Here is a 72089-nt window from a genome sequence, read left to right on the forward strand (position 1 = left end):
CATATATCACCAACCTTTCTTTCACATTCTCAAATTTCTACTTCAAACATCCAACAATTACGCACACTTCATCACATTCGCACACAAGTTAACCAAACAACACATACGACTTTACAAACACTCCCCCATGTGACCGGTTCAAAACTGTAGGGCAAGTTCGCGACTTTAGGACGTCTCCCAAGCCTTTGCATTAGCTCCTACAACTTTTACCCCGGGTTCATTTTAATTGACTCCTTATATTCATTAGGTTCTTTGGTTACAGATTTCAGGATCGTCTCTCTAATACCATTTGTAACACCCCCATACTCCAAGTGCCTTACCAGGACCACTCAGGTATGAATATATTACCATCTCGGTTACCCGAGGCAATGCTAATCAAATAAACATTGAAGAAACAACGTTTAAATATAAATACTTAGTGAAGGGTTACAATTCTCAAAACCAAACCAAAAGTGTAATACATGTTCTCAAACTGACTGTTCTAACTGAAATGTAAATAAACTAATAAGCTACAGCGGAAGACTCCTATCATCATGTCGTGGCAATCCCACTATCCCAAGATTCATCTCATACCGCTCAATATCTGCTCACCATCCCCGAATGGATCACCGCAGTTTACAAAACAACAACCGGGTCGATCTAATCACACAACTCAATATATATATCAACAATAAGGTAAACAGACGATTTAATCACACACACACACAACCAATTCCAATCATCTCAATCACTCGATCGTCCACCGACCACCGCCAGATGGGGGACCGCAGCCGTACCCACCAAATCCCCGCTCCACATAGTGAGCGATAACCCCGTCCATTAATGTGCACATCCCTTCTGTGGCGGGTTCCATGTATATGCGAAACTAGGGCGTGAAGCCACTCCCGCAAGTGACCCCACTCAGCCGAGGACATGCCTCGAGAGCCATAGACAACAATCACAATCACAATCACAATACAATTACTATATCAAACAATCAATCTCAACACATCATCAATCATCCCATTATGGGACTAATACTGAGTAGGAAATCCTACCTGGAAAGCACACTGTCGGACGGTCTCTCTTACTTTGTATCAAAAAGCTTCCTCTATGAACCCTCCTCCTATCATACAACACATAAATGCTACCAAATCACGTACTACTCAAAAACCCCCAAATCCCTATATTAGGGTTTAACCAAATTAAAGGAAAGATAACAAAAAGGGTACATAGATCTTACCCTCGACGCAAGGAACTCAACGGTATAACCAACGATGAGAACCGACCTCCCAAACTACAGGAATTGCTAACAATGCGATTAAGATGGTGAACTTGCTTGCTTTCTCTCTTAAACAGTAAATTAGGTTTTGCAAAAGTGATTTAGAAACAATGACGGAAGGTTATATATCTTAATCGCATAATTAACAAAACCCGAAAAAACTCCCCGTAAAACCGGCTACTCGATCGAGTACCCAAGGTACTCGATCGAGTACCCCCTTACTCGATCGAGTATCCTAGATACTCGATCGAGTACCCAACAGGTCAGAAACTTTTCTAAAACGCAACTTACCCTTACTCGACAGAGTAAGGCCTACTCGATAGAGTACCCAAAGACTCATAAATACGGAGTATTACAATGATGTTCCAGTTCGTGGTAAGAGGAGGGTTGTAGTTCCACCGGAAGTTTTCCGATCGCCCTATTTGCAAAGAAATCTTAATATTATTAGGGATTTGAATCAAGCTGAGAAACAAGTATTAGTTTTAATGATCAATGATTCTATCAAACCTCTTTTCACTTGTATGGGGGGCATTTGAAGGGTATTTATAGGGAAATGAGTGGTTGTGTGAGTTTTGAGCGACGTGGCCACCTGGGCTGCTCAAAGAGGCGCGAGCCACGTCGCGGGTCTTCGAGGTGTGTTGTCGCTTTCACACAAACGCAATCATGATTTGTTCTACCCTAGGTTTTGCAGTCACATGTTTGGTACTTGACCATTCATAAATCTGGGAAAACTTAAGGTAGAAGGTTTGAAATGTTTGTTTTTTGTCGTTGGCTCGGTTTGACTCGTTGTTGGAGTCGGGATTTGAATTTTTGAGTCGGTTTTTGGTACGGTGTCGGTTTTGACTCTAGTTAGTGTCATTGCCACCCCATCGTCGTGCATTAAACATTCCAGGTATTTTTGAAATGTTTTGAAATGTTTTATTTTCGAAATCGTTTTAAGTTTTCCGACGTAAAGTTGTACACAAACTGTCGATCAAACGCCGCGATTCCAAAACATGTTGTAGTCCGATAATCATCGGGTGTTTGTTGGAGTCTCAGCAGATACTGGGTATCTACACATACATAAATTAAACGTGATAACAGAAATGCAATAAAAACGTAAATGCAGACACAGATATGGAAAAATGGAGAGAAGATTAAAAGAGAAAGAGTGGAGATGCGGAAAGCTTACAAAATTACGCGAAGTAGGGACCTCCCCAAACCAGCCAGCAACATGGGAGGTCGCAAACAGCTGCCAAAACATCGTCACAGAAAGCTAATCCAAGCAATGGGCATCCTAAATAGCTCGAAAATCTAACAGAACAAGCTTAGCCGAAATAGTCTATGGTATGAAAACCAATTATTACAACTAAAATGAAATGAAATAAAATGTAAATAAAAATTAAGACTCCGGGTTGCCTCCCGGATAGCGCTAGTTTCAGACAGGTCCCAGCTCGACCTTCTTTTCTTCGAGCCTCTCTAATTAGCCTGGTCAAAACAGCTCAAAGCGCGCAGCAACCGATCAAACAGTTGCGCATGTGCTACACAAAACTGTAAGTAGCACCAAGGTAGAATAATAGCATAGGAAAATAAAATGTATAAACGTTTAAGCCTAACAAATTTCCTATGACAGCTCCTAAATTTGTCCACAAAATAAAGGAGCTCGGGAGCAATTAACAATAATCTAGGGAAGCGTTTCAGATTAACAAAATTGAGATGACAAGAACGGTGAAAAAATGTTAAATTATTTGACCGACTGGGAGGGGGTATAACATTAAAAGAAAAAACACGAGTCATACGAGGTAGCGTACTATTAATATTAACAACAATAAAATTATCGCTAACTACCTCAGGTGGGTTGCTCTCACAGTCGTAATCATTGACAAAAGAATATATTACCTCATCCGTGCTACGAGCAATTACCGACTCAGCTGTCTTCTCGTCACCCTCCTCAGTGGATTCCGTCCCGTAAATCGCAGCCTCTAGCGCATCCAGCTCGGCTTTGAAAAGGGGAGATTCACCGTAACCATTATCATCATCAAAATCGTCATCTAGAACGAACTCAAGTGACGTTGCATAGCTCTCTCTGGCCAAATCAGTCGATCGAGTGGATTTATTACTCGATCGAAGGCTTTCTTCCTGATTTTCACTCGATCGAGCACATTGAACTGCTCGATCGAACGTTTTCTCTGGAAATCCACTCGATCGAGCACTAATACTAGCTCGATCGAGTGATCTTTGTAGTGCATCGCAGAAATCTTCATAACTCGCTTCATTTTCGGATAGATCTTCGTAATCCGAGTCATCCAAATCATTAATAGCGCTAGGTAACTCGGGTCCTTCATGGGAAAGACCACTCTCGGTGTAGGTAAAGTATACCTTCTCTTGTTGCCTACTATTCGACTCAGCAGCTAGCTGAGCTATTTGAGACTCCGGCTCAATGAGTTGAGCTTCTTTACGTCTATCATCTTCGTGCACTCGGAATGCAAGTGCCTTCATCAAAGACTTCAGCTCAGCAATCTCTTCTTTCCGTTTATCAGGAGGAGGAGCTTGTTGTTGTAACGGCCAGAAAAACGGAGGCTTTTGATAGCCTCGTTGATAGGGTAGATGTGGCGGCGCAATTACAACTGTTTGACTAGCTCGTCTACGGTGCTTGAACGCGTAGACCTTGTCGTTCTCTGCCATGCAAATAGCTGCATTGTACCCAGCAGCACCACATCTCCCACAGTAAATCACATGTTGTGCCATATAATGGAACATAGGTGACGGGTCAAAGGTACTCAAGCCTTCCCTTTGACGATCTTTTACCTAGAACTGTCTAGGTAGGACCTGTAGGACCTATCAAAACAACACTAAAGAAAAGGATGAGAACGGCCTCAAGGAGAAATCCCTTGAGGCTAAAGACAGAAAAAAAATAACAAGCAAATAAATAACTGCCTCCCCGGCAACGGCGCCAAAATTTGATACCGTCGTTTCAGTACCAAAAATAAAATACCTAGTTACACTAACAGAAGCTAGCAGTAAGTAGGGTCGATCTCCACAGGGAGGCGGTCACTATCTACTTGTCTACTCGGTCTGTCTAAGGTCACAGTGGGGGTTTTTATTGTTTCGACTAAACTAATGAGATTAAGGCAAGAGAAATAGAGATAAGAGAAATTAAGCAGAGGGAAAGGAAACTAGGATGTCGGTTCATCAATGAACGTCAGTCAATCGCAGTTAAGGTCACAGATTAGTCGATGTGTCGGTCTAAGGGGCAATTAATATCTCCTTCCGGTCTCAATTCGCCATAAAACACTAATAGCTTAGCTTCCGCCCTCACTAAAGTATTCTATTGTTCACTGCGGGTCTCACCCCTTCCAACCTTCCGGTCCAGGTCAAGGCTTACCAAGGTTAAAATGGCTAATTGCATCGATTCAATCAGCAAGATACAATTAAAGCAGTGATTAACAACATAGATAAAAACAACAACGACCATCTGCAAACTATCTAGCAATTGACAACAGTCCATCGAATCACCTAATCCTAGCAGGAGAAATTAGCTAGACATAAATAAAGAAAGAGTAAAAGTAAGAGAAAGAGGAATAAACATTAAGTAAAAGAGAGAAAAAGGAAAAAGGGAAGAAAGAGTTACAGAGAAAAGCATCCGGGATGAAACGAATGAAAGGAATGTCTAATAGTGAAAGAGCAAAGAAAAGTATCAGGGAAAAGGTATTGTAAAAGTGATGTCTAAGGTATACTATCGTCTTCCTATTTATAGGAAAGACGATTTTATTTGACCTAGAAACAAAATAAACCTAAAAAGTCCGAGCCCAATAAGAAACCACTCGATCGAGTGGTTTGAAACCACTCGATTGAGCAAAATTAAGCTCAAACCACTCGATCGAGTGAAATAAATACTCGATCAAGTAAACCCTAAAATGCAACTACTCGATCGAGTAGAAAAAGGAGTCGATCGAACATAATTGTACTCGATCGAGTACTTTCCAGCACACAATTCTTGCTTCGCACACTGAACTTCAAACGGCTACCATTTCTTCGTTACTTGGGCAAACAAGACGATTCCGGTGGCGTTGGAAAGCTAAGAGGACAAGCTTTCATCTTCAATTAGAATCACCTGAAACTAAGTTGTAGAACTCAACATATGGCTCTTCAAAGTAGGCACTAGCAATTTGAAGTTCTTCCTTTGCTCGCCTAGCTAACTTACTTCTTTGCACATCTTAAGACAGCTACATTCCCGCTCCAAATTCACTCTTCCTCCAAATGCATGCTAAACAGACGGTAAAAGGCTCGATTTCACTATTTTCTGGTCCATTCCTGCAAATAGAACAAAACAAACCAAAGTAGCATATTCGGGGCATTTCGTAGCATATAACTACGATAATAGCATAGAAATACGTGCATAAAAAGGCCAAAAGGACTATATAAGATGCATGTATCAAGGCATCTTCGGATACGTCCTTGCACGTTTGCGATAAAGGCTCGCCAACTGTGGTGCGTACGTGAGGAGGGCTCGCCAGCCGCGATGCGTAATAAGGCTCGCCAGCCATGGTACGTATATGAGGAGGGCTCGCCAGCCGCGATGCATTGTAAGGCTCGCCAGCCATGGTGCGTACCTGAGGAGGGCTCGCCAGCCGCGATGCGTTGTAAGGCTCGCCAGCCATGGTGCGTAGCTGAGGAGGGCTCACTACCCGCGATGCGTTGTAAGGCTCGCCAGCCATGGGGCGGTCGGTTAATGGACCGTGAGAATAGCCGTGTCGAATGGGCTTGTTTTGAAAGTAGCGGACTCATGCTGCCGCCGTGAAAATAGTGAATTTTGAATTTCACTATCAATGTTGTTGAAATAAGCGGGTTTCGCGAGGAAGCCCCCTGTTGACATTTGAAGGAATAGTGAATTTTGAACTTCCACTGGTTTTAAAATCGTCATTATGACGGCCTAGAAAGGCGTGTTGAAATGGTTATAAAAACCGGGTTTGAAAATCGTCATTACGACGGCCTAGAAAAGCGTGCAACCGTCGGCGAAAGACCGAGGTTTGAAATGGCCATTATAAGGGCGCAAAAAGTTGATTTTGAAAGTTTGAAAATGACGCGGAAGGACTTATGATCAAGTAGCACATAAGCACTCACAGTTTCATTATATTATATGCATAATGCTGACACGGGTTTTGGCTTAGAAGGGTGGGTTACACACCAAGCAATCAAACCCCTATTTGCGAGAGGGATATCAATCCGAACAAAATGTGTAAGGAGGGTGCTCTAGCCTCGTGCTCGAAAGTGATGAAAGCTCTTTGACGAAACAGAAATATGTAACATCAACGGTATACTTGACTCAATCGGGATTCGAAACGCGGGGATGAGAAAACTCACGCCGACGAGACGAGCGAATTGGTCGATGAAGGTTAGGTTGTGGGCCAGGACAAGGAACCCGACCGTGACCGTAATATCAATTAATGCATTCCAACCAAGACCTCGTTCGAGTCTCACCATCTAGGGATCACAAAGACGTAAGTGTCCTAGTTGTCCCTAGCGGAATCGCCAATCTGTGGACATGGCCCACCTGCAGGTCCGGTTCGATCTGTGGACATACAACGGTCTTTTGAAAGCCACGCTCGGCGGCGTAAAGATGCTTTCGACCGGATCGTTTTAGATCGGTCGGTTTCGTCTCGGTAAGGGTCTCGAAACGATTAGAGATGTTCAGAGTCGCCACCAAGCATTTGTGGGATGCTTGGAACCCGTTCGAAATCCACTTTATACCTCGGTCAAATTGAAGCACAAAGCAGCGTTTGACATAGGTACTAAAGATAAGGAAATCGTCCCTCATTAGCATCCTATCTCTAGAATGACTCTCGTGCGCCCTGGATAAGGTCGTCCACTATCCAAAGTTTTTAAGTAAGAGGTGAAGGTACGTATTGGGAAGCCCTTTAATCAGACACCCAATCCCGCCCGCGGTAGCGGCCTCTACTGATCGATCTTGGTTGGTTGAATGGAAAAGTTGATAAAACGGTTGAAATGCATGAATGCGCATCCAATAATTTAAACCTAACATGTGAGAGCTTTCTAAGTCGGTTGATTTAATCCAAGTATCAAGTATAAGATGTCGAGTTGGGTTTATGGTTGATTTGCATGCAAGACGGAAATTAAATATCCATTTACCGTATTAGGTTTATGGTGCATAACGTGATCCTTTTGTCTTAGTAAAGCATTTTGCAAATATGATTTTGAATAAACAAATAGTCATCTGATCCGTCCTATATCCGGGCTAACCGGAGTCGGGATCGTCCTAGACTAATGTTGGAAGGGGAACAGACCCTGCACCAGGCAGCCATATGAGGCGCGAGCCTGTTGGCGATGCAAAGGGGTCTCCCCTGGTTTTGAAAATAAGAAAGAAGTGGCATTTTTAGGCGCGGGTCAACCAACGGTTGTATGCCGTGTCCTGACCTTTTGAAAAACGTTTATAAAATGTATTGAAAAATGGGTATTTGACCCGATTTGGTTTGAAAGGGTCGTTTAGACCGCATTTGTTGATTTGAGGAACGAGACTCGAATAATCATCATTATTTTGATGATATTCGGTGTCGGGTTCGACTTTGACAAACTTGACATGAATAGTTTTGAAAATAATTATGAATTAATTGTTTTAAGTTCAATTGAATATCATTAGTCGATACTCATCATCATACCCGGGTTAAATTCCGGCATGGTATGTAGAACCAAGGATGACTTTGTGTTGGTGACTAATATGCTTATTTTGAAAATGTAAAGAAATGATGAAAGGCTTTCAAATTCCTCCCAAAAATGAATTAAAAGGCTTTAAAATACCTTTTAAATGTTATTAACCAAATATTATCACCGAAACACGGATTTAACCGTCATGGTATGAGGAACCAAGGGTGAAAAATGTTTTATGGTTAAAACAAATGAAATAAAATAAAAAGGTTCGAAAATATTTGAAATAGAAAAAACCGATTGTAAATATGAAAATGAATTAAAGGGAAATGACGAGAACAAACACGGTTGAGTTCTGACCTGGACACCCCATTGAGGCGCGGGCAAACCGGCTAACCAAGGGGCTTTTGTCTCAGGCCAAAAATCAGTTTTGGCTCATTTATTCCATGTTTTGGTTCATGTTATGCATGTTTTAGCATGTTATAGTCATGAAACAAATAAAAACATGATAAAAGAAGGATTTTTACACCCCCATACTTACATGCTTGGTTATGGCGAGTGACCGACGTAAGTGTAACAACTCGTTTGGTCGGAAAAAAACTCGGTTTAAAACCGTTTTGGTAAGTAAAAAGAGTGTTTTAAGATTAGTGACGGTGTAGTGGTCGAAGTGGTCGGTCAAGTGATTTAATGCATGATGACGGTACCAAACAATGTGTAAGGCTTGTATTTACGATCGGTAGGTCGTAAATACGCGTCGGATTGTGACTTAAGAAGTCGAGTCGAGAATTTTAAGGGAGAAAAGAGGGGGCGGACACTCGCGTAAGTTCTCAAATGGGGGCATTTGAGGGGTATTTATAGGAAAATGAGTGGTTGTGTGAGTTTTGAGCGACGTGGCCACCTGGGCTGCTCAAAGAGGCGCGAGCCACGTCGCGGGTCTTCGAGTTGTCTTGTCGCTTTCACACAAGAGCAATCATGATTTGTTCTATCCTAGGATTTATAGTCATATGTTTGGTACTTGACCATTCATAAATCCGGGAAATCTTAGCATAGAAGGTTTTGAATGTTTGTTTTTTGTGGTTGACTCGGTTTGACTTGTTGTTGGAGTCGGGATTTGAATTTTTGAGTCTGTTTTTGGTCCGGTGTCGGTTTTGACTCTAGTTAGTGTCATTGCGACCCCGTCATCGTGCATTAAACACTTCAGGTACTTTTGAAATGTTTTGAAATGTTTTATTTTCGAAATCGTTTTAAGTTTTCCGACGTAAAGTTGTACACAAACTGTCGATCAAACGCCGCGATTCCAAAACATGTTGTAGTCCGATAATCATCGGGTGTTTGTTGGAGTCTCAGCAGATACTGGGTATCTACAGGATCCTTCGTATGATCAATTGTAAAAGGAAAAATACCTCTTACTAGTTCCATAGATCATTGACAAATAACTTGTATCCATTGAAGTAATGTGTGACGAACCATCAACGAATTACTCTTGTCTATATTCTGATTAAAACTAAATCCGAAAATCTCCGAAATAGAAGACAGAAAAAATGAAAAACGATTCTTCCAAAAAGAGAGACTTTTATTGATTAGATGACAAATATGCATACTATTAATTGAAAGATGAAACAGTTTTGGGGCTTACCATCGATTAATTATCGATGGGAGCCCCGAATTTGATGGATGGAGGCTAGGATTTTTTCAGAGTGGAGGAGGAGAGTAATCGTTGTATTGAGAGTTTCAAGTTTTAGTTAGGTTGAAATTGATTGTTAAATTGCTCTTGATTGTTGTTTAATTATCGTATTACTTTTAATTAGTTAATTACTTATCAGAATTAATTAATTAGTCTTGCATAAATTAGGATTTTCACCGACCGGGTTAAGACTAGTATAGGCCACGATAATTGAATTAGACCGACTTAATAATAGCGATTGCATGTTAAGTTAGATCTAAAAAAGACATACTAGAATCGACCGATCATATGAGTTTCAACAATATAAATTTCTCAATCAATGAATTAAACCTTACCTTTGGATGACTACCTAGTGAACCCGATCCCTAGACTCTTTTAATATTATTGTTATTCATCTTTACTTACATCGCAATTTAGTTGTTAGCAATCAAACAAACAAAACCCCCAAAAATTGGTTACTTTAAGACAGACTTAAACATAAACAAACTAGAATAATCACCTCGCCTCCCTATGGATTCGACCCTTCTTACCGCTAGCTATTAGTTAGTAGTAATTTAGGTTTACTTTGATTAAGGTTATACGACTTTAGCCTTATCAGGACCTATAATTATGTTTAGACCGTTAATTTTGTATTTAATCGGTTTATTTACACTTGTTTTTTTTTATTAAACTCGCTTATTTTTATTTATCGAACGTTTTAATCTCGTAAATGCAGATGTCGGACAGCGAAGATTATATTATGACTTCCTTGGGCCGTACGAGAGACCGAAGAGTGACGGACTCTAAGCGGTGTATCCCTTTTACCGTTAGCGCCACATCGTGGTCGGGGAGGTAGGGGTAGGGGTAGGGAAATCCAAATCCGTTCTTCTCCCGATCCTACTCATGTGCCCGTTATGACCGAGCTTGATTTACCGAGTCAGTTTTTTAGGGAGCCAGTGTGAGGAGGAGGAGGAGGAGCATTTTGACTATGTGGTTCAGCATGAGGATGATGATGATGATGATGATGATGATGATGATGATGATGATGATGATGATGATGATGATGATGATGATGATGATGATGATGATGATGAAGAGGAGAAGGAGGAGGAGGAGGAGGAGGATGACTATCGTTTTCTTGACGAGGAGGTCGCCGTACTACCACCTAAGAAGGTGGTACGGGATGGTAGAGGTCGATATGTGCCGTTTGGTGATGGTTCATCTAGTAGCACAGGGAGAAAGAAAACAAAGACTCCGGATCTATCTTGGCGTCTTACAGCTTCGGTTGAAGGTCGTCCAAGTGTCCTTAGCGTCCTATATAGCTTTGGTGGCCACATAGATTATAGTAGTTGGACCGGTCCGGGAAGCGTGAGATCATGGATCACGTGTTACAAGAAGTCGGGTGCTCTAGAGAAGATAAGTAAGATGAAGGTCCGTGATGGTGTTTCTGAGAGAGTTAGTAAGAGTGGCCTTGATCATTTGAGGCGTTCTTTGGCCACCGGTTTGGATGAGAATCTCATTAGTGCTTTTGTATTGAGGTGGCAGCCCGACACCAAAACTTTTCATATGTCGTTTGGTGAGATTACTATATTGTTGCATGACGTTGAGAAGATCCTTGGGATATGGGTGGATGGCATGAGGGTTATGGAGGGGGGGTCCTACGAGAGAGGAGATCGGTATGAAGGGGAAGGTGTCTGCCTTTTGTGGTATGCCTGTGAAAGATGTGAAACCACCATTTTACAAGGGTGGTGGAGTGGCGGTTAAGAAATTGATAGAGCTTGCGAAGATGGGTCCCTAGGTTTAGGGGAGATGTTAGGTTGTTGGAGCAGCACCGGTAGAGGTTGGACGGGCTTAGGGTGGAGCACGTCACTTGGCTCCCTTATGGTGTTGGTCCACACAGGGCTTGCAGTATTTCGCTCTACTCGGGCCTGATTATATTTCTGGATATAGTAGAGCCGTACCAGCCTGATATGTGTCTCCGTCATTACGGGTATGTTCAGGTTATCCCGGCACCTATACGGTTCCCAACTATTGACTATCATCCAACTAAGCTAGCCTTGTGTTGTAGGCTGTCTTATGGAGATTCTCCTGATTTGGAGTGGGGTTTGAGTGATGCCGAGATAGTTTTTAGAGATCGGTTTGACCGGGCTTTGATGCCTTTACAGACTGATTCGCGCTACATGATTTGGTATAGGAAGATTTCTCACCCACACTTCTACCCCCATACACGACGTACTCAGTTTCGCTCACTCCCTTTCAGCGAGGAGCCAAAGGTTTCCGGAGCTATTAGTCGTCATTTCTCACAGATCTATAGACAGCCTTCCGCGAAAAGGAAGTGGCAATATGTGCGGAGATTGGTGGATGAGATGGAGCCGTACTTCAGAGCTGAGGATGGTGATGATGATGATGATAGTACCCCGTAGTGTCTTTTTTATTTCCTTGTTCTTATTGTTATGTATGGATATTTTTATTTGTGTTGTGTATGGATATTTTTATTCTCTTTAGTTGTGTATGGATATTTTGTTTATGTGAACAATGTCATGCATTGAAATGAATGAGTCGGCACTACATAAATTTAAATTAAAAGTTAATTAAAATTGACTTATTGAAATTACACAAATTTAATTTAAAACTTAATTAAAACATACTTGATTAAATTATATAAAATAGGCATGACGGAATTACATAAATTACATAAAACTTAATTAAAATACAACTTTAATTAAAACATAGTTCAACGAAATTTAAAAACACAACTTTATTTAAAACAGAGTTTAAATCTAACTCAATTAGCTTTCGATGATGAAGATGACAATTCCAGATCTTGTAGATAATATCCAGCCTCAATTTCTTCAGGTTGGCTAGAAACATATTGATCATAGAAATCAATGATGTCGAGTTTTGAATTTCATAGGTTAAACACTCTACCGGAACATAATTCTGATAATGTCGCGCAATCGAGCACGGTCAGTATGCGCTCAAAATAGACAAGGACATCACTTTTTAACCTGCGAAACTCCCACATCTTTTCGGTTAATGTTTCATCAGAAACAACCTCATCAGTAAATGCATGAGTTAGTATATCCTCCGGGAGTCCGGCTAAGATGATACAAAGCCTGCCAAGTGGAGGATTTTCAACCAAGTCCCAGACAGTGGCACTTGGAACGACTAATTTAAGGCGAGACACTAATACTGGTAAATCTACAACGATTGAGTCGATGTTTCGTTGATAAACTCTGATTTTTTGAGCATTTGTGATGACCATTTTAGTATTGTAGTGAATAGATTTGATTGAGAAATCGAGTATTTTTAATAGTGAATAAGATGGGATGTTATGATTGAAATGGACATAGCAAGGGCTATTTATAAGAAGTCAGATTAAAACAATAACATTTTTTTAAAATTTGTAACGGTATTTTTGTATTATAACGGTATTTTTGAATTAAAACGGTTACATGAAAATTATAATGGTCACATTTTAAATTATAACGGTCACATTTTAAATTATAACTGTCACATTTTTAAATTATAACGGTCACATTTTTTAAAATTTGTAACGGTATTTTTGAATTATAACGGTATTTTTGAATTATAATGGTCACATTTTAAATTATAACGGTTACATTTTAAATTATAATGGTCACATTTTTAAATTATAACGGTCACATTTTTAATTATAACGGTCACTTTTTTAAATTATTACCTAATCAAACTCCAAATACATTATCAAAGTTTAACCTCCTCGCAGTTTCTGGGTCAGTTTTTGTGTAACGCCGTCTTCGGCGACGAACTTTAGGTGTCGTTCCCATTAACGAATGCCATTTCTCGAAGTTTGTCTTGTACAAATCAGCATAGGGTGCAACACTGCAACCGAAGGGTCTCTTGTCCCTTCCCAAAAAGGATCGATCGGTGGCATTGGTGCTTCTCTCGATGGTACACAACAATGCAATCTCATCCAATAGAGATGGTAATTTACGATCCATAAAACACCGTATGGCCTCGACACTTGAGCTGTATGCCTTAGGGTAAGTATGTATTACATTGACAAGTACGCTGGTCTCAAACTTCATTCTGGGCGATGACACAAATAGACCAGTTAAACAACGATGCAAAGACAAACAAATATTCCCCGTACATCCAATGATGAGTCCCACAACCTCCACTGCTGGTAAACTCGATCTGTCTCAATGTGTGCTGGTATCTGGTCAAACCCGTAGGTATCACACAACTATCATCAAAAAATTCCATGTAGAGCTCGTATACCTTAATCTCCCTTCCCCACCAGTCTCTCATAACTAAATGGTCACTTTCCCGACCCCGCGCAGCATGCGAAATTATCCGATAACCACAATGACCATCATTACCACATCTACCCAACCATCAAAGAAACCCCATAGTTCTTCCGGGACCAGCGAATTTTTTACTCCAAGTTGACAAAAGTCCCTTAGTGTAGCCGATCTCCAACGGTGCACCAACCGGTCCTTGATCAAAATCACTCACCGTATATTGAACAAATGTCGTCGCAGGAGTAGAAGCTTTCCCATACTTCCTCTTTGCATGCTCAAATCCCGACTTGTTCCGAGTAGTAGAACCCCTCGGTCTCCCTTTGGGGTTTTCTCTAACAAGAGGTGGTAGAATTTTCTCGTCTTCCGGATGAAGACCATCTCGCATTTTCTCAATGATTACCCGTCTCTTAGCCGAGTCACTAGCTCTAGCTTGCGCTATAAGCTCCTCCAACTCATCAGTATCGGTCTTGGGCATTGCTTGGGCATTGTCGTAGTCCAAGGTCCTGCAAAAAGCGTGAACCTCTTCAAGATGGATCCTCTTACCCGTTCTTTGCAATTGGATCAATATACAAGCACAAGGTAACCCATGAGTAACCCATATCACACATCCACAATGGTCTTCCAACCTGTTCCCGAGCTTAATTCCTCTCTTAATCTCGGCTTCCATGATCTCAATGGCATTGATAGACACATTTCCTTGAAACAAAGAAAATACACGATCTCCAATTCGCGGCCTACTCCTCGATACTTCTAGCTCATATCTAATCTTGGAGTGTTGAGCTTCAAGCATGGAATGAATACGAGACCACATAGTATCAAGGTTTAGGTTATTACTCTTCAACCAAGACTTTAAAAGGGAATAGGAGGACTCTACCCGGGAAGTGGCCGTGTTTCCAAGATGGAAGTATTGGTTTGTATAGCATAAAATGAACTTATTCCTGTATTACCTCATGTCTTGATCACATAAGTCGCCAACTCTTCCCACTTTACACTAAAAGATTCCCAAGCACTCCTAAACTCATCAACGGTGGATGCATTGATCACGCGGTACCAACCGCTTTCTGGACTCAGCATTATGATATCTCTGAACCTGTGGACACAGAAACGAGGTGTCTACAGTACCTCATCAAATTCTCCTTTGAGAGTGCTTGTTTCTCCATAGCACGGTTCAAGTGCCAACGACACAAAAGGTGAGGAATGCTCGGATAAACGGACTCAAGAGGAGTGATCAAACCCAACTCCTGGTCAGTGACAAAGGCAGAAATAGATGAACCTGTACAACTGAGTAGCTCCTCTAATCTCTTCAACATCCACCCATAATCGTCTTCCGACTCTGACGGAAGGAGCACCGTGGCAATTAAGAAGGAAGAACCACATGGTGTTACACCAACAACCACAACAAGAGCAATTTTGTAAACATTGGTCTTGTACGTAGAGTCAATAAGAACCACATGTGGATAAGCACGGAAGAGTTTAACGGCTTCCGGATGAGACATAAAAACATGACTGAGCTCCTATGTCTCGGGATCTGATTTATACCATTACACATACATAGCAGCAACGGCTAGAGCCAACATTTGTTGAGCGTTATTCCGTGTTCCTCTCTAATTTCACGCCGAACCTTGTTTGCCTCACTATAAATTTGGGTGCTTGTAGGTTGGGGTTTATCGGGGATTCTTTGATGAACCATTTTAAATCTCTCACGGGGGAATCGATTCCCGGACTTGTTGCCTCACGAACTCTTTCTCTCCGGCATCCAAACCCGCAAAACGCCTATCACCGTCTTTGTACTTTGCTACTTGGTGGTTGTGATATCCATCGCTCTCCAAGGTCAAAATGTTCCAAACAATCAACTCCTTCCCATTTATATCATTAGCCCGGTTCTCCACGGCTCAAACCCGGAACAAACATCCACGCTTAGATGTCCCTTTCTTCTTAGGCTTGTCGGGAATATCGGGCTCGTCAGGATCGATCTTCTTTCTGGTTCACCCGTACCTTGAACAACGAAAGTATGAGCCCTACAACTCGGGTTATTTACGATTTTTGGACCCATTTGATGCTTTTACTAAGGCACACCCGTTATCAAACGCTATTTTTTGAGCCCAGTCAAACGCCTCATCCCGATTCGCAAAACATGTTACCGTCTCAAATAGGTGGTTGTAATTAACACTGTTTTGACCAAAAACTTCAAGTGAATCCTCTTAACACGCAAAATTAATAATGATTAGATGTTAAAATATGTAAAACGACCTAAATATAAGGAAAAAAATACTAAATAAAAAACGAAAAACCAATTTAATAGTCTGATCCATGAACGGACAATGACTTTTCACGTCCAGCACCATGCCAGACGTGAACAGTACACGTCCATGCCCATAACATAGGTAGAGTTTCATTGTCTTGTGCCCATTCTGGACGTTTAAATTCATCGTCCATAATAGAATAGACGTGCAAATTCATTATCCTTGCCCATACTGGACGTGTAGATTCATTGTCCATATCCATGCCAGACGATGAATGTAGTCGTCCATGTCCATGCAGGACAATGAAATTCACGTCCCTATCCATGCAGGACTGTGAAATTCAAAGTCTAACTATTGACGACAAACAAATATACGATGGCTAATTCGATTCATGGTCCATGTTCGATTCATGCTAATTCTAGTCATAAGGTAATTCAATACTAATTCTATGAAAACTATTTCGATTCAAGCTAAATACCATTCATATCAAGTTAACATAAGGTAATTCGATTATCAATCCAAATCATACTAATTCAATTCAAACGAAAAATAAAATAAGTATTTAATTACTTACCGATGAATCGTTGTTAGCGTTTGATGTGGATTGTTCGTTGTTCGACATTGGATCGGATGAACAAAGTGTTGATTTTTTTTTAAGGTTTGTTGTTTGTTTGGGAGGGTTTGGGAGAGAATAGAATAGAGAGAGGGAGAGGAAGGGTAGAGAGTGTCTTTTTTTCAAAAAAAAAAAAAACGTCGACAATTTGTTATAAAACGTCGACGACGTTTTACAGCCCCCTTCTTTAACTCAAGATCGTTATCTTTCTTAAGGATTCGCCCCCTCCTTAAAACTATATTCCGAAGGAAACTCCCCATAAAAATATTTCATGAGAAGCAGCAGTTCCCATTTCTTATTCTTCGCCTGAAGAGCCATACCAAACTAGAGATTCTGGGCTGAGAGTGTCTATTTGGTTCAAGAGGAGGTTATTTTCCAAGTCGATAAAAAGAAGCGATTAACTTGTGATTTTTTTCTTATTAGCAAGGTTTCTATGGTCCAGTTTAATTTTGCCGCAGTCAGGGAACAGTCAAGCACGAGTTGCAGCCGTAGTGTGCATCGTGTGGACCATTGCGAGGGCAGAGATCGAATGGTTCGAGCTAAGCTCAACCACAAGAGAAGATCTTTTGTTTCCTTTGATACCTTCACGTCTCTTTGCAGGAACACCAAGACACTTGCAGTGACTACGCGGATTAAACGAAAGGAGAATCATCATATCCAGTTTGATGACCATTTTCATCAACCCAGCAAGAAAATTCGACTTTCGGTTTCAGTTTCATCTACATGTACTTTTACCACGGTTAGTTGGTTGTCTAGTAGTTTAGGGGTCTCTACCGTCCCCTGGTTTGTTTTGTAACTTTGTAAACTCGTTTTATTTCTATGACAGTTTATAGTTGTCAAAAAAAAATATCAAGAAATAACTAATTATTTGTTATTATTCTTAGTTGATGACTAGTCATATCAAATTGCTCATCAAAAATCTTCCCAATCTAAAAAGGCAATTCATGGACTATACAACTACGATGTAGAATCTGAGCTTTATGATAAAGTATCTGAGCTTAAGGGTAAGATTATTGGTAGTCTTGAGACAAGACTTTGGTAAGTCTTGAGACAAGACTCACTCAAGACTACCAATAATCTACCATAGTCTTTACAAATTCTTAAGTTGAGTCTTAGGAATCAAAGACTCAACTTAAGACTTTGGGTGAGTCTTGACCCCACTTAAAGAAAAATTATCCAATGGGTGAACAACATGTGTCCTTTCTTTTTGTTAAAAAAATAAAGTAGAGTGAAAAAGTAGAGTCTGAGATAAGTCTGACGAATAATGTATAAAGTCTGAGGTGAGTCTAAGATAAGTCTGAACAATAAAGAAATAATAAAAGTTAGCGGAAAGCTGATGTGGCAGTCTTATGACTTGGGAGGGTCTGACTGATAATCTCACCCTTATGTTAAAGAATATGAACTTTATTAAAAAGTATTAAGTTCATCCATAAACACATTAAAAACATGAACTTTAAATTGGCTCAGAAAGAATACATATAAACTCGGATTCTTATACCTTAATTGTACCATGATTATAGTACAACTGAATGTATAATCCTATATTCCTATTTATGCTAAAAAAAAAAGGTAAACAAGTGAATGAGAAGTTCAAAATAAAATAGGTAAACAAATTACCGGTACGAAAAGAATTTCATTATATCGGTAGCGAATACAAACTATGATTAAATATTTGAGAGTGCTATACATTTCAGTAGCGTTGATGAAAGCTGGCATTTGAAATTTGAAATTTGAAACATAGGACGTTTGAGATAATATACAAATTACAGTAACAATATTATGACCATAAAACTCTACTCATAAGTCACACTCCTGCATAAGTCGACCGGCAGGAAAATAAACCTGAGATTATTAGTACCGAGAAGCTCATAAAAAAAATTCGCCTTTAGGGCACTTCTGGCCTACTAGTTTCAGTTTCGAAGCAATCATGCTGACCCTGCGGGGCATGTTAGACACCCATCTGTGTAACCTTTTTTCTTCTATTAAGGAGCTCCCAGAAATTAGGTGAGGGGTCTGCCTGCCCATTCCCGTTCTCTTCGCTTCTGCTTTGCTATCATCTTATTAAACTTCTGTTTCCCATTCTTCAGAAGAGGATCTACCACAGCATAGTCGTTTACGTCTTCAGTACGCGACATGGTACTCTGCCGAAAACATAAGCGAACATGAGAAGACAATTTATAACAGGCCAAGGTTGAAGTTTTAGCAAGAAATATCCAGAACAAACAAAACTATGAGCTATGTGATTAAAAGGTTCTGCCTATGACAGGCTAATGCGTATGATATACTCGTACATAACCTTCCCTTAATATTAATAAACACAGAAGCTATCTTGGGAAACTCAAAATGAAAATTGCATCACATTCTTCCATTATTTTTAAACGCAGAAAAGTAGTGAGACTTGCTCCACGGAAATGGAAACTAAACTACCCTATTACCCAATAACCCTTTTATCTAATTATTAAAAGACGAGAAAATTGCGTTTAGGATTGCATTACTACTTCAGAACAAAAAGTGCAGAGTTAGTGAGCGTTTCCCTTTATTCCATCATATATGAGAGCCGAAAATAGCATGGCTTTGACTCCATGGAAATGGAAACTAAACTACCCGTTTATTACTCATTAATACGTCCTTCATATAAACATTGATTACCATCCTCCTATAATCAGATGAAAAGATAATAGGAAATTTGAATTATAACCTTTCCAGAGTCAGGCGCAAACTTGAGTTGAACCTTAGCCCATCCAGCTAGCTCATGCTCACTCCCACCTTCAGGTTTGTCAAGAGGTTCCTCATGCTTCGAATTAAGGGACTCTTTAAATCGATCAAGTTTAGCAAGCACCTAGCAAAGCATTGTAAAACAATAATCAGTCTCAAGTTCTTCATTGCCTATTGATTAATGACCCATCACAAGGAATATATATGCAAAAGATAAGGTTCTACATGGGCAAAACATAAAACACCGCAAATCTACGGTGAAGCTTGAAGAAATGAGGAATTATAGGATGCAGGTCGGCATATTCATCAGAATTAAGCTGAAAGAAGTCAATAGCAGCAGCAAAGAAGACTAAAAAACATTTTTGACTTTAGAATAGAACAAAAACATTACCCCAGTGCCTCAATGGCTCCCGCAAATTGCGGGGTAAGGGGGGGTCGGATGTACGCAGCCTTACCCTTGTGTTAGCAACACAAAGAGGCTGTTTCCGAATGACCCAAGATGAAAATTGCGTCGAGAACTGCATCGAAGGACCACTACTTCACAAGAGAAAGAAGTGCAGCCACTTTAGTGAGCCATTTTGCTTTATTCCATCATAATCCAGAACCAAAGAGTAATGAATCTTTGGCTCCATTCTTGACTTTAGAATATCAATGCAAATTTCATAAAGCATTTTACAAGGAATGCAATTACAGTCAGATTGAAAAGTGGCAAAGAGGTTAGTTAATGCGACAATATTATATAAGGAGGGAGCATCAGCTACCATTTTGTAACACAATGAGCAAGCTAATCATACATCTAATAGACAAAATCTACGTGTCGTGATGATATTAGCGAAAGAGAATCACTTATAACTTATTTGCTTCTGGTCTATATTGAAGATTTTTTTAGACAGGGAGCAAAAAATTGAAATATGATTTCTCTGGACTTGACATTTAAGAGTGTGAACTGTGAAATTCAGTTCACTGTGGAATGGTGATATGTTGGTTCAGGTTAGCCAACTCCAAATCATTTTGGAATTAGACTTCATTGTTGTTGTAGAACGGTGATATACTTCCAAGTATTACTTAACGGCGCAGCCTTTTGTAGGACAAGGTCATCCAAATGGTACTCTTGAAGTCTACGTCAAACTGCAAGAGCAGTATCAAGAAAAGGTGCTAAAGTGCAGGTGGGCCAATTGCTTAAAACTTTTAACCATAAAAATGCAAGTGAACCAATTTATGCTTTTGATTAAAGACAGGGGTGTTTTTCTAACTAAATAAGCCCAAAGAGTATATACAATTTTCTCATGAAGCAACCAAATAAGGAAAAATGGAGGGGGAAATATGCAACAACATTACCCCAGTGCCTCAATGGCTCCCGCAAATTGCGGGGTAAGGGGGGGTCGGATGTACGCAGTCTTACCCTTGTGTTAGAAACACAAAGAGGCTGTTTCCGAATGACCCAAGATGAAAATTGCGTCGGGAACTACATCGAAGGACTGCTACTTCACAAGAGAAAGAAGCAGAGCCACTTTAGTGAGCCATTTTGCTTTACTCCATCATAATCCAGAACCAAAGAGTAATGAGTCTTTGGCTCCATTGGAAATATGGAAAAAGGGGCAAATATGCAAGATCAATAAAAAAATAACATACATCATCTTCACGCCCTCTGAGTCTACGTTTCTTCTCTTTGTGCATATATCTGTCTCGTTCTGCATTATTCAACATCTGCAGGTCCGTGTCTGCATTAACCATACGTTCAGCCCTGGCTTCGGATCCAATCCCCTTTTTCTTAATCGCCAGTTTTGCTACTTTTCTTTGTTCATCAGCACTTTCGGGATCAGACCTGTTGAAAGGAATACTACCAAGAGTCAGCTACTCAGTGTCGTACACACTACACGGTAGAACCCGAGATTTGACTATTAGGCGTAGTCCACAACGCCACCACACTGACAATTGTAGTGACAAATACACAAGAACAAAGCTCGAGAACATAGCAATAAACGCGCTCCAAAAGAAATTAACTCCAGCAGAGGTGCTAAACAAAACAAAGGAGATCGATACCGACAGTTATGAGAGAAGTTCAAAGATACTCGAACAAAAGAGCTGTACAAGATCAAAGAGAAGTAAATATCAAAGTTTCTCATTAAAAATGTCAAATGGAGTAGCTAACCCAGGGCACCGTTAAATATTTCACATCGAGAGGTCCCAAATTTGGATGCAAAATAAGTATAGAAAAGAGAACAACAACAACAACAACAACATCAGAGCCTTAATCCCAAAATGAATTGGGGTCGACTGACATGAATCATCTTTTAGAACCGGTACTGGGTGAACGCACACCTCAAAATGCGAATAGAAAATGGAAAAGTGAAACACAAAAGGGAGAGCGAAAATGTAATATAAAGTCAAGGTAAACTTACTGGTTTTAAAATCGAATTCCGGATTTCTTTTATAAAAACTTAAAATTTAAATCGAGAGAAGAGATTAAACGATTTGAAAACCGAAATAGAATTAAGGATCTGGAATGCCCTAAAGTAAACCAAGTAAAATATATAAGAAAGTGGTTGGTAAAAAAGTGTAATAAAGGAGAGAAGAACAAATAATTATTATTATTATTATTTTTTTTTTTAAAAAAAAAAAACACTAAATAAATATGTCAAAAAAAACATCAAATACTAAAAATCCACATGTATCCTTTTCCTCCATTGTGCCCTCTCCGTCACCATACTCTCCTCGAGCCCCAGAAGCACACAACCAAGTATATCACAAAATTCAGACATAAAAAACCTTACGAGGCATAATGTGCTCCAAGTGGCTTATACGAAAATCTAGCTCAGTTTGATGAAGCATCCAGGGCAAGAGCAGCACGTAAACACAAGAGAATTTCAATACTAGTTTTTATTCTCTGGAAATGCTACATTTTCCATTTTGGCCTATTCAGAGGATTGTCACATTTCTATTTTGGTCATGATTTCTGCTAAATGGCATTACTTTATCGAGTGAGACGCACTTCCCTGTCACAACTTAAAAATTTGCGCCAAAAGCAAATGTTGCAATTCTAAAGAATAAGAGGGAGTAATCTAATCTGCATTCAACTTCCTTCAGCTAGCTAAAATTCCTTAGTTGCTTAACTGCTTTTATCTTCCAATAACAAATATATATAAATTACCACAATAACATACTTTTGACCACGGTGAATTTAACTCTAAATAATACAAAGCATAAAAAGGAGCATAGCCGACCTTGATGAAGTATGATTTTGAAGATGAAAACTTGCAGATTTCATAACTTCACCGTTAGTTAATTTTTATTATGTTTTTGAACTTTGTTCTTTTATTTTTCATTCTTTATCTCTTACTTAAGAATTACAACTTGAGCACCACCAAAGTCTCAATAGTCAATACCCAATAATGAATTTTTTTTTAAGAAAAAAACCGGGCATAAGAATGAATACTAATCTATTGCACAGCCAATGGGCGATAATGGTATGATATATACAATAAATCATAGCCAAAGGCACGAAGTTACTCTAAAAGACCTAAAAGCTCTCTCAAAGCAATTTCAGCATAATCTCAATCAGAAAGATATCCCCCATATCTATAATCATTCACTTGAAAAAGGCGTGTATTTGAGTCCAACGAAAAGAAATGGAATCTATAGTTCAACCCCAGAGAGTCTCCAAAACCAGCCATTAAATATAAAGCATTTGTAACAGCCGACAAATCAACAACACAGATTATTGACCACAACATACATTCTCACAAAAATCACATGGCACTCATGTATTTGAATCTCGAAAATGTAACTACCTCCCTCTTCATCCAAACCACCACCACCAAGAAGAAGAAAAGGCGGATTGTAGTACGAAACAAATATAAGAAGGTGACCATGATTATTTCAACCACAAAAGAAAAGAGAATGAACGCTTTACAGGATCTAGTCCAACTTATAAACCTGAATCTTGAGATTAAATGAGGAAGGAAAGATATAACTCAATCGCAAAGGACTTGGAACCAAATTAGCTTAAACTGATTAAAAAACAAATACTTGAAATTGAATTTAACCAAGTAATTTTGACTGAAAAACAAAATAGTATCCCTTGCGACAACACTAATCATGCAAGTATTGTTGGCATTTGGCAATTTGAAAACAAACGATGAAATATCTATCAACTCACCGGATAATGATCCGACTAAACCAAACTCTACCCAAAGGACTCACACGTCTCCATCCAGCCCAAAACCAACCCAAGTAACCTGATCGCCACCACTAACTGTCAAATAGCCACCAAGCCCACCAGTGACCACACTAATGCACGGTAGTCTTTCATACAAGATGATAAGCATCTTACTACTGTACCTTGCGCAAAAGCAACAACGCAGTTTTAACTTTTAACAATTAAGGGCACGACACCTTAGGACAGAGAGGAGGGCAGGTCTCCCAAACTATGGCAGAGGGTAAAATAAAGTAAATACCATAACTGATCAATGTTTAGAAACAGTAATGCGGCGATGACATGTGGCCCTATATTATGCATCTGAAATGTGCTAGTAAAAATAAAGTGTGGTGTGTAACTGCTTAAAAGGACGAAAAAAGCATATAGATCAAGACAAACCAAAAAAAGTCAGTCACCTTGGAGTTGGAGCTGACTCTTCTTGATCCCTAGACTTTCGACCACCTGAGATGCAAAAGAGGCAGAAATTGGAGAGGTGAAAGAAGTAATGAGATTCTTGGTGATGCAAATAAAAAAAATATTGGAGGCTGGAATGAACACACAATATAGATAAGAAAATGAGATAGGGCCTTACAGAAACAGTAGAGGCTCTAATTCCCAATTTTCTCATTAAAAAATTATACTATCATGCAGCTAAGTGTAGGTTTAAGGTATGGAAGAAAGTATATATACCACTCTTTGACTTCTGCTTGGTGGGGACATCTCCCAACTCCGTCCTTCTCCTCAGTATCTGCTTCCGCATTCGGGCATCAAAACCAGCTTCATCATCATCATCATTGCCTTCGCTGTCACTAAAAGAACGAGATTTGTCAGCTGTCTCTTTGTGTGACACTTCCTTCTTTGAGCTCAAAGCTTCTCTGACAGATAACTGCAACTCTCTGGCATTCTTGAGTTCATCTGGATTCTGCATAACATCAAATAGCTTAGAATAAAAATTCTCAAAGAAACTGATCAACTTTAAAAAATAAAAATAAAAAAGAGGTTAAATAATCCCAGTTGGCCTCTCCAAAAACCCAGAATTTTAATTAAATGTAATACTAAAGGAAAATCCAATAAGAGCAATCCCCTATTTACTAAAAGAATAGGTGAAATCACAAATTTTCCCTCCAAAAACATATTTTTAAATAAGGAAGATATTGATAATTTAATTTATTCACTAAATAAGGAAATTAACAAGTATAATGTATTTCATTATATAATTCTTTTCATCAAAATTAATCTTTTATCAATTATATAATTTTCACTAAACACTAAACTATAATAATTTAATTAATGTATAAATAATACTCTATAAAACTATAAACTATTAAATCTTTTATTGATGCTATTATTTGAAAATGACTTGACTCATACTATTCATACTATGTATAAACGAAACTATAAATCGTTTTGATTACTTTCAAAACAAAAAAAATTGAGAGAATTTGTAAATTGGAATCATTAGCTTTGCGGTATAAAAAATACTTTAAAAAAAATACATTTCATCAAATTACTCAATTTTTTTGGATTAATTTTCAGTTTTTTTAATTTATTTTTTTTGCTCGAAACAAAATATAACAACGAGAAAAATGAACAATTAATGAGATACCGCTATTATTTTACAGTTCAATATTACTCAGTTTTCTTGAATAATTTTACAGTTCAATTTTTTCCCATGTCAAAATATAATGACGTGAAATGTGAAAAATTAATGAGGTGTTTGTAATACAAAAATAAACACTCTATAAATACCGCGCATTCATTGCGCGGGATCTAAACTAGTAATAGCATTACCCTAATAACTCAGGGCGAGTTTGGTACGGGAAAGGGAAAGAGAGTGAAATTTAGAAAGGGAAATAAAGGCTAAGGTAAGGAAAGAAAAGAAAATCCCTTTGATTTACCTTCTTGTTTGGTTTAAAATGTAAGGGAATCACAAAAAAAATTAAAACCGAAAAACAAGAACTACCAACACCCATCCACCACCATCAACCACCAGCACTCAACACCAACCACCACCAACAGGGGCCACACCGGCAAGCATGAGGTCGTCGGCAGCCGGCAAGTTGTACCGGACACCGGCGAGTTATACCTACCAGCAACGCGTCCACCCACCTCCACGAAAGTTTACCTCTTTCTTTTCATCCACCCTTCGAAATCACTACCAACATCCATAATCACCACTTAAACACCACCGGACCAGTTTCCCCGCCCCTTGAAACACCAGATCTGGTGGTTTGAGGGTGGCGTCGTCGGCCTAGAACGAGTCTCCGACGAGGAGGAGAAGAGAGGCAGTCGGCCGGCGAATGGGCGGGAGACTGACGTCGACAGTGGTGGTGGTATTGATGGTTGTGGTGGCGTATGCGGTTATGGCTATGGTGGTAGTCATGTGAGATAAGAGGAGGTAGAGAAAGGAATCTCATACCTTGCGGCGAGGGGGGGGGGGGGGGTAATGGAGTTAGAGAGGTTATGGGGTATGGATGTGAATGAAGGAGGGAAAGAAAATGGCAAAAATCATAAAACAAACAACAAAGGGAATCAGGGGATTTCTTTCCCTTTCCCTTTCCCTTTCCTGTAAACCCCGTACCAAACGCCCCCTCAAAGGCTCGTGTTGATTTAAAACCATTAAAGGATCAAATGTACCCCTATAACCACTACACGGGGTAAAGGATGTCAGATGTACACAACTTGACCCGTTTTGATTTAAAACAGAGATGCGAAGCTGATTACCCAATCAATCAATACTATATATTAAATCCAGAAACCAAGGGACTTCAATGTAATTAAAGAAAGTTATACAAATTAATTATACTATATAGTTTTAAATTACTAGCACCGTGTGATGGACCCAATTAAGGGATCTCAATGCAAATATTATATAGTTAAAATTAAATTATATAGAATCTTGATAATTTTCCTAAACATTTGTAAGAGACTAAAACATGGTCAATTTCCTTAAAATAAAATAATTAGTTAAGATGGTCAATTTCAAGGAAGACTAAAAGAAAGAAGATGCTTGATAATTTTCCTAAATATTTACAGAAGAGTAGTAGATGGTTAATTTCCTTAAAATAAAATAATTAATTAGTATAAACATGCACACTTATGGTATTAATTATTATCATCATAAAAATATATATTAAATTTAAAATCGATGCAATTTTATTAAACTTTATAGTTTATTAGATGTATAGAGATGTTAATTATTTAACATACAAAAATATAATATAAGTAGGTTATAAATAATTCAAGTTAGATTCCATAATATATAATATAGCATAATTCTTTCGATTTGATTTAGTGCAGATATGTAATATATTTATATAAATATATAATCCTATTAAAATTGCATGCCAAAGTAGTAAAAGGAATTTCGTCAGTAAAGAAAAGAATTGTAGTACCATTGATATAGTTATATGATAGTAATCACTTATTTGAATAGTAACAATATTATTAGCGAAATTAGTGAAAGTGAAAGAAACAACAACGGGAGCAGTGAAATAATCAATATTAATGCGGCAATAGTGAAAGTAACAATAATTACCGCGGGAGTAGTGAAATTATCAACATTAATGCGGCAGTAGTGATAGTAACAATAATTACGGCGGGGGAGTGAAAGTAACAATGATTACGGGCAAGTAGTGAAATGTTATTACTATTGTTTTATTGATAAGAGTAAAATATTTATAGTGGGAGTAGTGAATTTGTCTTAAAATTTATTTCATCGTAATTTTAGGATATGTCATAGAAAAATATATTAATGATAAATTTATGGGTTATGCAACCTTAAGTAATTTTATTAATGAAAAAAAAATTAATGGTAAGTAGAGGTAGCCCGGGCGAAGCCGGGCACCAATACTAGTACACTATGAAATTGTGCCACAAATTCCCTAATTTATCAATTCAAAATGCAGAAATACATAAAAATTCTGTCAACCATTTTGTTTATTTCATAACAGGAGGAAAAGAAAATATAAGATCCACCAATTTATCAATTCAAAATGCAGAAGTACAATTCTTCGCATAATGTTCAAGGAACATCCACCAAAATATTACGCAGAAACAGAATGCCACAGTAATATGAGAAGAAATTTAGAACCCTCATACCACATTGAGGACAAGAAAGCTATCTTATTACTTGTGAAGAAGCTATTGCATGCCAAAACTTCAAATGTGTACATTCTCTCAAGTAGTTTTATCTGAACTACTTTTAAACTTAGCCACTAAACATTAAGAATTCCGTGGTCTTGCCCATATCATGCCATTTCTACTCATGATTTCCTCGGTACCAAAACAGTGAAACACTCAACCCAACCATTACCCTACATCTAAATCTACACCCCACTTCTCCTCATTATATACTCATTTCACTCAAAGGGCTGCATTAACTTCCTCTCGCAGTTATGCGCTTACATCCCAAGACAGCAACATCTGACACCGTTCTTTTCTTGAATCAACACACACACCCACACACACCCAACCTTTACCCTACATCTACATCTACATCTACACCCCACTTCACACACACACACACACACAGGAAAAAAAAGTTTAGAGCATATGGTGTCTTATTACCAGTTCTTTAGAAGTAGTTCCTTCTTTCAGCAGACGAGGATCGTCCAAAACATCATGGCTACTCTTAATTTTTTGCTTAACAGCTGCCAAGTCCTTTTCTTCTTCTTCAGCTTCCTCTCCAAATGAAAGTAAGTTTAGCTTTCTGCAGTTACAAAATGTACCATTTCACATTACATTTTGAATAGGATACGGAAGTAATACAATCAGAAGCACTCATGGTAATAGCAATATAATTCAACTCACTTCACAGCTTTCTTCTTTGAACTCTTGCTTTCTGTATCAGCTACTGGCTCGGGCAACTTCTTGTGTGTTTCTCTGGGAACCATATCATCAAAGGGATTCCATATTACCTATTTCAATGAGAACAGTTCAGGTGTAAAATGTTGAAGCAAATGTTTAAGTACATCTTTTACTAATTATTATTTAAAAGAGAATACAAGCAAAAATACCAATCTGATACAGATCATACACATTCACATTTCAATTTGCATAATCGCAGCCACTTAACTGAGGCTACTAAATAACTGTACTGAATTCTGAATTCAGTTCGATAACAACTCTTTTCCCCAGCGAAAAAAAAAAGGTAGATTTACAACAATGGAAAAAAAAGAGAAAGCTAGTGAAAAAATTAAAACAAAACACGAAAAAGAAGGAAAAACTGCTACGATCATAGGGACAGAAAACACAAACCTCAACAGAAGTTATCTTGGGGGCAGGATCCAAAGGACGATCATGACTATCAGTTTCAATTTCTTCTCCAATCCTAAGAAGATTGAATATGGAATCTCCAGTGACCTGCAACATCCAGAAGAATTAACGACAGGGCCTAGACAAAAGTGGACAGCCATCTTCATTATAAGAACCTTTTTGAGCCCTCGCCAATAGGATATAATGATTTTAGTCTACTTTTCATTGTTTTTGTTCACAGTTAACATTTATCATCTACTTACACATCCCTTAAACCTTTCCTCTACCCACCTACACCATTCTTGGCGTCCCGGCTATTCAAATTTAAAAGTAAAGCTCAATGCATCAGAACCTCAGTATCCTCTATCAAAATAAAACGCATCTCCACTTGCGAATAAAGCTTGTCTTCAATAATGCAGCTGCAAGTAACATGTATTACCGCTACGCTGATGCATTTTCTTATATAAATAGATTAGAGCGCCAAGGGGCTCAAGTCAGTGAACTATGCCGTGTGAGTTGTGACTGATGGACAGCAGGGAGAATTCACCAAGAAAACGCTTCACAATATATCTCATTCCCTCTTCAATAAAATAATGCTTTTGTTAGACTAACCGCACCAAGACGACAATTTTACCAGTCTAGACTCTCTAGAGACAGACCGCTTTGCACCAGGACATGGAGACAGACAAGATCAGGAGAGTGATCTACGAATTTAAAATCAACAAATTATGTAGATACACCACTCTTGCCTAAGTAGCCTTTCTAAATTTTTCCTCCATGTAAAAAAGGGCAAGTAAATACAAAAAGAAAGGAAGCTACAATATGCTGCAACATCTCAAAACGAAAAAAGGAAAATATTACCTTACCTTCCCAAATATAGTATTCTTCTTATCAAGCCACTCACAACGATCTAATGTCATGAAAAATTGACTTCCATTTGAATGCGGTGAACCAGCATTAGCACATGCTACTAATCCCCTGTGATTGAAACGTAGACGGGAATGGAACTCGTCAGAAAATGGTCCCCCATATATGCTTTCACCACCTGCAGCACATCAGCAAAGAAAGAAGGAGACAATGAGCACTATGATGAAGAGATTGGGGGCATTTAGGATAAGCAAAATATTATCAGTTGAAGGAAACTAAATTTCGCATTACAAGCTTAAAACCCATAAATTACATCAATAACAAAATCCCACTTCAATTTATCATAAATAATCAAAACCCATCTCAACAACATAAAGAATGAAAAAAGAAAAACCCTAATTTTACCATCACATGCTCAAACAGCAATAAACTAAATCAATTTCTAACAAAAATCCACTTGAATTGATCATAAACAACCAAAACCCATCTGAACAACACAAAGAATGGAAAAGTGTAATCCCTAATTTTTGAATCACGTACTCAAACACCAATAAATTAAAGCAATTGGAAGAAAAAGAAGCAAGACAAGAAGACATACCGACACCGGTAGAGGTGGGATCGCCACCTTGAACGAGGAAACCCTTGATAATGCGATGGAAGATGGTGTTGTCATAGTAACCTTCGAGACAAAGCTGGACAAAATTGCGAGAAGCTTTAGGAGCTTCCTTAGGCCAAAGTTCAATGTCAATAGGACCGTAAGATGTGTTGAGTACAACTTTACCCTTTGTTGGTGGCTCCAATACGTACACTGCCGACATCTTTATGCCTTACAGAACCTCCAATTTGGGAGATGGAGAGACGAGGTGGACGCGAAGGAGAAGAAGGAAGTGTTCCGATACTCCAACTAGGTTTGTGACCGTGAAATTCACGGGTTTATCTGTTGATTGGCGCAGTGGTAGCATGGGGTTGCGTTTGGTAGGGAGGTCTGCGGATCCATCCCCCACAACTGCGATTGGGAGGGGTTTAAATACCGTAATCCTTGGACACGCCCCGAAATCCGGATTAGTCGGTCCAATGTGGTTCGGATTACCGGATGATTTAGACAAAAAAAAAAACTAGGTTTGTGACCGTGACCGTGAAATTCACGGGTTTATCTTTTTTAATTTTGTTATTTTTATCTTTTTATTTATACTTGTCTGAGCAATTAGTTGATCCATTTAAAAAATATAATCTTGGAATACATAAAAGTTAGTCGGTTAGTGTCTTATTTCTTTGACAACTTTGATTTATTTTCAAACCTATATATTGTACTTTAATTGTTTATTTTGTTTAATTTTCTAATAACATGTGGTTTTAAAAAAAATAATTACTTTTAATAAGTCCAGTAATTCATGATAAATGCTTAAGATTACCTTTTAATTAGATTGTATAGATTATGTACTAAATTTTCTATGTGAAAGCTTGAATGTCCCTTTGTCATTTAGGCCAATAAAGTTAGTACGTGAAGACGAAAGAGTAAATTAATCCATAATATTAAATTATTGATCCTTTTTTTTTAGAATAATAAATCTCAAAATGTAAGGAGTTAAGAAGATATAGAATTATAGGACTTTTTATCTTCTCAATCTTTTAATTCTCATAAATCATATTTCTAATAATAGCATAATTATGAAGTTTAATAAAAGATAATCTTAATATATCGTTTATATCAATTTATCAAAATTCCTAAATTTTAAATTTTTGCATAAAAGATAAAAAATGAGTTAAATGGTAGCCTACTACAAATCTCATTGCAATCTCATTTGTGTTATAAGACATACACACAAGATAATATGACATGTACGCATAAGTATTAGACAATAATTTATATTTAGCTATTATCAATACCAAAAGAGGTTTTTTTGTCCAACTTGTTAATAAGATTGAGATCCTCGCAACTCCAATTTCATTCAATACCAAAAAAATTATGAACCTAAAAACAATTACTCATTCACATTCATGTTGTCAATCTTGTAGTTAGTTTATAACATAGTATTGAGTGTAATGGAGGGAGTATTTGTTTAAGCAATTATAGTATTTCTCTTCTTCATATAGTCTTCTTTCTCCAATTAACTATCCATACAAAAAAAAAATCCAATGAGTGATTAATAACAAATAAATTGGTGGAATTTGATTTATGTAATATTAACCTTATCGTTATTGATTTAAGTTTTCTTTTAAATAAGATAAGAAATAGGCATTGAATTATAAAGATATTTACCTTTGAATAGTTCAACTCCACAAATTTTGATAGCTTCTAAATGAAAAAAAATAAAATAAATAAATTATTAATTAAAGTTAAAAATGTGAAGATTACTTCAAACCAATGGAACTTAAAAATAAATAAATAAATTATTAATTTAAAACCTTAATACACTTACCTTGATGTTGATACAATGATAAGAAAGATTATTGACACATACATATAATTCTTTTGGCAATAGGGGTAAAAAAACTTTTGACTTGAATTTTGGCTCACAAAAGCTGCCTTCCATAAAACATTTATATAGCCAAATGAGAATGCATTTTATGACTTTTAGACTTTTTTTTATTATTATTATCAAAGTTAATATATACATAAATATGTAAAAAGGTTTCATGACTTTTGAGTATTCGTTTTCATTATTAGCATATTTATTATAGACATAAATATAGAGTAAATATAAATGAAATGTAAAAGGTTTTTTTTTCTTTTTTTTTTACAAAATTCACATTGCATGATAATTGTTTAGGGAGTTATCTTACGAAACTAAAAGAGGTGGATATTTTGCCTTGCCTTTTATTTATAAATTATATTTATAGATTTATTTATTTATCAAATTTAACAAAATTGAGCAAGTTTATTGCAATAAGATTTAAGAGGGAGTTGCACATATAAACAATTTAAAATTAGAGTGATGTAAATTTTTAATTTTTCGTTTAACCTATTCTAGTTTTAAAAATTAAAATATTCATGTGTAATGTTAAGTATGTTATTATTTGCTCTTAATATTTACAAATTATTTGTTATTTTATAAATGGTTTAAAATTATAATTATGTGATATTTATTTGTTGCTTAAAATATTCTAACAACAAACATAAAAATTTTAAATTTAGTATGAATTTATTTTTAATGGTTGTTTAATTTATCTAAAAATTAAAAAAGCCAAAGTTAATGTTTCTTATGCTATTTGCATTTAATGGTTCAATTTTATTTTCTTTTTAAATAAGAAATAATGACGTGGCTTTCTATAATTGGTGACGTGGAATTTTGTTTATGCAAGGTGTCATTTAGTAATGCGAGGTGACATTGTCTACGTGGCTTTTAAGGTTTACCCTTTTAATAATATTTATAGATATGGCTTATGTATACGACATGCATTGTAATACTCCGTATTTATAGGTCTTGGGGGTACTCTATCGAGTAGCCCTTACTCTGTCGAGTAAGGGCAAGTGGCGATATAAAATAGTTTCTGACCTGTTGGGTACTCGATCGAGTAGCTGGGGCACTCGATCGAGTAGGGGGGGTACTCGATCGAGTACCTTGGGTACTCGATCGAGTAGCCGATTTACGGGGTATTGATTCGTCGGGCTTTGTTAATAATGCGATTGGGTATATAATCTTTTCCGTCACTATTCTTTAAACACTTTTAAACCTATTTACTGTCAAGAGAGAAAACAAAACATCGTTCTTCGCATCTATCGCATTGTTGGCAAATTCCGGAGTTTAGAAAGTCGGATTCTACCTTTCTTTATACCGTTGTGATCCTTGCGTCGAGGGTAAGATCTACGTACCGTTTTTATAGTTTTTCCTTTAAGTTGGTTAAACCCTAATATGGGGATTTGGGAGTTTTGTTGTAGATTATGATTGGTAGTGATTATGTGTATGTATGATAGGAGGAGGATTTGTAGAGGAGGCTTTTGATACAGCTGTAGATACCGTCTGCTTGTTGTGCTTTCCAGGTAGGATTTCCTACTCAGTATTAGTCCCATAATGGGATGATTGTTGATGTGTTAAGATTGACTGTTTAATATCGTAATTGTGTTGTGACGGTGGTTGATTGTGATTATTGATTAATATCGTAATTGTGTTGTGACGGTTGTGATTGTGATTGTTGTCTCTGGTTCTCGAGATGCGTTCTCGGCTGAGTGAAGTCACTTGCGGGAGTGGCTTCACGCCCTAGTTTCGCCCTTCGTGGAACCCGCCACGGAAGGGGATGTGCACATTAATGGGACAGGGTTATCGCTCGTATGATGAGCGGGGCTTAGGTGGGAACGGTGCGGTCCCCCATCGCGGGCTGTCCAAAGGTGGACGGTCGATTGAGATGATGGGAATTGGTTGGTGGTGTGTGTGTGTGTGTGTATGTGTGTGATTCAAATTGTCTTTTATCTTATTGTTGGATTATGTAAATTGTGTGATTAGTACGACCCGGTTAAATGTTTTAAAAACTCGGTGATCCATTCGGGGTGGTGAGCGATTATTGAGCGGTATGATATGGCGCGTATGGGATAGCCGGGATGAGTCATCACGTGGCGCTTAGAAGTCTTCATTTGTGTCGACGGTGTTTTATAGCTTTGATAGTTTTAGCAGTAGACCGTCTGAGAATGTTGTAATTCCTTTTATCAGTTTTGGTTTTGAGCATGTAATCACTTAAACTGTATTTACTTTTAAAGTACGTTTCTTTATTGTCTTATGATATTCATTGCCTCGGGCAACCGAGATGGTAGTATCCTTATACCTGAGTGGTCCTGGTAAGGCACTTGGAGTATGGGGGTGTTACAAATGGTATCAGAGCGACGATCCTGAAACCTGTAACCAATGAACCTAATGAACATAGGGAGTCAATTAAAATGAATCCGGGGTAAAGGTTGTAGGAGCTAATGCAAAGACTTGGGAGACGTCCTAAAGTCGCGAACTCGCCCTATAATTTTGAACCGGTCACATGGGATATGAGTCGGGATCGCTATGTGTTTACCTTGTGCTTTGTGTACCTACGGAGTGATGTGTGGCATGAATCAGTGGATGTATGTATGTGGAGAATAGGGAATGTGTAGAAAAGATGGTGATAATGTGATTTCGTATGTTGTTGATTGAAACCATGTTGCATGATAGTTGGTTTACAATGTTGGTTGGAATTGTTAGAAAAGTGCATGAGAATGATGAGTAATGTGTTAGAAATAGATAATTGATTGGAAAAGATGGAGTAGCAATTGCATAAGAATATGAATTTTGTGATTATGAATATGTTTAGGTGACGAAGTGTAATTGTAATGTTGTTGTATTAGCAACATGGGAATAGGATTTGTAATGTATGAGAATGTTTTGTGTTACGAAAAGTTATGAAATTTAAAGCATGCGGTTAGTACATGACTAATGAGTTAAATAATCTATGTGCATGATGAATGTTGTTGCTTGGCTTTTGAAGATAGTAACATGTGATTAGGAATACTGGTTTTATGAGCATTGAGTTGTTTTGTTTGCCTTGTTGTTGTTTAAGTTGCTTGGAAGTGAAAATCAAGTGGTTGTGTTTTTCGATTACAGCAAAGTTGTCTTTAAACTGTTATAACTTGAGATGCATAAATGATTCTGATGTAATTCCAATTGGAGGTGATAGCTTGTCCTTTTACGATTCTAACGATACGTCACACGCTCAAAATGACCAAGAAATGAGTGAGTTATGACTGTTTTACGAAAACTGGACAGTGCTGAGAATTGAGGTACTCGATCGAGTATCCTTGGTACTCGATCGAGTAAGGGGGCACTCGATCGAGCACGTTACTTACTCGATCGAGTAGCCCTGGTGATTTGTTTTACGTGCTTCTGATCTTGACCTACTCGATCGAGTAAGTCCCTTACTCGATCGAGTGGCCTGTACTCGATCTAGTGACCCTTGTTTTGGGTCATATGCTTATCTTTTGACTTCGTTGCATATTATGTTTAATTCAAAGTGGTTATTTTGCTTCTTTATGCATTCTTTTACATGTATGTTGGTCCTGATACGTAAGTTACCCCATCCTATGGGGTGGTGAGTGGCACCTTTTGGTGAGCATGAGTTTGGTAGGAGGAGACGAGCTATATGTGGTTGTGATAGATAGTGGAAAAAGAAAAGAAAGATCGTTATGGCTTAATTGAGACATAGAGCATGTTTTGTGAGATGAGGTGAGCGATATGTTTGTATGTTGAGTAATGTAAAAGTACATGAATGTGGGCAAGGGATGATGTGAGTTTATGGAACGTGAGAATGAAAAGATTGAAATGAGGGACGCAAATGATGGCAGCTTGAGATGTGTAAATAATTATGGAGGGAGATGGTTAGGAGTCGTGTAGGTTATGGATATATGTAGTGAAAGTTCGTTTTGAAGGGGGTTGAGAAGAGTGGGAAACAATGAACTTTATGGAAACATGTCGCGAGGTAGATTTGCACACAGTGAGTGAGTTTGGGAGATTTGGTTTATTAAGAGATAAAACTAATGTGTGATTTCCTTGGGCAATTAAGGGTATAAAAAGAATTTTGATTTCTAGAGATGTACGAAGGAGATGCAATTGTTTGAACAGTGAACGTTGATTTTATGGATAGATTAGTGGCAAGTGTGAGTGATAGCATAATAAGAGAAGATCCATGGTAAGAAAGAGTGAGATGATATCGATATGAAATGATGAGATTTGAGTTTTGGAGCGATGAGAGGGTAATTGGAGCACTAAATGGTTAAGTAGAAGTAATAAGGAGTTGAGATAGTAAATGGAATTGTTGAGTATAAAGAGAAAAGAAGGATAACAGTAAGCTGAGTAAAATGTTCATCGGAGTTATGTGAGATAAAAGTAAGGAATCATCGGGATGTATGATATTATCAAGAGTAAGTAAGTTAATGGTTATACGGAAGTTTCAGGACAACATGATTAGTCTTGAGTTTTGAGGAATCAAGGAAAGTACGAAGTTAGTAGAATATCTGCATGATATGAGATTTTGGTGGAGAGTTGGATGACAATACAAATAAGATAGTGTTGGGAATAATATTGAGGTAATTTTGTTGATGGGTTTGATGTTTGTTGTTTGGGATGTTAACCAAAGATAGGAAAGAAATCGTGATGTTTAGAGATGAGTGAAGAGGTTTGATGTCCGGACAATGGTAGTGTTATGGTTTATGATTAGTGGTTAAGGGTGACGGTATGTTAGAGAGATGGTAATTCTAAAGAGGCTGATTTTGTAGAGACTGAATTGATAAGTATGGTTGTGAGGAAGTATAAGACATAGTCTTGGGAGGCTGTTTCTCATAATGAGTGTTAGCTGTATGGCTATGTATGGCAGAAGGTGTTGGGTATGCAAATGGAAGAATGTGATGAGGGGCATGCGAGTTAAGCTCGGGTGACAGGTAACCTTTGTCGAGTGGTAACTTACGTGATCAGGATTGATTGGTTGGATGTGATTATGGGTCTATGTTATATATAAATGTTTGTGTGAGGTTCTGACCTCACAAGAAGTAGCATGGTGTGATAGTTATAATGTTGTTATCTGAATGTTCTGTAATATATGTTGGATACGGTAATTTAATTGAATGATATTCAAAAGGGTAATAATTTGATCGATCTGGCATGACTGGTTATACTTGTATGTATTCATGATATATGTTGATTGCGTGATGCGGTAAGGGGATGATATTCATGAGGTTATTATCTGTTTAATTCATATAATATGTTGCTTTGTGATTTAGCAAAGTGGATTTGAGTAAGTTTTTCTTGTTCAAGAAGTTATGTTGAGTCAGTACTTACGAGATTGTGTATGGTGTGATGTCTATCGATGCGGTTGTGGTGCCTCGGGTGGTGATCCGGGCACGATATTTAGTGTTGTGATGCGGGTATTTTCGCACTACGGTGTGGCTGTTGGTGGCGGTGTTGTGATGCCGTCACCGGTTGTGGTGGAGTAGGCAGGATGATTACGATTCGAGTTTCGAAAGTATATACCAGTTATACGTAAATTGTTTTTCTGTTGGTTGTTGTTGCCTATGAGTTTCAGTTTGGACAGATAGACTGTTGTTTTATTTGCTGGTGTTTCTTACAAGTTTCAGTTTGAGAAGGAGGGTAGAGTTTAATATAAAGAGAGTTGTATATGCTTTCGTGGTTGTCATGGTATAGAAATGTTCTGTTGATGGGACACAGTTGTCAGGAATTGTTACAGTACTTTTGATCTTGTTCTAGATAAGGCTTTAGTGGACATAGTAATGGCAAGTGATTCGTAAAGCATATGTGGTAATGACCTAAAAGATGCAGGTGGTTTATAATCCTTTGTTGAGACAGTGAGTGTAGGGTGTTGGAGGAATTAGTGTCATATTAAGTTATGTATGAGTTTTGCGGTAATGAAGGAAAGAACTTGAGGATCTAATGTGAGTATACGTAACGAGTGTGGATCGTGAGTTAGTATCGTGATAGGTGCTTTACATAGAGAGGTATGTTGTTTTGCAGTAATAATGGAGAGTTAGTATGGTGATTTTGCTATGAGTTTATGGTATAGGTTAGGTGCTATGCCGAATGAGTTGAGGAATGAGAAATGTTTATGTATGGGAGCCTTGAATATAAGAATGGTGAGTGTTTGGTTTATAAACGGTTATCTTGCACATGTGGTGGTAAAGAGGGTAATAAGATGTATCTCGGATTTAGTATTAGTGAGTTACGAGGACGTAACATTTATTTTAAGAGGAGTAGGATGTGATAAAATAGATTTTGATGGGTGTGCATATGGTAATATATTTGGAAGTTTGAGTCTTGATGTCGAATAAAAGGTTGATTCGTGTTGTGGTTAATTTTGTTAAAGGTCATGACCGTACTGGTAGTAGTTCGATGTTTAGGAGTGTGAGAATATTTGGATAGTGTTGACAGTTGGATGATGATGGTTATGAGTTCGATAGTCTTGGCAGTTGGATGAGGATGTTTATGAGTGTGAGTAAACTTCGAGGACGAAGTTCTTTTTAAGGGTGGTAGAATGTAACATTCCGTTTGATGTTATGAGTATTTTGGTAGGGTATGGAGTTAGTGTTGAGAGAGATATAATGGAGTTGATACGATATCGTGAGCCATGTTGTGGAGGTAGGAATAGTTAGTGAAGTTGGTGTTACGAGTTCATGTTTGGGTTGGAGTTTTGCTTTGAGTTCTTAGTCACATTGTTGTGTCTTGATCGAGTTAGTATGTTTGTTTTTATGTATGGGTTGAACTTCGGGGACGAAGTTCTTTTTAAGGAGGGAAGACTGTAATACTCCGTATTTATAGGTCTTGGGGGTACTCTATCGAGTAGCCCTTACTCTGTCGAGTAAGGGCAAGTGGCGATATAAAATAGTTTCTGACCTGTTGGGTACTCGATCGAGTAGCTGGGGCACTCGATCGAGTAGGGGGGGTACTCGATCGAGTACCTTGGGTACTCGATCGAGTAGCCGATTTACGGGGTATTGATTCGTCGGGCTTTGTTAATAATGCGATTGGGTATATAATCTTTTCCGTCACTATTCTTTAAACACTTTTAAACCTATTTACTGTCAAGAGAGAAAACAAAACATCGTTCTTCGCATCTATCGCATTGTTGGCAAATTCCGGAGTTTAGAAAGTCGGATTCTACCTTTCTTTATACCGTTGTGATCCTTGCGTCGAGGGTAAGATCTACGTACCGTTTTTATAGTTTTTCCTTTAAGTTGGTTAAACCCTAATATGGGGATTTGGGAGTTTTGTTGTAGATTATGATTGGTAGTGATTATGTGTATGTATGATAGGAGGAGGATTTGTAGAGGAGGCTTTTGATACAGCTGTAGATACCGTCTGCTTGTTGTGCTTTCCAGGTAGGATTTCCTACTCAGTATTAGTCCCATAATGGGATGATTGTTGATGTGTTAAGATTGACTGTTTAATATCGTAATTGTGTTGTGACGGTGGTTGATTGTGATTATTGATTAATATCGTAATTGTGTTGTGACGGTTGTGATTGTGATTGTTGTCTCTGGTTCTCGAGATGCGTTCTCGGCTGAGTGAGGCCCTTTGCGGGAGTGGCTTCACGCCCTAGTTTCGCCCTTCGTGGAACCCGCCACGGAAGGGGATGTGCACATTAATGGGACGGGGTTATCGCTCGTATGATGAGCGGGGCTTAGGTGGGAACGGCTGCGGTCCCCCATCGGTGGGTCTGGTCCAAGGGACATCGATTGAGATGATGGGAATTGGTTGGTGGTGTGTGTGTGTGTGTGTGTATGTGTGTGACAGTTCAGCTGTCTGTTTATCTTATTGTTGGATTATGTAAATTGTGTGATTAGTACTGACCCCGGTTAAATGTTTTAAAAACTGTGGTGATCCATTCGGGGGTGGTGAGCAGTTATTGAGCAGGTATGATATGGCGCGTATGGGATAGCTGGGATGAGTCATCACGTGGCAGTTAGAAGTCTTCCGCTGTGTCAGACGGTGTTTTATAGCTTTGATAGTTTTAGCAGTAGACCGTCTGAGAATGTTGTAATTCCTTTTATCAGTTTTGGTTTTGAGCATGTAATCACTTAAACTGTATTTACTTTTAAAGTACGTTTCTTTATTGTCTTATGATATTCATTGCCTCGGGCAACCGAGATGGTAGTATCCTTATACCTGAGTGGTCCTGGTAAGGCACTTGGAGTATGGGGGTGTTACATGCATCCGCATTCGAATGGTCTACTCGAGGACCAGGGATATTACTGGGGCGGGTTTTGGTGGGTCTCGTCCCATAACCGTCCAATTAGGGCGAATGCGGTAATGATTTTGTGTGTGGTGTACCCTGTTCTTTCTGGCTTATTTTCAGCTCACTTTAGTTCAGCTCAGCTCTATTCAGTTCAGTTCAGCTTCATTCAGTTCAGTTAAGCTCGGCTTCATTTAGTTCAGTTCAGTCCCACTAAGTTCAGCACATTTCATTTCTACTTATCTTAAACTTGTATATTTTTATTAATATTTATTGATTTATTATTATTATATTAAAATTGTTATATCAATATTATTAATATTTTTATTATTGTTATTAATTAATTAATCATCACAATTATTATTATTATAATGAATATTGTTGAAGAGTCTATTGATCCGAAATACTCAAGAGGGGAGGGGAGGGGGGGGGGGTGAATTGAGGACTTAAAACTTTTGAAAGCTTTTTCGATTATGTGTATATAATTGATTATTTAAAGTTTATTGATTAAACTTTAACTAATCAACTAATGAATGTAAAACAAAATAAACAAATGAACGAAAGAGAGGAGACACACGGTTTTTGAAGTGGTTCAGTTTCACAAGTCGAAACCTACGTCCACTATTCTCGATTAATAAATTTAGTACCTTTCTATGGATTACAAATTTACTAACCCAACTCGTACAACTAACTCTAGCTGTAACTCAATGAGTACCGTTAAATACTCGAGTGACTAACTTACGCTAATAAGAAAGCACTAATGATTCTTGCAAAGGTTCACGTTAATGAACAAGTAAGAAATCAAATAAGCACTATTATCTTATAACGATAACAATAAGAACGAATGCACAAGTTTATAATTCACACGACCTTTTTTCGAAAATAAACAGAACGGTTTTCTTGCTTTAAAACACGGTTTTTGTTTTGTGAAAATATATGAAAGTTATGCTCAAAGGTCTTGCTTTCAATGTTGCAAAGTGTAGAGTATTTATAGTAAAGAAGGAAGCATGGCACTCGGTTTTCTCAAAACCCTAGAGGCCGAAATAATATGATATGGAAATAAAATCATATCTTATTATTTTAATCCATAAAATCTTAGGAAAAGATATAAGTTCTTAATAGATTATCTTATCAAATATTCACTTAATATTCTTTCCTTAATATCCTAGATATGCCGAATGAATAAGGAAAAATCATAACAACTTTCCTTATTTTATTTAAGCAATCTCTTAGAAAAGATATAGGATAAATATAAGATAATCTAATCAAATATATTTTCCTTAAACCCTAAGATAGCCGAAATATAAGATATGTAAACAAATCATATCTTATTATTTCTTTCCTTAAAATCTTTAGGAAATAATAGAGAATAACCAAAAGATAATTTATAAATTATTCTCCTATTATCTTTTCCTTAAATCTTAAGATATGATAAGATTTTTCCATAACAAAAATATCTTTATCATATATAACCATATCATACCAAATATAAAAGATATGTTAAGATAATTCTAGAGAATAAAATCTTAACAATAATCAAATTATATTATTAGGCTTACACGAGAACCACACGGCTCATAGGCCTTGTTTTTCATGAAAACCCTAACATGACACTAGGTTAGATTTAGGGTTTAAGAGTATGCCTTATTAAAACCCTAATTAGTAATATTGCCCAACTCATAAGTTCACCCAACATAATTACTAATTATAAGTTTAAAATAAATCCACACTCTATACGAATATGGGCTTCCTCATTAAATAAATACTTTTTGCTAAAACATTTAAAAGAAACAAAAATATTTTTCAAAAACAATTTGAAAACATTTTAGTCGTGTATAATATAAACTTCACATCTCAATGTTATAGTAGAAGAGCTATAACATTGAGCTCTTATATAAGTAATGTTATAGTTATGAGGCCATAACTTTACCAATGTAAGAAGTTCATTCTTACGTTACCATTACGAGATAATCACCTACGCTATTCTAATCTTCGTTAGGAGATCTTCGAGTGTAGGCTACTTCATTATTCAAGCTTGATCAATCTTTAGATGAGCTTTATCTTCTCATGACGCTTGAATAATTCTTCCACTATCTTGTAATATCTTGATCCTTGATTGAGGGCTTGATCATAATATAAATGCATCATACTTCCATCACAATTCCTTAATGCTTGCGATTAGTAAGTCCAATCTAAAAGACTAAACAAACAATTACGCGCAACGAGTATATAAAATATAAAGCACTCTTGACATCATCAAAACATAAACATATATCCTATATGGTTCAACAAATTCCCCCTTTTTGATGATGGCAAGTCTCCTAAAATTGTGACTAAGTATGTAGTTCCTCCTCAATATAATACCGTTATCTTTATAGATAAAGATCAACGCAAGATCAAACAATTATATTCAATACCAAAGCTTTAAGGACCTTAAGAGACAATAGGTCTTGACAAGGAGCAAGCTTAGGCAAATACTAAATCATGATTATTTCTTCCCCCTCTTGACATCATCGAAAAGACGAGATCAGACATAAAACGACTAGAATGATATCAACCGAGGCAAGAAATATTAATCAAAGCACATATTATAGTATAAGAACGATTTCAACATAAGCAAGCTCTATAAAGTGTGTAATACAAACCAAGATGAGTATAGATTTTGTAAGAGAGAAGGAAATTAGTCACTCACCTAACTACGACCTACAAAAGCATGCATGCAATCTAACATGATAGATATCTCTAGTAACCGTACATATACACTCCAACCAATCGAGGACCAAAATACATGTCGAGGACTTACATATGAATGTGAGGTGAGGTAATTGGGTAAGAAGGGGCAAAATAATTTGGATATGTGGAGGTAAAAGTCAAGCTAGCACCGATCACAACCAAAAGTAACCAAATTCCATTATTCAACCCAACTTGCAAAATGATGCACAATGCCAAGTATGGCACAACTCACTCACATCAACAAGTACTTCTCCTCAAGTAATATGGAAATAAATAAGAATAGGAGTAATAAGAGATTTTTGCCTTTCCATCTTTTATAGTATCATTTTTCTCCCTTTTTTTTTTTGTATTTTTCTCATTTTTTTTTGTTTCATTCCATCTTTTTCTTCTTCCTTCCAATATCTATCACAAAAGCAACAAAATTGACCACGACAAGACTTCTAAATATACCAACAAGACTAGTGATGCGTGTCATTTATATGATGTTTTATACCTCATTTTACACGCATTTCAGAGCTCATTTGTGTAGTTTAAGCTACCATTTCCCCTATTTCCGTCTACTTTCGTGTTTTTGTACTTTATTGCAGAAATGTGAAGAGTTCAGCGGAAATTGAGCTAAATCCGTCCCCGAGTATCTTGCATTGCATTTGACATGAAGTTACTTACTCAAGGAACGAGCTTGGTGCGCATTTCGAGGCCCGAAAGACAAATCCACGAGATTATAGAAGTCAACTATCAGCTACTTCAGTCGATCGACCACCTCCTTTGGTCGATCGACCAATCCACGACATCCAGAGACTATTGTACACAGCAGCCCGGTCGATCGACCGGTCACTGTGGTCGATCGACCAGACCGTACTTCAGACGAGAATTAAAAGATCGAGGAATTTGAAGCCCATGATACATTAGGTTTTGGAATAATAACTACGTTGTATTCTATATAACGTAAGCTAGGTTTACAGTTTAAGTATTCAGAAAATTTATCAAGTTTTACATCAGTTTTAGTTTATCGAATAATTAGGGTTCGGGATATTATTTCGCATTGGATTTTCGTTCGTGCTTTCAATCATTCCGTTACAATTCTTCTGCGATTTTGGTATCCTTCTTATTCCAGTTTATTACTTTATTTGCATTCATAGATATAGAATTGTTAGTTAGTTTCCCGAAACCATTATAATCGTTTTATGCTAGCCTTTTGTTTCGTTATTTTAATCATGAATTCAGTAGTTAATTTCGTTAATTTCATTGTTGTTATCATCCCTAGTATGAGTAGCTAATTTAATCGTGCTAGGATGTAGGGGAACTATAGATTAGGCGGCGTAGAATTAACATGGACTGAAATCGCGTGTCAATCGATCAACTGCCATACCTGGTCGATCGACTAACCACGTGAGGTATTACCTTCGTTTTAATTGTTTTAATTCTTTATTCGACGAATCGAGTGCACACGACTAGTTGAATGTTTAGGATTTGACTGACCCATTAGATCGAGAGATAGGGACAGTTGATTGACCACCAATTAAAATGACTAAACTATGCTGAGATCGAAAGATAGGTAAAGTTTAGATTATCAGTCACTTTTCAGGATGAAAGTCAGTATTAGTGATATTAGGGACTTATAGCGAGATCGAGAGATGATATCTGTTAAGAGTGGACCGAGAGGACCTCTTGTTTTCCCGCCTCATGTGTTTGATTTAGACCGACTTAGTTTGCTGCCGCCGAAACTATAGTGAACCGACCATCCTGGTACCCTTCTTTTATTTGTTTTATCCGTTTATTTAGTTTATAGTCTTTTATTGCCTTTAGCTGTAGACCAAATCAATTCAACCCCCACATTCGTTACCTTAGACTAGAATTAGACAACTATTAATTACATTCGCCTCCTTGTGGTTCGACCCTGTTACCACTAGCCTAGGTTAGTTTTAATAGGAATTATAAATTTATTTTTGGTACTCACAACGACGGGTATCAAATTTTGGCGCCGTTGCCGGGGAGGCAATTGTTCTAATTTTTAGTTGTTTTTTTTAGTCTTTCTTAGTTTAAGGGACATCCGTTCCTTAAACTTTTCTTATATTCTCTTTGTAGTTTCCTCTTATGCGCAGGTCACAGGGTGGTGAACTAGTACCGTTCAATCCTGAGATTGAGAAATCCTTGCGTGAGTTGAGACGATCATCGAGGATATTGCCGACAGAGGAAGAGCTGAGTACTCTGTCTAGTTACTACGAGAACGAGCTGTTCGAAGAAGATCCACCTACATCTCCTACCTCTACTTCTTCAGCTGAGACAGTCACATCTCTGGAAATTCCAGTCATGGCTGAAGAAGCAACTATAGCAAGTCATTCTGAGCCGACAGCTGCAAATCTATACAAGGGGTTTGAATTACTTGGAGCTGATAGGAAATTCTAACCGAAGCCTTCTTATATCAACTTGGTCGAGAGGAACCAGTTCGGGGGTGCTGCAAATGAAGATGCAGCCAAGCATATGGAGATATTTATTGATTATTGCTGCTCTATACCCCCGCCGACCGGTGTGACCCAGAACCAGATAAAGGAGATCATGTTTATATTCTCCCTTCGTGATGCCGCAAGGGAGTGGTACAGAGATCTGGCTCGAGCTGCTCATGGGATCACCGACTGGAATTCTTTAGCCCTGGCATTCTACAAGAAATACTTCTCTGCCTCGAAGACTAATGCCATTAGAGCTCAGATCACGAGCTTTAAACAGGGGCCTGATGAGAACTTTCATGAAGCATGGGTCCGTTTCAAGAAGCTGGTGCGAACCATTCCGCACCATGGGTTCGAAAAATGGAGTCTTTGCAATCAGTTCTATAACGGGCTGTATGACGATCAGAGGGCTATTTTGGATGCTGCAGCCAATGGCCGATTTTCTGAGAACATGGGAGAGACTAAGGGGTGGAAGATCATTGTGACTTAGCCACCCATAAAGCTGAATATGGGAATTCAAGAGGCAATCAGAGGAGGAGTGCTGAATCCCCTTCTGTAGCTGCATTAGAGGCTCTCACGGCGAGGTTTGACAAATACGAGTTGGGAGGAGCTTCAAAAGGAGGGATGTATCATGTGAATGCTGTTTCAGACGGTCCTTTCGTCTGTAGAAGATGTGGAGCTGAGGGACATGTTTCAGAAAATTGTCCTAGTCCCTTCGAGTCTTGTGCTGCCTTTAACCATTATAGGCAGACAAACACGTACTATGAGCCGAATGTCCACCCAAACTTGAGGTGGAGTAGCCAGAATGTCCTGAATCCGACTCAACCTCCACAGCAGCAGCAACAGCAACCTTATGTGCCCCCTCACAAGCAACAACAATATCAAAAATCTCCCTATATGCCGCAGCAACAACAATCCCAAAATTCCGACTTCGCTGAATTGAAGAATATGTTGCAAAAGGAGTCCCAAGCTAGAGAGGCCGGAATGAAACTACTAGAGAGCCAAATTGCTCAATTGGCTAGCAAGAATACCACTTGAGCTCCGGGACACTTACCGACTCAAACTGACCAAAAGGAGACCCTTAATGCCATCACTTTGAGGAGCGGGTCTACCCTGGAGGGGCCTGCTATGATTGAGGATGCCCCTGAAAAAGATAAGCCGCAACCGAGTCAAAACAAAGCTGGAACGAAAAGTGGAAAGAAAAAGGCGTCTACCAGGTATATCAGTCGATCGACTGACATACCCAGTCGATCGACTGAAGTGCGAGTTACAGGAGCTTCTGGTACTGTTGAAGCCAGTCGATCGACTGGCCAACCTGGTCGATCGACTGGAACCGCTGCTGAGGGTGAGCAATTTCGTCCTCCAATGCCCGATAACTTGAGGGATCACTTGTTTCGAGGTACGACCGCCCCGAAAATATTGGGGCAAGACCCGAGTGCTGATGGGTCAGTCCCGGTTCCGAAATACGACCCAATGTCGATCAATGGTTCCTATTTGAGACGGTCTGAAGAGGGGTCAAGCTTCAACAAGGAAAAGGTGGTGGACTTTCAGCCTAAGTCCACGGATGCCGGCATGCGAGATTTAGAGGAGAGGGCCAAGTTACTTCTTACAGCCCCCTATCCAGAGAGACTAGTGCCGACGAAGGAACAGGTATATTTTAATAAATTTGAAAAAAGTTATTCGTAGCTTGAATGTACAAGTTCCTTTTCTCGAGTTAGTAAATCAAGTGCCTGCTTACACTAAATTCATGAAACAACTCTTGTATAAGAAGAAGTCACTTGAAACTGTGCATACTGTCGCATTAACTAAAGAGTCATGCTCTTATTTGTCTCAGACTGCACCCCTTAAGCTAGAAGACCCGGGTAGTTTTTCAGTCCCGTGTAATATTGGCACCTTTCTTATTGAGAAAGCCTTATGTGACCTAGGAGCCAGTATTAGTGTAATGCCTTTGAGTCTTGCTAGAAAGCTCAAATTGACTAGGTTTGCAGTCACAGACATGACAGTACAGATGGCTGATCGCTTTGCGGTCCAGCCAATATGAGTTTTAGAGGACATCCCCGTGCAAATAGGGAAGTTCTTCTTCCCTGTTGACTTCGTGGTGCTCGATATGCCCGAAGATGCCCACATTCCCATCATTTTGGGTAAACCATTCCTGCACACTGCTGGTGCAGTCATAGATGTTGGTTCGGGTACTTTGACCTTTAAAGTAGGGAAGCATTCCATTGTTTTTGCCCAACCTGCTAAGAAGAAAGACCCCATGTGGCCTGTCACTTGCAATACGGTTTCTGAAAAGAAATCTTATTTTATACTTCCTGATATGCCTGTCTCTATTTCTACTCCTGTTGTGACACCTCCGCCCCAGACTGGGAGCAAATTGGAGGAAGATTCGTCTATTTCTGATATTGCAGGAGCTGGTTTGGGGAAGGAAGAGCTGCAAGTCGCTCCAGCTGTGAAGGAGCCAATCATTTCACGAGGCGGTCTTAGATGCCTTAGCTATGGGACTGATGATGTAACACCCCGTAATTTCGGACCGTTAATATATTTCGGAAGTACTTTATTAATCAAGTAAAATTTGATATTAATGTATTTAAAGTAAAAATAATTCAAAGAAATATAATTTTATTATATTTTGAAGAAAAGTATTTATTTTGGTAGTTTCGGAATGTTTAAAAATAGTGTAAACCGTGTAAAAACTTTTTATTTCGAAATAAGGGCATATCGGGGGGAAAATGACAATTCTATTGAAAATTGGGCAAACGATTTTGGAAATGGGTCGTATGAGTATTCAATTTTCTTGTAATCTCGTGTTTAAGAACTTTGGTCTTGTCGGAATTTGCGTTTGACAAACGGTTTTAATTATTATCGAAACGAGCCAAAATCGACTCGTAAAATCCCGACTTAAACCCGCTCCTTTCCTTCCTCCTTTCCTTTCCCGCGGACACCTCCTTCCCCCTTCCTTTTTTTCTGATTTTCTCACCTTCCTTTACATTCTTTATCTTTCCAAAACCAAAACACCATTAAAACTTAAGAATCCAAGCTAGTTTTCGCCATAATTTCTTCATTTCTTGACGGATTTTCACATAATTTATATTTTCGGAATCCTCTCTTCGAGATCTACCTCCTGGTATATTTTAATTTCAGTTTTCTTGAAGTTGTTTTAAGACGAATTTTGGCATAATTTTGGTATTTATACTTATTATTGTGTTTTTATTGTTTAATTAGGTGAAGAATTGGAAGACGAGTTTGGGGACTCGTATATTGTCGAAGATAGCGGCTAGTTGCTTGTTAGGGTTTGGTTTTTAAGTTGCTAATTGCTCATTTTCTAGCTTAAGGTAACATATTTCGAGTTACTCGACGAATAATCGTCACATTCTTTGTTGTTTTTGTATGTTTTGTGATTTTTGTTTGAGTAGTAAATTTTCACATGATAAAATTGGATGCATGCATGTCTAATGCTTGTCTTTTGTTAGTTTAAGTTAGCATATTAGTTTAGGAACGATTAAGTAATGTTTAAAACGGAGTTTAAATGAACAAAAACGGAAAAATGGAGGTGTGGGGGTGGCGGCAGCAGGCCCGGCAGGCCCACGGCTGGCCCGGGTTGGTCCGTTGCATGTTTCACGGTTTTCCATGCAATATTTGTCATTTCGGGTTTATTAATGTCATAGTTAGTATGAGTTACATATGAGTATACTTTTGAATTAAATCATATTAGTAGTAAAAATTATGTTAAAGGTAAAAATTATGTTTATATTGGTAGTTGCACATGTTAGTATATATTAGAAAATGAAATTGTAAAGAATAGGCTCAGCATGAATTATATAGCGATAATTGTAATGTTGGATGATTATGCCAAAAATCGAGCCTTGGTCCCTTTGATGATTCGATGTCGATCAATTGTGTGATTGGTCACCGCAATTTAACCCGCACTGTCGCAGGTCAGGGTTGCGGGTAAAAATTCGGTTGGATGAAATTTCATATGAATTGGATAATCGGCCTTTTTCTTGTTTTAGGCCATTTATCAAGTTTTTTAGTTCACATGTATAGTTGGTTGAATTTAATAGTTTCTTATATTATAGAAACGGCCCTAGATTCCCTGAAGCCTTTAATATTGTTAATATTGCTAGAATTAGTATTGAATACTTCTTGCAGGTTGTTGTGTTTGTCATAGATAGGTCTTTATAGTCTCTGACGAGTATATGTTCACTGCTTAATAGCCTTTGTGTTCCTGACTAGTGGATTTATATCCAAGTTGGGGCATGACCTCGTTACTTATTTTGATAGTAAGTGGTCAGCTTAAGTACTAGCCAACCCTTTGGTGGACTCCTTAGGGTACTCACTTTGTTTTAGAAAAATTGTGGGTCTTGGGTGCGGTGGTGTGTATCCGCATGTCTAGGTCTGCTTGTGATTTTAGGCTAGGGTTGTGTTGTGTCTTGGCCATGTTTTATTAATATTAACCGCTGAGCCAAGATACCGGTTCGATTACCTTCCCTACCTCGTGGTATAGACTCGAGTTACAGAGTGACTATTGACGGTACTAAGAACTTATGCCTGTCTTTGATATATTGCCCTTTCTTGTATGGTGATTTTATGAATTGTAATAGGTGAGATGTAAGCCGGTTACAATTGATAAAGTTTGGATTACTAATTGTTATATGTTTCACATGATAGTTTAGTTTGGTTAGTTTAGGGGTCATAGGTTAGAATACTTGATAATTAAATTGTCTATCAATTTGTTTACATGTTTCATTACATGTTACATTAAATTTGACATTTCGTGGCTGGGAGGACTCGAAGTTACTCCCCACTGAATTGTGGCTTTCGTGTTTGTATAAAATGCGATTGACAGGTTGAAGATTTAGATGGGGACACAGACGAGCTAGTGAGCAAAAGGAACCTTGGACCTAGTTTGGCTAATTTTTAGTAGTAAACCTTTTAATTCTTGGTTATGTATATATTTTGAAGGGACATATGTCTCCCTCTTTTACCTTGGGTTTGTATCTCTATGTTCTCGCAACTTTAGTTGGGTTATGTAAATTAGTTGGTTTGCATTTGCAGGTTTTGGGCACTCTTAAGTTGGAATTGTTTGTGAATGGTTTAGGAAGTTTTAAAAATTACAGGTTTTTATCTAGTTGAACCAATTACAAACATATCCTGTCAGTTTTTCTGTAGATTTTACGTAATTATTTAACGCTAAAGTTAAGGGTGTCACAGGTTGGTATCGAGCTTGTTGCTCCCGACGCACGTTTGTGCACCCCACTTAAAAGCACTTGACCTTTAAATAATAAACTTGAGAGATGGGTAGGATGGGTAGATTTAGGATTTTATGTGGTAGTCTGTTTGTGATTGCTAATTGTTAGGTACTAATTAATTTTCTCTTTTGCAAGATGGCTCTCCAAGAAACGTAGATAAGGCAATCCTACAAGCTAGGTTTGTTAATTGTTAGTTATTAATTTTCGTGCCGTTGCCGAATGTTGAAGATTGGTTATGCCAAATGAAGGATGCTTCCACTTTCTCGATATTTCTTTTCGTATTCAGTGTACCTTACCTTAATATTTCAATCTCGTTGTCTATTCGTCTTTCAAATTCCTCTACTCTCGCCCTGGGTAACTACTCTTCAATTCTTTCCCCCGATTCATCCTTAGTTCGTTTTCTTCTTATAATAAAAGTCCATGTGGACACCTTCCTTTTATTCCGCAGGATAGTTCCCTTGTTCAAGAGAACCCGGTTTTGAGAGAATGTATCATTGGAGGGCGTGAACGAGTTGAGAAATTGATTGTTTAAGGTTTGAGTGGTATAGGAGAATATAACTTGGGATCCTTTGGTCAGTTTTGTTAGTTGTGCTTGATATGAGAGCCTAGTGAGTTGAGAAACACCTTGGTATTTATGTCTATTGAGAGCTTGTTTGTTATAGATGATTGAGCATGGGTACTACTTTAGCACGTAAGATGGAAAGAACCTGAGCTACTCCATTTGAGAGTCTCGATGTTTCCTGTGGAGAATTAAAGGAATGATAAGTAGCCCTAATCCTTGTAGGCCTTGAAGGGAATACAATAGGACGTTGACGTTGCTTAATGGATTGGTATCGTACTTTGGAATTAGTTAGTTTGTTAAACCTTTCGAGTTAACCAAATCTAATATATAGTAGCCGAAATTTGAGAACACGTGGTTGACCATATTAATCATATCTGAATTTGGGAATTTTGGTGGAACGTTGGTCGATGTTGATCGTGAGTTCAAAGATGTGATCCTAATTTATGGTATCGGAGACTAGAAGTATTAAGTGGTGAGATGATGGAGTAAACAAGCCATGGTATTTGGGGATGACATAGTAAGTGAAGTTCAATGACGAGAATTGTAAAGGGGATACTTTGGGACATGGATGGTAATAAATGAAATTGTGTGGTGAATTGATTTTGGCTCTTAGAACCAATTGGGTTGATGAATAACTACCATTGTGGAGTCCTTGTTAGTCCTATGATTTGGTTGACATTTGGGGCTTTGTTGAGCACCTTAGTGAAGTAACCTTATCATATCGATCATAAGCTTTGATGAGTGTTTGGTAAGCGGTAACCCTTTCATTATGCCGCTTTTGTTCTCCTTTCCTTCTCTTTAACGTTCGTTGAACTCTGTTCTTATGCCAAAGTTTACGTATCTTCTTCTTGCCCGAGATATCTTCTTAACTCGAATACCTCTTATTTTTGTCAACCGTTATCTTTACGGTCCGACTCCTTATTTCCTAGCATGTCATTTGTTCCTTGCTTATCCTTCCTTAACGCCTTTTTATAATACCATTTCTTTTGAGAAATGTTGGCCTTGGTTGGACATCATGACCTTTGAAGGGATTGTTGTGTTTGACCCTTTCCTGATTTTAAGAGGATTTGATATTGGAAAGACTTAGGTAGTGTGATGAGACATACTTGATGGTTCTTATACCTATAGATCCTTGATAGAGTGAGTACTTTGGATTGGTGGATTTTGTGTGTCAAGTGTGACTTGCATTGGTTACTAAGGTTATGGAACATGGCATTGTTGTTTATGTTTAGGGTACTAGTGTTTAGTACTTGACTTAAAATGGATGAAACTGAATGGTGGATTTGAGGATGTAAGATTGACTAAGTAAGTCGAGTTGTGATTGGCTTCCATAATCACTTTGGACATGAGAGTTTGAGAATGTGTATGACCATATGAGAAAAGCTAATGGTGGGTTTATTAGTTGGTTTTAGTGAGTGATATTGATTACTACATGAGGTATGGTATGAGAGTGAGAGTAAGCTACAATGTTGGAAGTCTTAACACTTGTTTTGGTAACTATAAAGGGTAATGGTATGGTTGACACCAATTTTTAGGTTAAAGAACATAGTTTCAATTTATGTTTTAGGAACTCTGAGGTGATAAAGTGTTGTTACAATTAAGACCTTGTTCTTGGGAATTTGATGGTAAGTAAGTTTTAGGATGTCCAATTTGAAAGAATACTCCTTGGGATGTTGATGACCATAATAGATTGATGATGTGATTTGGTATTAGTTGGCTCTTGGAGTTATAGCTTGGTATTGGGATTCTTGATTAAAGGTTTATTTGTTTTGAGGAAACCCTTGGGAGTGATGTGGTTATGAGTTTTGTTGTTAGGAAGTTTTGGAACCGTTTTGAGTGATGTTGTTGTTTGAGATAAAGGTGTCTGGCGTTCCTTGTTGTCTAATTTCCCTTCTTCCTTGATCATGAGCGCTACCGCACATACCTCTCTTCCTTACTTCATCATACTCCTCTCATAAGTTTGGTGTTGGTAACCTATGAAACTCTATCTTTGACACCCTTTTAGGTTCGACTTCAATTCTTACCCCATGAAATTTATACAGCTCTTTTGATTAGTTAAGCTTGAATCCTTTTAGCATATTTGCTCCTATGATGTCTAAGTTACTTTTTCCTTCGAGGAATTTCTAAATATTTCAAGCTACCAGTTTCGATTCATTCTTGAAAGTTTATGTCACTTCTGCAAACCTAACCTATTTTTGAAGACTTGAAAATGAAAATTTGATTTAGTTCCCTATTCCTTTCTTGAATATAAACTCATTTATCGTAATTTTAATTTCTAGACCCGAGTTTTCGTTAAGATTTGTCCGATTTCTGTTAATTTTGATCCATTTATGACTTCTCTGTCAAGGTTTAATGTTACATTTTTAGGGATTTGACCCCAATTGGGTTTAAAAGTGAAACCTTTACTTCTATTTTGGCTTTTTGCAAAAGAAAATTTGAGTAGATTACCTTTCTCTTAGCTTACTTTGATTTTAACATTAGTGAATGTTAAATCTCGTTGTTGGAGACGTCCCAATAATGGGTTTTCTCATTTATTGGTGTAGAAATATTTTTATATCTTGATATGAATGTGGATGTTCTTGTCTGATCAACAAGAGTATCACCGTTTCATTGAAAAGATACCTATATTTTCTTATAACTATATTATTAAGATGTTGTTTACGATAATTTCTCCTTCTAAGTTTCGAGGACGAAACTTTTTAAAAGGAGGGGTGATTGTAACACCCCGTAATTTCGGACCGTTAATATATTTCGGAAGTAATTTATTAATCAAGTAAAATTTGATATTAATGTATTTAAAGTAAAAATAATTCAAAGAAATATAATTTTATTATATTTTGAAGAAAAGTATTTATTTTGGTAGTTTCAGAATGTTTAAAAATAGTGTAAACCGTGTAAAAACTTTTTATTTCGAAATAAGGGCATATCGGGGGGAAATGACAATTCTATTGAAAATTGGGCAAACGATTTGGAAAAGGGTCGTATGAGTATTCAATTTTCTTGTAATCTCGTGTTTAAGAACTTTGGTCTTGTCGGAATTTGCGTTTGACAAACGGTTTTAATTATTATCGAAACGAGCCAAAACCGACTCGTAAAATCCCGACTTAAACCCGCTCCTTTCCTTCCTCCTTTCCTTTCCCGCGGACACCTCCTTCCCCCTTCCTTTTTTTTTTTTCTGATTTTCTCACCTTCCTTTACATTCTTTATCTTTCCAAAACCAAAACACCATTAAAACTTAAGAATCCAAGCTAGTTTTCGCCATAATTTCTTCATTGCTTGACGGATTTTCACATAATTTATATTTTTGGAATCCTCTCTTCGAGATCTACCTCCTGGTATATTTTAATTTCAGTTTTCTTGAAGTTGTTTTAAGACGAATTTTGGCATAATTTCGGTATTTATACTTATTATTGTGTTTTTATTGTTTATTTAGGTGAAGAATTGGAAGACGAGTTTGGGGACTCGTATATTGTCGAAGATAGCGGCTAGTTGCTTGTTAGGGTTTGGTTTTTAAGTTGCTAATTGCTCATTTTCTAGCTTAAGGTAACATATTTCGAGTTACTCGACGAATAATCGTCACATTCTTTGTTGTTTTTGTATGTTTTGTGATTTTTGTTTGAGTAGTAAATTTTCACATGATAAAATTGGATTCATGCATGTCTAATGCTTGTCTTTTGTTAGTTTAAGTTAGCATATTAGTTTAGGAACGATTAAGTAATGTTTAAAACGGAGTTTAAATGAACAAAAACGGAAAAATGGAGGTGTGGGGGTGGCGGCAGCAGGCCCGGCAGGCCCACGGCTGGCCCGGGTTGGTCCGTTGCATGTTTCGCGGTTTTCCATGCAATATTTGTCATTTCGGGTTTATTAATGTCATAGTTAGTATGAGTTACATATGAGTATACTTTTGAATTAAATCATATTAGTAGTAAAAATTATGTTAAAGGTAAAAATTATGTTTATATTGGTAGTTGCACATGTTAGTATAGATTAGAAAATGAAATTGTAAAGAATAGGCTCAGCATGAATTATATAGCGATAATTGTAATGTTGGATGATTATGCCGAAAACTGAGCCTTGGTCCCTTTGACTGATTCGATGTCAGTCAATTGTGTGATTGGTCAGCCGCAATTTAACCCGTACCTGTCGCAGGGTTGGGGTTGCGGGTAAAAATTCGGTTGGATGAAATTTCATATGAATTGGATAATCGGCCTTTTTCTTGTTTTAGGCCATTTATCAAGTTTTTTAGTTCACATGTATAGTTGGTTGAATTTAATAGTTTCTTATATTATAGAAACGGCCCTAGATTCCCTGAAGCCTTTAATATTGTTAATATTGCTAGAATTAGTATTGAATACTTCTTGCAGGTTGTTGTGTTTGTCATAGATAGGTCTTTATAGTCTCTGACGAGTATATGTTCACTGCTTAATAGCCTTTGTGTTCCTGACTAGTGGATTTATATCCAAGTTGGGGCATGACCTTGTTACTTATTTTGATAGTAAGTGGTCAGCTTAAGTACTAGCCAACCCTTTGGTGGACTCCTTAGGGTACTCACTTTGTTTTAGAAAAATTGTGGGTCTTGGGTGCGGTGGTGTGTATCCGCATGTCTAGGTCTGCGCAGATTTTAGGCTAGGGTTGTGTTGTGTCTTGGCCATGTTTTATTAATATTAACCGCTGAGCCAAGATACCGGTTCGATTACCTTCCCTACCTCGTGGTATAGACTCGAGTTACAGAGTGACTATTGACGGTACTAAGAACTTATGCCTGTCTTTGATATATTGCCCTTTCTTGTATGGTGATTTTATGAATTGTAATAGGTGAGATGTAAGCCGGTTACAATTGATAAAGTTTGGATTACTAATTGTTATATGTTTCACATGATAGTTTAGTTTGGTTAGTTTAGGGGTCATAGGTTAGAATACTTGATAATTAAATTGTCTATCAATTTGTTTACATGTTTCATTACATGTTACATTAAATTTGACATTTCGTGGCTGGGAGGACTCGAAGTTACTCCCCACTGAATTGTGGCTTTCGTGTTTGTATAAAATACGATTGACAGGTTGAAGATTTAGATGGGGACACAGACGAGCTAGTGAGCAAAAGGAACCTTGGACCTAGTTTGGCTAATTTTTAGTAGTAAACCTTTTAATTCTTGGTTATGTATATATTTTGAAGGGACATATGTCTCCCTCTTTTACCTTGGGTTTGTATCTCTATGTTCTCGCAACTTTAGTTGGGTTATGTAAATTAGTTGGTTTGCATTTGCAGGTTTTGGGCACTCTTAAGTTGGAATTGTTTGTGAATGGTTTAGGAAGTTTTAAAAATTACAGGTTTTTATCTAGTTGAACCAATTACAAACATATCCTGTCAGTTTTTCTGTAGATTTTACGTAATTATTTAACGCTAAAGTTAAGGGTGTCACAGATGAGGAGCCCGATGATGAGCCGGTCAAAGCAACGGAGTCTGATTTGGATTCTGACGAGTCCGAAGAGGTCATTGAGTGGGAAGATGTCCGACATGTTGATCCGTTGAGCCATACGGACGTGGAAGCTAAGAAGGGTGCAGCTGAGAAGATGAGCACCGTTGAGGCTACCTCTTGTAGCCAGAAGCCGACCAAGTGTGTAACACCCCATACTCCAAGTGCCTTACCAGGACCACTCAGGTATGAAGACATTACCATCTCGGTTGCCCGAGGTATGATAATCAAACAACAATAAAGAAACAACGTTTATTATAAATAGTTTAATGAATAAATACAATCCGTGAAACCAAACTGAAAGTACGATACATTATTCCAAACTGTCTAACTGAAATGTAAATAACTAAGACTACAGCGGAAGACTCCTATCATCATGTCGTGGCATCCCAGCTATCCCGATTTCATCTCAATACCGCTCAATATCTGCTCACCATCCCCGAATGGATCACCGCAGTTTACAAAACAACACCGGGTCGCATACTAATCACACAATCAATATAGATAACAATAATAAGACAAACAGACAGCCGAATCCGAATCACACACACACACACACCACCAACTCCCATCATCTCAATCCCGACCGTCCACCGGACCGACCACCCGATGGGGGACCGCAGCCGTTCCCACCTAAGCCCCGCTCATCGTACGAGCGATAACCCTGTCCATTAATGTGCACATCCCCTTCCGTGGCGGGTTCCACGAAGGGCGAAACTAGGGCGTGAAGTCACTCCCGCAAGTGACCCCACTCAGCCGAGAACGCATCTCGAGAACCAATCAAGAACAACCACAACCACAATCACAACAATCATTATATCAAACAACTAAATACAACACATCACCAAGATCCCATTATGGGACTAATACTGAGTAGGAAATCCTACCTGGAAAGCACAACAAGCAGACGGTATCTACAGCTGTATCAAAACGCCTCTTCTACGAATCCTCCTCCTAACGCATAACACATAAAGACTACCAATCACTTACTACTCATAAAACCCCCAATTTCTAAATTAGGGTTTAATCAATCCCAACAAAACATTATAAAAATTATGTTAAAAGCTTACCCTCGACGCAAGGAATCCAATGACACGAAAAACAACAAGAACCGACCGTCTGAACCTCGGGAATTGCTAGGAATGCGATTAGGAAGATGAAGTGGCTGCTTTCTCTCTTAAACAGGGTTTTAGGTTTTGTAAAAGTGAATTAAAACAATGACGATTATGTTTAAATACCTTAATCGCATAATTAACAAAACCCGAGAAAAACCCCCGTAAAACCGGACACTCGATCGAGTACCCAAGGTACTCGATCGAGTACCCCCCTACTCGATCGAGTGCCCCAGCTACTCGATCGAGTGCCCAACAGGTCAGAAACTATTTAACTTCGCAACTTGCCCTTACTCGACAGAGTAAGGGCTACTCGATAGAGTACCCCCAAGACATATAAATACGGAGTATTACAGTCTTCCCTCCTTAAAAAGAACTTCGTCCCCGAAGTTCAAACCACTACTTAACAAAGGTACTCCCTCAACCTTCCCGACTCAAAAGCCAAACAAAAACGCAACATAAGACATGATACTAACCCAACTCATCCCGACAAACATACCAATCATAACACATAAAAGGGGTATAAAACTCTTAAAAACCGCTCGCGATCATCTCCTACCCCCCTAAAAGAAACAAGGTTACGTCCCCGTAACCATACATACCTGATCAAAAAGGAAAGGGTAACGCTCTTTCATGATATCCTCTGCCTCCCATGTAGCTTCCGCAGTCTCGTGGTTAGACCAAAGGATCTTAAGCAAAACTGTCTCACCACTCCTAGTCTTCTTAACCTTTCGGTCAAGAATCTGCTTAGGTACCTCAAGATATGATAAGGACTCATCTAGCTCTAAGCTCTCTGCCTCTAACACATGTGACGGGTCACTCACATACTTCCGCAGCTGCGATACATGAAACACATTATGCACTCTCTCTAACGCAGCAGGTAAAGCCAGACGATAAGCAACCTCTCCAACTCGCTCTAAGATCTCATACGGCCCTATAAACTTCTGACTTAGCTTGCCTTTCTTCCCAAATCTCATAACTCCGCGCATAGGAGACACTTTCAGAAGAACCTTATCCCCGACCTGAAACTCTATATCCCGGCGATGTAGATCTGCATAACTCTTTTGTCGATCCTGAGCTGCTCTCATCCGTTCCCTGATCATCTTAATCTGTTCCACCATCTCATGCACCATCTCTGGTCCTAAAACCACTGCCTCAGCACTATCGTCCCAACATATTGGACTCCTACATCTCCTCCCGTACAAAGCCTCAAACGGTGCCATACCTATACTGGTGTGGTAGCTGTTGTTGTAAGAAAACTCTATCAAGTCCAACCTCTGCTCCCAGCTACCACAAAAATCCATCACACAAGCTCGCAACATATCCTCAAGAGTCTTGATTGTTCTCTCAGTCTGCCCGTCTGTCAGCGTCGGATGAAATGTCAGTACTCATCTTCAAAGCTGTTCCCAACGATTCCTGCAACTCCTTCCAAAACCTTGATATAAACCTCGCATCTCTGTCAGACACTATGTCCTTAGGGACTCCATGTAACTTAAGCACGTTCTTTCGATAGGCCATAGCCAATTGTGCCTTAGTCCATGTATCTTTCATTGGAACAAAGTGAGCTGACTTGGTCAAGCGATCCACTATCACCCAAATCATGTTGTTACCTTGTTGACTCTTGGGCAAACCCACAATGAAATCCATGGAAATGGATTCCCACTTCCACTCAGGCACCTCCAAAGACTGAATCTTACCTTGCGGTCTTCTCTGTTCCCCTTTAACTCTCTGGCATGTCAAACAACGGGACACAAACTCAGCTGTCTCTTTCTTCATCCCAGGCCACCAAAACGTTTTCTTCAAATCCTTGTATAGTTTGTCTCCACCTGGATGAACTGAATATGGTGTGCAATGCGCCTCTGTCATGATCGTCTTTTTCAACTCCTCATCACTAGGAACACACCACCTACCATCAAACCTCAAGCTACCGTCTGTATGAATGGAAAACCGGGACACTGTCCCTTTCTCTACTCCAGCTCTCCACTCCACTATCTTAGGATCCAAAGCCTGTTTACCTCGAATATCATCATAAAACTCAAGCTGTACTGTCATATCACCCATGGCATCTCCTTTCTGCATCATATGAATCCCAAAGCTTGCTACCTCATCCCTCAGCCTCATCAAAGATAGAGCTGTACACAGGGAATGTACACTCTTTCTACTCAAAGCATCAGCAACAACATTGGCCTTCCCTTCATGGTAGATGATCTCCATGTCGTAATCGCCAATCAACTCCATCCACCTCCTCTGTCTCATGTTCAACTCCTTCTGCGTGAAGATATATTTAAGACTCTTGTGATCAGAAAATACCTTAAAGATTGCTCCATAAAGGTAATGTCTCCAAATCTTGAGAGCAAACACCACTGCACCCAACTCCAGATCGTGAGTAGGGTAGTTCTCCTCATAAGGCTTCAACTGCCTAGAAGCATAGGCAATCACTTTACCATTCTGCATCAACACACATCCCAACCCATTCTTCGAGGCATCTGTATAAACCTCGAAATTCTCGCTCCCTTCAGGCAATGCTAGGACAGGAGCTGTGGTCAAACGCTCCTTTAATGTTTGGAACGCCGTCTCACAACTATCATCCCAACGAAACCTGTTCTCTTTCCTCATCAACGCTGTCATCGGTCTAGCTATCTTGGAGAAATCTTTCACGAACCGTCTGTAGTATCCAGCTAAACCCAAGAAACTCCTAACCTCAAAGAACGTTCTTCTGCTTCCCACTTTGTCATTGCCTCAATCTTCGCCGGATCCATAGCTACCCCATCTTTAGAGATTACATGCCCCAGAAAAGCAACTTTCTCTAACCAGAACTCACACTTGGACAGCTTAGCATACAACTCATGCTCCCTCAAAGTCTGCAACACGATCCTCAAATGCTCCTCATGCTCCTCCTTAGTCTTAGAGTAGACTAAGATATCATCAATGAACACCACTACAAACTGGTCCAAGAACTGTCTAAAGATCCTATTCATCAAATCCATAAACACTGCCGGCGCATTAGACAACCCAAACGGCATCACCACATACTCGTAATGGCCATACCTCGACGTGAAAGCTGTCTTTGGTATGTCCACCTCTCTAATCTTCACCTGATGGTACCCCGACCTCAAATCAATCTTAGAAAAGACTGTTGCACCACTCAACTGATCAAACAGGTCATCTATCCTTGGTAAAGGATACTTATTCTTTATCGTCACACGGTTCAGCTCCCTGTAATCTATGCATAACCTCAAAGTTCCATCCTTCTTCTTCACAAAAAGAACTGGTGCTCCCCACGGCGATACACTTGGTCTAATGTATCCCTTCTCTATCAGATCATCCAACTGCTTCCTAAGCTCCTCCATCTCCTTAGGACCCATACGGTACGGTGCCTTAGAGATTGGCCCCGTCCCTGGCTTCAACTCAACGGTGAAATCTATCTCCCTCCTCGGTGGTAACCCCGGAATCTCCTCTGGAAAAACATATGCAAACTCTCCCACCACTGGTATCTCATCAATTGTCGGACTCTCTATTCGGTCATCTCTCACATGGCACAGGATCAAAGGACATCCCTTCCTCAGATAAGACTTCAAGGTGATACAATGAATCAACTTAACTTTGGGTTTGACTAGAAACCCACGGTAAGACACACTAACACCCTTTGGACCTCTTAAGGACACTTTCTTTTGATGACAGTCTATCTTAGCTTTATACTTTCCTAACCAATCCATCCCAACTATCATCTCAAAACCGTTAAAAGGAAACTCTAGCAAGTCTACAGGGAAATCAACTTGCCCAACTATCAAAGATACACCTCTAAACAACCTCCCACACGGTACAGACTCACCCGAAGGTATGAAAACTTGCTCACCAACAGACTCATATACTCTCAAACCCAACTGTTTAACATGACTCGAAGACACAAACGACTGAGAAGCCCCCGAATCGAACAAAACAAACGTAGGAATACCATTAACAAGGAATGTACCGGTGATAACGTGCGCATCTTCCTCAGCTGCCTTCTTCTCCATCATGAACAACTTGCCATCGGTCTTCCGCCCACCTCCCTGGACAAGATCTTGGTGAAGCGGTCGGCTTTAGCACCCGACCCTTGATTGTTGTTGTTGTTCATCGGTGTCTTCGGATAAGAATTACCGCCGTTGCGGTTGCCTCCACTCTGTAACTCGACTTCCCGGTTTGGCCATGATCCAGCCGGTCTGTTGCTCGCGAAGCTCTGTGCAGGTCTCTGAAAAGATCCTGGTGCACTCGTGCACTAATGTCTCTTATGGCCTACCCCACCACAACCAAAGCAGGTCACTCCCCAGCTATTACTTACACTCCCACGGCCACGCCCAAAGGAAGTTCCAGCACTAAACCCAGACCCAGAAGAAAACCCCTTAGACTGATTGTGGTTGCCTTTCTTGTAATTAGATTGGCCACCACCCTCGCTCTCAGACTTCCTCTTCTCACCGCCAGCCCTCTCCTGAGCCATCTCCACCAACCTCTCTGCTCTCCCAGCCCTCTCATAGGCTTCCTTAACATCAGTAAGGATCCTCACGGGTAACTTATCCATAATCGTGGTAGTCAGCCCCCTCTCAAACCTCAATGCCAGGTTCTCCTCACTCAAACCCATATCCTCAGCATACCTGGACTTCTCATTGAACTGTCTGTAGTACTCGGCTACAGACATCTCAGCGGTCATCTTAAACTTATCAAACTCTTCCCTCAACTTACTCCTCACATGCTCCGGTACGAACTTCTTCCTCACAGCCCTACGAAACTCCTCCCAAGGTATAGCAGGTAAGCCTTGGTTGGTATATATCTCCTTAGCACTCACCTTCACTGTATCCCACCACTTGCCTGCTGCCTCCCTCAGATAGAACGCAGCCTGTTCCACTCTCATCTCATCAGGACAATGAACCAAGTCTAAGATGTTCTCCATCTCTCTCAGCCAACTATCCAGCAGATTAGGCTCCCCAACTCCCTTGTATTCTTTCGGGTTAAACCTCGCAATGTAGAGGCTGATTTTTGAATGATCAACCTCCTTCTCCTTATCCTTACCCTTGTCCTCATTCACTCTCTTCAGGGTCTCAGTAAGAGCATCCTGGTGTTCTAACATCTTAACGATGTCATCCGTGGTCATAAGCTCAGCTCTCGCGTACAAAGCAGTTCTCTTGGGCGGCATCTTGAAACTATATATATAAGAAAGGGGTAAACATAAACACGCGTACTAAACCTCAAAACACGAAAACACGATGCCCAGAACCCACTCGATCGAGTTCCCAAACACACTCGATTGAGTAACGGGCTACTCGATCGAGTGCCCCACGTACTCGATCGAGTACCCAAACTCCAGAACCAAACAGACCTTCTGATCTCTTACCTACTCGATCGAGTATCTAGGCTACTCGATCGAGTGACCCCCTACTCGATCGAGTACCCCTAGTTACTCGATCGAGTGCCCCAAAACTCGATTCTGGACTCAAAATCGCCAAAAACCCACCCGATCGAGTCAGTCCCACTCGATCAAGTATCACTAATACGTAAGAGCTACCCGCATATTACGTCATACACTAACATGCCAAACTTTATAAAACCACATGATATCATAATAAATATACTACGCGTCTATTCTGCTATCAACAAGATCAATTCATCATGCTATTAAAGCCACATTGTAAACATCCAACATGTTATTCCAACATCAAGTCTACACATATATTACTTTTCTTTTACACTCTCAACTTCTCCTTCAACATCCAACAATCACACACTTCATCACATTGTTAACAAGTTAACCAAGCACACATATGACTCGACAAACACTTTCCCACGTGACCGGTTCAAAGTTGTAGGGCGACCCCCGTGACTTTAGGACGTCTCCCAAGCCTTTGCACTAGCTCCTACAACTTTTACCCCGGGTTCATTTTAATTGACTCTCTACGTTCATTAGGTTCATTGGTTACAGGTTTCAGGAACGTCGCTCTGATACCATTTGTAACACCCCCATACTCCAAGTGCCTTACCAGGACCACTCAGGTATGAAGACATTACCATCTTGGTTGCCCGAGGTATGATAATCAAACAACAATAAAGAAACAACGTTTATTATAAATAGTTTAATGAATAAATACAATCCGTGAAACCAAACTGAAAGTACGATACATTATTCCAAATCGTCTAATCCGAAATGTAAATAACTAAGACTACAAATGGAAGACTCCTATCATCATGTCGTGGCATCCCAGCTATCCTAGTACTCATCTCAATACCGCTCAATATCTGCTCACCATCCCCGAATGGATCACCGCAGTTTTACAAAACAACACCGGGTCGATCTAATTACACCATCAATATAGATAACAATAATAAGACAAACAGACAAAATTTGAACTGTCACACACACACACACACACACACACCAACTCCCATCATCTCAATCCCGACCGTCCACCGGACCCGCCACGCCGATGGGGACCGCAGCCGTTCCCACCTAAGCCCCGCTCATCGTACGAGCGATAACCCTGTCCATTAATGTGCACATCCCCTTCCGTGGCGGGTTCCACGAAGGGCGAAACTAGGGCGTGAAGTCACTCCCGCAAGTGACCCCACTCAGCCGAGAACGCATCTCGAGAACCAATCAAGAACAACCACAACCACAATCACAACAATCATTATATCAAACAACTAAATACAACACATCACCAAGATCCCATTATGGGACTAATACTGAGTAGGAAATCCTACCTGGAAAGCACAACAAGCAGACGGTATCTACAGCTGTATCAAAACGCCTCTTCTACGAATCCTCCTCCTAACGCATAACACATAAAGACTACCAATCACTTACTACTCATAAAACCCCCAATTTCTAAATTAGGGTTTAATCAATCCCAACAAAACATTATAAAAATTATGTTAAAAGCTTACCCTCGACGCAAGGAATCCAATGACACGAAAAACAACAAGAACCGACCGTCTGAACCTCGGGAATTGCTAGGAATGCGATTAGGAAGATGAAGTGGCTGCTTTCTCTCTTAAACAGGGTTTTAGGTTTTGTAAAAGTGAATTAAAACAATGACGATTATGTTTAAATACCTTAATCGCATAATTAACAAAACCCGAGAAAAACCCCCGTAAAACCGGACACTCGATCGAGTACCCAAGGTACTCGATCGAGTACCCCCCTACTCGATCGAGTGCCCCAGCTACTCGATCGAGTGCCCAACAGGTCAGAAACTATTTAACTTCGCAACTTGCCTCGATAGAGTACCCCCAAGACATATAAATACGGAGTATTACAAAGTGGGCCATACCATGGCCGTTCTTGATCAACTACTAGTTGATCCTATGCTTTACAAACATTTTATTGCTTTTAGACTTTTTTTTATTGCTTTTGTGTGCGCGAGACTTCACATTTAATTTTGTTGCCTAGGATTTTAAGCACTTTAGACTTTACCTTGGGTTTTGCGCAATTTTGGGCGCGTATTATTGTGCATTTGCAGGTTTTTAGACCTCATTAGCTATAGTTATTGAGCTAATACGAAGAAATCAGAAGTTGCAGCAGTGTTTTCAGTCGATCGACTGGGCTATGTGGTCGATCGACTGGTCTGCAGTTTCCAGGAGCTACTGTTCCTTTCACCTTGGTCGATCGACAGGGTGATGTGGTCGATCGACCACTGTGCGCTGCTGTACCTGTTCACGACTTCTCCCCTGCTGTGTTTGGTCGGTTTGCGGAATTGAGGGAGTTTTCTACTCCACCTTATCGTCCGTCATTATTTATTTCTTCTATTTTTCTCAATTATGCACAAAATATCGCTTCTTTATTGCTTTCTTGATTTTATGCGTGGTACTTTGTTTGTCTTTTGAGGTACTTATTGGTAGCACTGCTGGCTACTGAAACCTCTTAGCTCACGCTGGTTTGGGGAGGTTTCCTTTGCTGCGCTTAAAGTCGTGTGAGTTCCCGATTTCCACTTCATGTCATATTTATTTATTTCATCTTACGCAACTTTCTGTTTCTCTTTTCTTTTATTACATGATTTTGCACAATGGGGACATTGTGCGATTTGGTTTGGGGAAGAGTTTTGCGTCGCATTTCATTTGCTTGCATTCACGTTTACATTTCAGTTTGCATTTGTTATTTCATTTCCTATATATATACTAAAATACCAAAAACATTTGCAAAATTTCAAAAATTTCAAAAAATTTGCACGTTTATTTTAGCATATAGGTCGAGTCGGAACGGTAGTATTTCAATGATGACACCGCATTTGCATCTGTTTTTGCCCAAGCCTTGCTAATTAACATGTTTTTAGTAGAATCGTATATGCATATCTACGAGTTTTCGTTAAATTATTTGCTGAGCTTGAGACTTGACTTAGATTTTTGGCAAACTACATCATATTTCTGAGTTTTAGAGCCTATAACTGGTGACATTCATGACCAGTTTATCTAGGAATGTGAGTAGTACTCCTTATGAGACATGTTACATTAATGTGCATAAATATGAACTTGATCTACTTAATACCTGTATGCATTCGGTTTGTGGTATGTTGACACATGTGGTAGAGGTTTCCCTTTTCTTATTATGCCCATAAGCTCCACACTGCCAAAAATAGCCTTTTTGTCCCATTACTACATCCTACATTTAGCCTGCCCTTGTCAAGCTAGTAGTTTATGATCTTGGGATTGTTACTACGTTTTTGGTAGCATATGCTCTTATTGAGATTTTGTTGGATAAAAAGAATGAAGGAGGGAAAAGAGTTGAAAAGTTGAAAGAAAAAAAAGAAAAAAAAGAAAAAAAAAAGAGTTCTGTACTGTTCATAGCGGTCGATCGACTGCCATTTCTGGTCGATCGACTGAGGTCCGAGAAGAAAAAAGAAAAATCAATTCGCATAATTCAAGCCTTTATCTTATGGCGATTTTTGCTCCCATGTTGCATTAGTATCTTATGGGGAGTTGGTTGATTACTGTTATTTTGGAGATTGTGAGTTTTGTGCTTGCTATAGCACCGTTTCGATTGAAGTTTGAGCAAGAAGTTGGATGTTGCCATGTGGTTCCGTTTTGGTACTAGCTTGATCACCTGTACCTCCACTTTCCCATAAATGTTTTGCCTCTTCTTACCCATACCCTCACATATCCATATATACCTCGGCATGTGTCATGGTCATTTGTTGGTTGGAATGCATATGTACGGTCATAGAGATTACTTTCATATTATATTGCAGGCATGTTTTTATAGGTCGTAGTTAGGTGAGAGTCTCTACAAAATGAATTCTTTCTATCCTCTTATATATTCACCTTGTTCTTATTTGAGTGATTTGAGCGACCCGTGAGAGTCCAATTTGATAAGTCTCTACAGTTAACGGCTCAGCAGTTTTTAACGACTTCATAACTCGGTTGCATGATTCATATTGCTAATTGATTGTTAGTTGTATCATTAAACTGGTTTAGGCTTTACTTGTTGCATTTCGCTCTGAGATTGAACTCGTTCCATTAGGTAATTGGATCGAGTCTTGTTCTTGCTTGGGGACAATCAAGGGTTTGGTTTGGGGAAGTTTGATGCGTGTCATTTATATGATGTTTTACACCTCATTTTACACGCATTTCAGAGCTCATTTGTGTAGTTTAAGCTACCATTTCCCCTATTTCCGTCTACTTTCGTGTTTTTGTACTTTATTGCAGAAATGTGAAGAGTTCAGCGGAAATTGAGCTAAATCCGTCCCCGAGTATCTTGCATTGCATTTGACATGAAGTTACTTACTCAAGGAACGAGCTTGGTGCGCATTTCGAGGCCCGAAAGACAAATCCACGAGATTATAGAAGTCAACTATCAGCTACTTCAGTTGATCGACCACCTCCTTTGGTCGATCGACCAATCCACGACATCCAGAGACTATTGTACACAGCAGCCCGGTCGATCGACCGGTCACTGTGGTCGATCGACCAGACCGTACTTCAGACGAGAATTAAAAGATCGAGGAATTTGAAGCCCATGATACATTAGGTTTTGGAATAATAACTACGTTGTATTCTATATAACGTAAGCTAGGTTTATAGTTTAAGTATTCAGAAAATTTATCAAGTTTTACATTCAGTTTTAGTTTATCGAATAATTAGGGTTCGGGATATTATTTCGCGTTGGATTTTCGTTCGTGCTTTCAATCATTCTGTTACAATTCTTCTGCAATTTTGGTATCCTTCTTATTCCAGTTTATTACTTTATTTGCATTCATAGATATAGAATTGTTAGTTAGTTTCCCGAAACCATAATAATCGTTTTATGCTAGCCTTTTGTTTCGTTATTTTAATCATGAATTCAGTAGTTAATTTCGTTAATTTCATTGTTGTTATCATCCCTAGTATGAGTAGCTAATTTAATCGTGCTAGGATGTAGGGGAACTATAGATTAGGCGGCGTAGAATTAACATGGACTGAAATCGCGTGTCAGTCGATCGACTGCCATACCTGGTCGATCGACTGACCACGTGAGGTATTACCTTCGTTTTAATTGTTTTAATTCTTTATTCGACGAATCGAGTGCACACGACTAGTTGAATGTTTAGGATTTGACTGACCCATTAGATCGAGAGATAGGGACAGTTGATTGACCACCAATTAAAATGACTAAACTATGCTGAGATCGAAAGATAGGTAAAGTTTAGATTATCAGTCACTTTTCAGGATGGAAGTCTGTATTAGTGATATTAGGGACTTATAGCGAGATCGAGAGATGCTATCTGTTAAGAGTGGACCGAGAGGACCTCTTGTTTTCCCCCCTCATGTGTTTTATTTAGACCGACTTAGTTTGCTGCCGCCGAAACTATAGTGAACCGACCATCCTGGTACCCTTCTTTTATTTGTTTTATCCGTTTATTTAGTTTATAGTCTTTTATTGCCTTTAGCTGTAGACCAAATCAATTCAACCCCCACATTCGTTACCTTAGACTAGAATTAGACAACTATTAATTACATTCGCCTCCTTGTGGTTCGACCCTGTTACCACTAGCCTAGGTTAGTTTTAATAGGAATTATAAATTTATTTTTGGTACTCACAACGACGGGTATCAACTAGCTTGACAAGGGTAGGCCATATGGAATGTAGTTGAATAAATAGGTCAAAACAGGACAAATTTGGCTAATGTGAGGTTAATAGGTAAAACGTAAAGGAAGGGTCGCCTCTCCACATGTGTCACCACCACAAACCGAGTGTATACAGGCAATAAGAGACAAATTTCATGCTTATGCAATTTGATGTTACATGCCATGTAAGGAGTACTACTCACATCCTAAATGAAACCAATCATGAATGTCATTGGTTTATGAAGCTCTAAACCTTAGAATATATAGGTAGTTTCGATTATGCATGTATATGTGATGAACAAGAGTTATGGTTTGTATACAACACAAAATATAATAGACTAGCAAACGGAATATTCTCATAAAATAATAAAATACTATATAAGAATGTACTTGCAACGGAAAATACGGACACAGACATACAATCTCATCTTAACTAGCCCGTCATACGGTTAGGAGATAATTATGATAGTTTAGGTGCCACCGATTAAACCAATTTCCAACCGTAAAGTCTCAAATCGTTCTCTAGCTAATGATTTTGTCAATACGTCTGCCCATTGTTTTTCAGTACTACAAAACTCAAGTTTTATATTCCCTTTCTCAACATGGTCTCGAATAAAATGGTGTCTTATTTCAATATGTTTGGTACGTGAATGTTGTGCGGGATTTTTAGAAATTATTATCGCACTAGTATTATCACATAAAATAGGAATACATCCTACATCAACACCATAATCACATAATTGTTGCTTAAGCCATAATAGTTGAGTACATACCAGTCCTGCAGCGATATATTCGGCTTCAGCAGTTGAGAGGGCAACCGAATTTTGCTTCTTAGAACCCCACGTAATAATACACGGTCCGACGAATGTGGCGACACCCGACATGCTTTTTCTGTCTAGAGAACATCTTGCGTAGTCGGCATCGTAATAACCGACTAGATCGAAGTTACACTCCATCGGGTACCATAAATACAGCTTGGCCGTTCCAATTAAATATCGTAAAATTCGTTTTACGGCCGTCATATGCGATTCTTTGGGAGATGATTGATATCTCGCACAAACGCATACGCTAAACATAATATCGGGTCTACTTGCGGTCAAATATAACAATGACCCAATCATTCCACGGTAAGTAGTTTCATCAACTGATTTACCGTCTTCATCTAATGTCAATTTCTTGTTCTCGACCATTGGAGTAGCCATAGCATGGGAATTTTCCATTCCGAATTTTCGAATTAATTCCTTGATATATTTTTGTTGATGGATCTTAATGCCTTCATCATTTTGTTGTATTTGTAGTCCTAGGAAGAATTTCAATTCTCCCACCATACTCATCTCGAATTCGGAGGTCATCAACTCAGAAAAATATTTGCACAAGTTTCGGTTGGTCGATCCAAAAATAATGTCATCACGTAGATTTGAACAACCAAAAGGTCAGAACCCTCGGATTTTAGAAATAGGGTTTTATCAACAGATCCTCTACTGAATCCACTGTCAAGTAGAAACTTTGATAATCTGTCGTACCATGCCCTAGGTGCTTGCTTCAATCCATATAGGGCTTTATCTAACTTGAAGACATGATCTTCAAATTTGCTATTCTTAAATCGGGGGGTTGTTCAACGAAGACTTCTTCCTGTAAATACCCATTTAGAAAAGTTGTCTTGACGTCCATCTGGAAGAGCTTCATTCCTTTATGTGCTGCGAATGCTATCAGAAGTCTAATAGCTTCAAGATGAGTAACAGGCGTGAAAGTCTCGTCATAATCTATTCCTTCTTGTTGATTATATCCTTGAACCACCAATCTTGCTTTGTTTCTGACAATGACTCCGTCATCATCTAGTTTGTTCCTAAAGACCCACCTTGTTCCAATGACAGATCGATCCTTTGGTCTAGGAACTAAATGCCAAACCTTGTTTTGTTCGAACTGTCTTGCATAGCTACAATCTAATCTGATTCTGCAAGAGCTTTATTTATATTTGTTGGTTCGATCGTGGATAGAAAAGAGTAGAAAGAGCAGAAGTTATTCAAGGATCGTCTAGTTTGAACACCCTTCTTAATATTCCCTAGAATATTGTCCATTAGGGTTTCCTTCTGCAAATGGCAAAGAAACCTAAACCTAAATCATCCCAACTCAGAAAATCAATCAAATCTAAAGCAAAATTACGACTTTCTTTTAACAATCTTAATAATCTTCATTTAGACGCATCCCCTGTCATGGCTTCTTCAGTGCAGGATGTTCCACAATCATCAGATGCAAAGAGTACACGATCGATAAGTGAGATGGTTGGAATTCCTCCTCTGGAGATGGATACTATTGTTGAAGTTGAAGACGTCTCCGAACAGGAAATCATTGTTGAATCTGAAGCTGTTTCTGAGCAGGAACTCATTGTTGAATCGGAAGGCGTTTCTGAAAAGGAAGATGCAGCAGGAGACAAAGATGGTGAATGGACTCAGGTCTCTAATCGTAAGCGTCCTAGATCCCCTGTAAGTTCACCTAAGTCCTCTTCTCCGTCTATGTTTCAAGTCTCCCTTGAGGATGTTCAACCGGAATTGGATTACTGGTCTACGGCCGTTATTTGTTATGTTTTGGGGGGCAATCCACCTTGGGAACTTCTTTCTGGCTTTGTGAACCGTTTATGGGGAAAGTACAAGTATGATAAGATATCTTTTTTGCCTAATGGAGTTTTTCTCGTACGTTTTCCCACTATGGAATGTAAGGAGTTAGTTCTCAAGCAGGGATTTCCGATGTTTGACAATAAACCACTTGTGGTTAAACCATGGACAGAAACTGCTTCCCTAGCTAAGGAAAAAGTTAAAGCTGTTCCCATATGGATTCGTCTATGTGGATTAGGCTTGAAATTCTGGGGGGAGAATTGCTTAGCTAAGTTGGGTTCTTTGTTTGGGAAATTTATGCGTGTTGATGGAGCTACTCTGGATAAAACCAGACTAGGCTATGCAAGGTTAATGATTGAGGTCCAGGTGGGTCAGGATCTTCCTGATAAACTTTACT

At 38.7% G+C, this 72089-nt stretch overlaps 1 protein-coding gene and 1 non-coding gene across 3 annotated transcripts; both read right to left on the reverse strand.

The window, feature by feature from the left end:
- Window positions 1-18316: 18316 nt before the first annotated feature.
- On the reverse strand, window positions 18317-40533 carry LOC141612091 (peptidyl-prolyl cis-trans isomerase CYP57). Of its 2 annotated transcripts, XM_074430804.1 has the most exons (11): window positions 40392-40533; window positions 30343-30648; window positions 29744-29922; window positions 28881-28985; window positions 28434-28540; window positions 28191-28332; window positions 24312-24543; window positions 24038-24083; window positions 21056-21248; window positions 19407-19547; window positions 18317-18849 (listed from the first exon to the last, which is right to left on the reverse strand). In XM_074430804.1, exons 2-11 carry the CDS (start codon window positions 30560-30562, stop codon window positions 18709-18711), a joined length of 1506 nt encoding a protein of 501 aa, XP_074286905.1. In that variant the 5' UTR covers window positions 30563-30648; window positions 40392-40533; the 3' UTR covers window positions 18317-18708. The 2 variants fall into 2 exon arrangements, with proteins under 2 accessions (XP_074286905.1, XP_074286904.1); XM_074430803.1 differs by lacking the exon at window positions 40392-40533 and having other exon boundaries at window positions 30343-30745.
- Window positions 40534-45860: 5327 nt separating this feature from the next.
- Window positions 45861-45967, reverse strand: LOC141615963 (small nucleolar RNA R71). The gene has a single exon (XR_012530346.1). It is a non-coding gene; the product is annotated as a small nucleolar RNA R71 (small nucleolar RNA).
- Between the last annotated feature and the right edge of the window lie 26122 nt (window positions 45968-72089).

Source organism: Silene latifolia, chromosome 11 (assembly GCF_048544455.1).
Source record: "Silene latifolia isolate original U9 population chromosome 11, ASM4854445v1, whole genome shotgun sequence".
Taxonomy (NCBI): Eukaryota; Viridiplantae; Streptophyta; class Magnoliopsida; order Caryophyllales; family Caryophyllaceae; genus Silene; species Silene latifolia.

What these genes read in the sequence shown, in the direction of transcription:
- LOC141612091 (XM_074430804.1), bottom strand. Translation starts at nt 30,562, where the DNA reads ATGTCGGCAGTGTACGTATTGGAGCCACCAACAAAGGGTAAAGTTGTA. An exon ending in CCAAGATAACTTCTGTTGAG is followed by an intron (nt 28,541 to 28,880) that starts GTTTGTGTTTTC and finishes TCATTGAAATAG; the next exon opens with GTAATATGGAATCCCTTTGA. An exon ending in GAACTACTTCTAAAGAACTG is followed by an intron (nt 24,544 to 28,190) that starts GTAATAAGACAC and finishes GATGTTATGCAG; the next exon opens with AATCCAGATGAACTCAAGAA.